Source organism: Lampris incognitus, chromosome 5, assembly GCF_029633865.1.
Source record: "Lampris incognitus isolate fLamInc1 chromosome 5, fLamInc1.hap2, whole genome shotgun sequence".
Taxonomy (NCBI): Eukaryota; Metazoa; Chordata; class Actinopteri; order Lampriformes; family Lampridae; genus Lampris; species Lampris incognitus.
In genome coordinates, this window is record NC_079215.1 from 23,430,332 (window position 1) to 23,500,114 (window position 69,783).

The 69,783-nt window shown below is 44.7% G+C and overlaps 6 protein-coding genes across 8 annotated transcripts; 5 read left to right on the top strand and 1 right to left on the bottom strand.

The window, feature by feature from the left end:
* Nucleotides 1-3,448: 3,448 nt before the first annotated feature.
* ubl5 (ubiquitin like 5) lies at nt 3,449-6,080 on the bottom strand. 2 transcript variants are annotated; one of them, XM_056280845.1, is made up of 5 exons: nt 5,985-6,080; nt 5,610-5,683; nt 5,206-5,289; nt 5,019-5,056; nt 3,449-3,801 (listed from the first exon to the last, which is right to left on the bottom strand). In XM_056280845.1, exons 2-5 carry the CDS (start codon nt 5,663-5,665, stop codon nt 3,758-3,760), a joined length of 222 nt encoding a protein of 73 aa, XP_056136820.1. In that variant the 5' UTR covers nt 5,666-5,683; nt 5,985-6,080; the 3' UTR covers nt 3,449-3,757. The 2 variants fall into 2 exon arrangements, with proteins under 2 accessions (XP_056136820.1, XP_056136821.1); XM_056280846.1 differs by having other exon boundaries at nt 5,946-6,077.
* Nucleotides 6,081-6,281: 201 nt separating this feature from the next.
* On the top strand, nt 6,282-9,122 carry pin1 (peptidylprolyl cis/trans isomerase, NIMA-interacting 1). Its single transcript, XM_056280704.1, has 5 exons — nt 6,282-6,412; nt 6,918-7,000; nt 7,090-7,198; nt 7,447-7,557; nt 8,125-9,122. The coding sequence occupies exons 1-5, from the start codon at nt 6,355-6,357 to the stop codon at nt 8,232-8,234; spliced, it is 471 nt and encodes a 156-aa protein (XP_056136679.1). The 5' UTR covers nt 6,282-6,354; the 3' UTR covers nt 8,235-9,122.
* A 2,097-nt stretch (nt 9,123-11,219) lies between these two features.
* On the top strand, nt 11,220-23,922 carry si:ch211-14k19.8 (mucin-2). The gene is made up of 11 exons (XM_056281007.1): nt 11,220-11,428; nt 11,988-12,368; nt 12,864-15,149; nt 15,253-15,341; nt 15,440-15,498; nt 15,767-15,930; nt 16,395-16,560; nt 16,661-16,852; nt 22,800-23,021; nt 23,274-23,433; nt 23,528-23,922. Exons 1-11 carry the CDS (start codon nt 11,386-11,388, stop codon nt 23,600-23,602), a joined length of 3,837 nt encoding a protein of 1,278 aa, XP_056136982.1. The 5' UTR covers nt 11,220-11,385; the 3' UTR covers nt 23,603-23,922.
* Nucleotides 23,923-28,158: 4,236 nt separating this feature from the next.
* actb1 (actin, beta 1) lies at nt 28,159-31,823 on the top strand. Its single transcript, XM_056281008.1, has 7 exons — nt 28,159-28,281; nt 29,145-29,269; nt 29,415-29,654; nt 30,146-30,392; nt 30,488-30,679; nt 30,782-30,963; nt 31,181-31,823. The coding sequence occupies exons 2-7, from the start codon at nt 29,147-29,149 to the stop codon at nt 31,322-31,324; spliced, it is 1,128 nt and encodes a 375-aa protein (XP_056136983.1). The 5' UTR covers nt 28,159-28,281; nt 29,145-29,146; the 3' UTR covers nt 31,325-31,823.
* A 2,096-nt stretch (nt 31,824-33,919) lies between these two features.
* On the top strand, nt 33,920-43,339 carry fbxl18 (F-box and leucine-rich repeat protein 18). Its single transcript, XM_056280963.1, has 7 exons — nt 33,920-34,048; nt 36,428-36,625; nt 36,899-37,248; nt 39,870-40,005; nt 40,214-41,298; nt 42,606-42,824; nt 42,989-43,339. Exons 1-7 carry the CDS (start codon nt 33,995-33,997, stop codon nt 43,143-43,145), a joined length of 2,199 nt encoding a protein of 732 aa, XP_056136938.1. The 5' UTR covers nt 33,920-33,994; the 3' UTR covers nt 43,146-43,339.
* An 18,912-nt stretch (nt 43,340-62,251) lies between these two features.
* ptcd1 (pentatricopeptide repeat domain 1) lies at nt 62,252-66,703 on the top strand. 2 transcript variants are annotated; one of them, XM_056280636.1, is made up of 8 exons: nt 62,252-62,830; nt 63,233-63,373; nt 63,518-63,736; nt 63,827-63,928; nt 64,015-64,746; nt 64,859-64,975; nt 65,870-66,052; nt 66,190-66,703. In XM_056280636.1, the coding sequence occupies exons 1-8, from the start codon at nt 62,354-62,356 to the stop codon at nt 66,442-66,444; spliced, it is 2,226 nt and encodes a 741-aa protein (XP_056136611.1). In that variant the 5' UTR covers nt 62,252-62,353; the 3' UTR covers nt 66,445-66,703. The 2 variants fall into 2 exon arrangements, with proteins under 2 accessions (XP_056136611.1, XP_056136612.1); XM_056280637.1 differs by having other exon boundaries at nt 62,657-62,763.
* The last annotated feature ends 3,080 nt before the right edge of the window (nt 66,704-69,783 follow it).

Here is a 69,783-nt window from a genome sequence, read left to right on the forward strand (position 1 = left end):
CTTTGGAACGTGTTGCAGGTATCAAATTCAAAATGAGTGAATATTTGTACAAAAAACCCCAATAAAGTTTATCAGTTTGAACATTAAATATCTTGTCTTTGTAGTGCATTCAACTGAATATAGGTCGAAAAGGATTTGCAAATCATTGTATTCTGTTTTTATTCACGTTTTACACAATGTCCCAACTTCATTGGAATTGGGGTTTGTCGTTAAACACGAATAAACTTCATGTTATTGTTTCTAGCCAGAGGACCTTTATCTCCTGAAATCTCCATGACACCTCAGCCATTCCAGATTGTGATTTGAGAGAAAGTTGTAAAAAAAAAAAACATTCTGTTGTCAGTTTATTAGGCACACCCATCTAGTATCTGGCGAAACCCTCTGTGACCTCCAGAGCAGTTGAATTCTTCAGGATTTGAGAAGGTGGGCTGAACCATTCCACGTTCAAACCGCTCTGCGCCCATTCTGACTTTCAGTTCAAGAGTAATTAAGGATTTCGATGCTTCCCTATTTTATACAACAAGCCAGGGTCATGTGACACCATTGGCTGAAGGAACCATCATCAACGGGTAGGGGGGGGTACAGATGTGTGAAAGTTGGTGGGGGTCATCTAAACTGGCAGAAGTTTGTAGTCAATTACAGTGATCTATAAATGCAAGACAAATAAAAATGCCTTCAAGTAAAGCGATTATGTCTCGATTTCCGGCGTTATTACCATATGTCCTTGTTTCATACTGGACACCTTTTTAAGTCTTTGCGTGCAGTGTGAAGGTACGTTAAGCAGAGAGTGTATCCTAGCTTAGCTCAGTTGCTGGATGTCTACCAGGGTCATTAGCAGCTCCTCAAAAGGGGAAATACACTTTTTCTCCAAATCCGATTGTTGATACTTTTACATACTTTTGTTACACGTCTCAGATCGCGAACGGGGCATCTTGAGAAATATATCTATGAGTGCAATAAACCTGTAGGGACTTGTGTGTCTTGACCGCAGGGGTGGGCAGTCTTATCCAGAAAGGGCCGGTGTGGGTGAAGGTTTTTGTTCCAACCAAGCAGTTACACACCTGATCCCACTAATCAACCAGTAGAGTCTTTGCTGAGGAACTTGATTAGGAGACACAGGTGTGTAATTGCTTGGTTGGAACAAAGACCTGCATCCACACTGGCCCTTTCTGGGTAAGATTGCCCACCCACCACCCCTGGTCTAGAGGCTGCTGTTAACACTATTAAGTACAGAATCTGCATTTTAATTCAGATTGAGTATTCTGAGGTGTTTGTTTATCATGTTTTGCTCCCTCTCTCTCTCTCTCTCTCTCTCTCTCTCGCTGTGTGTGTGTGTGTGTGTGTGTGTGAGTGTGTGGGAGAACACAAAGAAGAAGAAAAAACAAAGTACTGCAGATTCTGTTTTCTGAGCACATTGCAACACAGCCATGGTTGAGGGCAGTTTCTTGCTGGCTTTGTGAAGAGACATGACTTGTTATGAACCTGAACCCATGATAAGAACTAACAATATAATTTAGCATTTTAGAGCACATTGTAGCTTCATGCCCCGGTGTAACTGTGTTAGGGTATTCATTTGTTCTATTTATCCGGGTGTTTATTTATTCGGCAACTTTTACTGTCAGGTTTGGCTGTATGACATGGAAGTTTTGTAAACTGCTAATCAGGACTTTCTCTGTGAAGAGGCTGTTGTACATGTTTAAAAGGAACAGTCACATTGTGCAAACAGAGGGTCACTGTATACTCGGACAAACTTCAACATAACACTGCTATTTTTCTTTAATTCAAAAAGAACAGTCTTAAAAAGATGCACAAATGAAGATCGCTGGACCCTTCATGCGGATGGTCTGTAAAGAATAGGCCTATCAGTCACTGTCATCTAACTGTCTCTGCTTCTTAAAAGTGGGGTGCTCCACCCGCTCTCCCTCCTCCTCTTTCTAGGGAGCAGCGTTCAGAGATTTAGAGGCCCGATTCGTCAGTGGAGTCTCCATTTTCTGACCAAATGTTCTTTAATGGCTTTCCCTCAGATCTCTGCCTCACCAAGGGCGTCATCCAGACCCCTCTTCCTGGACCAAGAAAATCAGTTGTAATAGGTCTATTTCTCTCTGCCTCCTACATCGAACTATATTGGAACAGTACCCTCCTGCAATAAATAGTCTGTCCAGCAAAATCGCCACATAGTCTTCACATTTCAAATGGATCAAATGATGAGAAAAGTCGCAGATTGCAGCTTTAAATGCATTAAATATTTGTCACTCGGTTCTGTGCGAATGGGGGTTAAAATTTTGAGATGGCTTAAATTTCCTTTGAAAATGAACCTCCTCATTTCATTGACATGGGTGATCTCTGCAGCAAGTCTAAATCAAGACCTGAATTGGCACACTATTCATTGGGGACTGACTTAAGTCGCAATATTGTTACTATTCTAAGTTAGGTTTTATTTGTCCATTCACTCCATCTGTTGGAATTCGGTATATAAGCGTGTTAGTCCTATTTGTTTTCCGATAGACAGGATGTAGTCATATGAGAACATAAAAGAATATATGGGCTCCTGACCAACTACATTTAGGGCCCCATTTCCGTGAATCAAAGCATGTCGTGCAAAACGGTCAACTTCAGTTTTGGGCAAACTATGTAGGCAAATATACATTGAATAAAGCAAGTTTTATAGAACCAAGCTCGTGTGTGACAGGGCAAGTGCACACATGCACATAAACCATGCACAATGGTAGTCAACAAACATTTCAGAAATGTCCCTATATCACAGTAATATACTGAGTGTTAATTTAACTCAGAGAGTGTACAAATGGACCCATTTGTACACTGAGTTAAATTAACTCTTAGGAAGTTAAATTAACACTCGGGATTTTACTATGTACCAATGCTGAAACTAAACCTATGCCCTTGCTCTTAAGCCAAGAGTTTTTTTCTTTTTATTTACGAGTAAATGCAAAATATTAAAACTTAGATTTTAGTTCTGAGCTATTTTTCCGTCTTCTACAACGGAAGAGGGCGTATATCCGTTGTCTTCTTTTATGGCAGTGACAGTGGCTATGTGTATCGGGAAAATAGTTCAAAATTTTGATTTTTAGGATTTTGCGTGTACTTGTGAAAAAGTTGTTTAAGAAAAAAATGTTAATGTTGGGCTAACAAGTAAAGACTATTTACGGTCGACTTCGGATTTTTGGGTTATTTACGATCTTCTTGTGAGACGAGCTGCTAGTGATCCTATTGACAGCCAGCAGTTGTACTAGGCTAGGTTAAACTCGCTGTTCAACGTACCGTGGCTTCAGCTGCATGCACAGACATAGGGTATCCATGGGTCTGTCTTGCTCTATTAAAGCCTGGTGCATAAGTGGGCCACATAGTGGGAAAAAAAATAACCTGACACTGAGCTATACTTGTAATAAAAACAATGAAATAAACCAATAAAGACAGGCACACAGAAGAATTCATGGCATATAAATTCACTTTTACTTCCAAGCAATATCAAAACAAATATTTATATAGAACATGTAAAACACCACAATCAGTTGGCTAAAACTCAACTGCCACGGCAATCTAAAGATCAGAGCTATGTATTGTGTGTGTTTGTGTTGTCAATTCCTTAGATACCATATACTCCCCTCATTACTCTTTAGGGATGACTGACCACAGTCAGTATCTATAAATATACATTTATATGCGTGTATGTGTGTGTGTGCATGCGCGTGTGTGAGAGAGGAGCTGTTTGTATTGCATTGATGTGTGATCCTCTGGTTTACTGGTAATACAGCTCAAGGTTCATCCCATCATGGATCTCATCTGAAAATAAATGGTTAAGTACAGTAGGGCAGAATTCTGATATAAAAAGCATCAGAAAAGGCACCCTGTGTTTGCACTTGAGAAATTGAATAATTTAAAAAGATGAAATATGCCATCAAATGGAAATAAATGACTTACGTAAAACATCCAAGGTCAGGCCAGAAATCTTAAAATCCAGTGTGGTGTAAAAAACAATGTGTATTGTCGAGGAAATGCATGATAATGACCCAATTATCCAGGAGGGTGCAGATTAGTCTACACGCTGCCAAAAGTTAAAAACATAATTATCTGAGCACAAAAGAAAAACCAGTTGATTTTGAAAAAGTGTGGATGTACACAGATAGTGGCGAATGTTCAATAAGTTTAAATAATGAATGTAATGTCTCTGTCTCTACAAGAGTAAACTAACGGTGAAAGAAATGTATCTTATTAGAAAATTACTTTCAAAGCAATGACTTCTGTCAAGGGAAGAAAGAGGAAGCAAGTTTCAAATAGAATTAAATGATAGCTATGGTGAAACTGCTTGTGAATATAAAGAAAAAGTGACAGAAATGAATGTAAACTGAAATCACTGAGTTATAAATTATCACGAGATAATAATTCCAACTCAAAATCCAAAATAACAAATCCCCAGTATGCAGAACCTTTCCAAGATGGAAGTCATACCACCTCAAATATTGCTCATACCTGGATCTGTTCTCGCACTCATTTTTTCCTTTTAAACTTAATATATTCAGGTTTTGATATCTAATCTTATTACATAGCCCTTTCTTAAATTTACACTTGTTCTGCAATCTTCATGTGGACATATGTGCTAATGAGAGCAATGTACCAAGTCAAATTCCTTGTATGTGATCATACTTAGCCAATAAAAACAGACTTAATTGATAATGAAATACATTTTCACAACAGGAACTGTTGGGAGGAGCCGTATTTTTCGAAAAATTAATTTGTGGCCTGACCAAGCCGTTTTCTTTTTATTTAGATTTGTGATGACGCGTATACAATGGGCTACCCTTTCTGCACCCAAAATGTAACTACCATTTAAATTATAAAAGCTTTCTTATTCAGTAGTAGAACTAGTATAACTACACAGTAAGATACTTACAGTATAGACACAAGAGAAAACAGGCACTGGGATTAAAAATTGTCAGGATTTCCAAGTTTTCATCATTAGCTGAATTTTTAAGGGCAGTTGAAAATATCATAAAGGATACAGTCACCCAGAGACACATGGTCCTTGAATATGGTGTACCTAGGAGAACAGACAGTACACAAAAACTTAAAACTGTTTCAAAGAAAACATCTACTGATTTACAATGAAAAGCCACAGTATAAAAAAACCAAACGCACACACACTATAGTAATAGAAAATTAAAAAATAATATTAAGCGTACGCTTTACCATTTTTTCAATACAATCTTGTTCCACTGGGTTCCTGTCTGGGCAGCAATGAGCTTCTTTAAATCTCCAATGGTATCCTCAGAGCTGAAGCAATTGTGGTTAAGCGAGGGATGTGGTGTACTCACTTTAACTATATCATCTCTCGCTCCATCTCAGAGATATGTCTCGCTAAGTAATTAGTAATAGTTGGCAGCTTGAACAAAAAAAGTGAACAGGAAATTCACATCAAATCGATAAAGACAATAAATCAGATGTCATGAGACATTCATGAACTGGCTTGGTTGGAATTACACAGAGGGAGCATTAACACCAGCAATGAAAACACAGGTTGAGAATGTAGCTACTGCTGGATTCATAAATCAAGTTTGGAGTTTGACGTTTCGTTTAGTTTTACGAAAGGATACTTGCACTTAACCCGAACTTTCTTGCCCAGACGATCGTTGCACACCACCTCAATCATCTTGCTGACGGTCAATGTCTAAGAAAAAGAGACAGCGTTAATGAGTAGAGGGTAGACCAACTAATCATAAAGCTCAAGTCATACGCGTAAACTACAGATGACTGCAAACCTACGTTTCACATTTTACTGTGCGATGCCTATCTATTAATTCGTAATTTACCATAAAGGTGGTGCGGAGCCAAATGCATTAACGTGCCTCGAAGGCCATCTGAAATTAGCATTGAGTAACAACAATCGCTTAATGCCATTTGTATAAATCAGCAACAAGCATTAAAATCACCAAAGTCCAAGAAGATAATCTTCAGCACGTGTAACCTACTTTTACAATGTGCTAAATGAGATTTTTAATCCTAAAATGAATGAAGTCTGTCTCTTCCGCTGGTATTTTCTGGGATGGCCTGTTGTCTTTCTTGCCATAAAGCGTTTTAGTTCGCAATCGAAATTTGCACCAATTAAATGGCTACATACATGATTGACACAAAATATACGCGTACAATTGGCTGGAAGGCCCCCCCCCCAAAGCGGTGCAAAGGCGGGCACAATACCAAAAACAAATCCTGCCGTAAAATGTACCAATTGTCGCACCGATAGGCGCTGTAATTTTACTGACTACAGAGCAAGAGTTGTCTGTCATAGTGCAGCTAGCTAGGTTGCATATTAAACTTGGGCAACACTGTTACTCAAAAATAATGGCAGACGACGAGAAACTTCCCTCAGGCTGGGAGAAACGGATGAGTCGCAGTTCAGGTAGCGAAAGACAAACCATATTAAGGAAATTATTCTTGCTTTTACTCTGCAAATGGCAATAAAATAACCTGGTAGCCTTAGCTGCTGGCTAGCAAGCCTAGCGTGGTTAACGCTGCTATTAAGGATTGACCGATCATTTGGACATTAATGTTTAACGAACGTGTATTAAAGTTGTTCATGGCTATATCAACCAGCTATTATATAACTATGGTTTGCCTAGATGTGGCACTTGCAACGCTGCTTGCCTCACGATCTTATCCATTCTAACTTGCCACATTAGGGCCAATGCATGGCGTCATTTCCCCGGGATTGAATTGAGACCTGGCCAAGCTCCTTAGTAACTAAACGGGGTTTACAGGTTTTGGGGGGATTTTTACAAGGATTTTGTAAGAAGGGAGTTCCTTTATTCTTGTGTGTGTGTTTTCTTGGTCCACCCATCCAACTGTTTTTGTTCGCTTTCATGACTGATGCCTACAAAAGATTTTGTGTTTCTACGCTTTTCCAGGTAGGGTGTACTATTTCAACCATATCACCAATGCCAGCCAGTGGGAGCGTCCAGTAGGGGATGGTCGTGGAGAGCCAGATAAGGTTCCATCATTTAGATCTCTCACAATTGTGTGGTTCAGTTGGTAAAAATCTGCCGGTAGTTGTTTTCAATGTAGTTTGATTCATTACAGGTGCGCTGCTCTCACCTCCTTGTGAAGCACAACCAGTCACGCCGACCATCTTCCTGGCGAGAAGAGAATATCACACGTACTAAAGATCAGGCTCTAGACCTCATTCAAAGTAGGTCACAATTAGATCATAAGTCATTGAGTGAGTGTGTACATAATACTTTTAATTATATAATATGCTGGTGGCTCAACGAGTTAATATTAAGTATGCTGGATTAGGCTTTGGGTTTGCGTCTCAAACAACCTGTTTTTGCATGTCATTCCGTCTCTCTCCACTCTGTTATTCATGTCACACTTCACAAAACGCAAAACTTAATGATATTTTCGTTTGTGTTTTTCTTAATTCAAATTTGTGTATAGAATATATAGAGCAGATCAAGTCTGGAGAGGAGGAGTTTGACGCTCTTGCTTCTCAGTTCAGCGACTGCAGCTCTGCCAGGAATGGTGGAGACCTGGGACTGTTTGGCAGAGGTGTAAATCTGCACACTCAACAGTAACACATACATTATCAAAACTTCCTGGCATACACTTATTCATGTGTACTCAAACACACAAGAATAATGAGCAGTCACAAAATTGTATTAAATGGATTAATATTTGTTTGTTTTTGAGCATTTATACAGCCTGTATGAAGTTATTTGTCAGTTGCAGCTTGTCGTTAAGTCAAATAACAGGCATAATTATCTTTCCCCCCTCAGAACTTATACAGTCATGTAACAAAGGCTCCAATTTGTCTTTAGTCTGTGTGACAGATTACTCACCATGTCAGGATTTTGCTAGACCCCCACTGGCAGAGTGGATTAACAGAGTTTCTCTGGTCATACTTTGAACCAAATATAGAAAGAGTGGATGTGGCAGAAAATGGCAGAAAATCTGAGGATTGTCAAGGGGGGAAAACAGTTTGACCTAAGAATGCCACCATACTGCAGTCAGCATGCCCATTTCAGTTTCCTTCTAGGAAGAGTAACCTGATGAGTTGTACCATTTTGATTATTCGATAGGGCACCTTTTAACCTTGCATTTTTGTGCATTTTGCAGGTCAGATGCAGAAGCCTTTTGAAGAAGCTGCCTTTGCTCTAAAAATAGGAGACATGAGTGGTCCTGTGTTTACCGACTCTGGGGTGCACATCATCCTTCGTACCGGATAAAAAGGCCACTCTCCCTCTCACACACACCATCACACATATAAAGTCCAATCCAACCAGTCTTTTAAAGTTCCATTCCATGTTTTAACTATATACACTTAACATTAAAAGCTTATCAAAATAGGGCATATAGGCTGCATCACAGAATTTTAAGTTGGGTCATACACCTCTTAGAATGGTTGCATATGTAGGAATAATTGCAGTGATTTGCAAGTGGTATTATTCAAAGACTTTGAATAATACTCTAGACTGCTCCTATTGGAACTCTTACTTTTTAACATATGTATACCATTGATAACCTCTTGATTGAAAATCAGATTCCATGTGACCTGGAAAGGTAGCTCATTTGGCATCAATTTGAAATGATGCAAGACCAAATGAGAAGTGGAGGATAAGATTGTGTGTAAATGCTTGCATATTTGGTTGAATGGTTTTTGTTTTTTTCTCATAAGGACCACTTAAATTACACCCCCCTGTGTGCCAAAGGACTTGTTAAGAGTTCTTTAAAACACTTAAGTTATGATAGATTCCCATAGATATAGTGGAGGGTGTAGGGAGAACATTGATATATTGAGTTTTCAGTAGCACAGTCGTTTTGTCCTGTCACGTGGGGTCTCACCAGACACATGCAGTAGACACAATCTGGTTTTCCTTCCCTGCTTCTGAAAATTACATGTCGCGATGTTGTTATTTGTTTTGTTTTTTTGAAACAGAGACAAAGTGTTGAAAACCTTTTATGGCACTGTTGAGAATTGATTTGTCTTTACACATATTCCACATTTTTTAAAAGTCCCTGTGTCTGATGGGAAATTGTGTAAAAACTAAAGGTTAATATGGCTGACACTAACAACATGTAAGAATTGTTCTTCCACCATTAAAGAGGCTCTGGTTTTTTAAGTCTTCTCTCAGTAAATCTTTGCTGTATCACAGCACAACAAAATACTGTAAAAGAATATTACAAGAGGTATGTTATACAAGAGACAGGCAAGGTTTTGTTTCATGATGTGGGTATGTTGTCAAAGGGTAAATGGATTATGGATTGCATTTATATAGCACTTTATCTAGACTCCTAAAGAGCTTCATATTGAAGGGGGGAAATTTCTCAACCACCACCAATGTGTAGCACCCACCTGGGTGATGCACGGCAGCCATTTTGCACCAGAACGCTCACCACACATCAGCTTGAGGTGGAGATGGAGGAAACATTGAGCCAATTAAACGGGGAGATGATTAGGTGGCCAGAGCGGGAATTTTGCCAGGACACGATGGGGGGGGGGGGAGCTACTCAGCGACAAGTTCCATGGTATCTTTAATGACCACAGTGAGTCAGGACTTCGGTTTAACGTTTCATACAAAGGACAGCATCTCCTACAGCCCTGTCCCTGTCACTGCACGGGGATTTTTTTTTTATTAGGACTAGATGGAAGGCTGCCCCCTATTGGCCCACCAACATAACTTCCAGCAACAACTTAGGTTTTCCCGATAGGTCTCCCATCCAAGTACTTGCCAAACCCATACCTACTTAGCTTCTGTCATCCATCAGAGCCAGAGTACATGCTGGATGAAAATGTTGATTAGACGACAACCAACCCTAAATATCGACTATTGGGTTGTCCTTACAGTTATTAAACGTTCCAGCAAAGTGTTGTCTTTCCCCCTTTAGCTCTATTTCTATTTATTTTTTGGATACTTCAGCTGTTGTTTGCTTCTAGAGTGATTTAATTTCACCTGGCATCGTAGGGCTTTACGTGTTATCTAATGCTGCCATCCTAGTTTAATGGGTGGAGGGGGGGACTGGTTGTAAAAACAAACGAAGTAATACCATAATAATAACATAATACTTGATAAATTTCCCATTTAGTTTTGTAGGAGTTGGAGGGAACTGCAATTAATGACATATGTAACTTATTAAATAACGGTTAAATTAAGACCTTAAAAGATTAAAGATATCTTTAACGCAAGACCTCATCAAGATGGCAGCAGCACAGAACTTTGCAGACAGATTGGAAATGTTCTGATGAAAAGACGAGGTACCATGTACCACATGACACGAGCTAAAGGGAGGCACTTTCTGTTCCAACAATTGCGGTTAAAGCGAGGGATGATGTTAAACTTGGCCCTCTTCTGAATACCAAAAACAGTGTGCTAAGCCAACTTTCCAGCATTACTCACAATGGATTGGGAACTGGGTTAAGATTAGGGTAAGGTAAGTAAGAGGACACTGCCGCCATGATCATGTTTGTACATCATGCTGTATGTTGATCAGATACGGCTGCATTGCAGAGTATGGAATGAATCATCTGACTGGTCTTGGATGTGTTCTCCTATGCTATTTGGGATCCCGAGACATTTGTTTCCAGGCCTGAGACTTCTGATCTATATTGACTGTTGATGTATTATTTCCCAGCTTTTGGTGTTGAGTCACATGAAACTGGGAAATCTGTGCGCAGTGTCTCCCTGGGTGGGGTGAACATTGGTATTCGAAGCTTCGACAGCGCTGTAAATCCCTAATTATCACACCAACTGTGTGTGAGGCTGACACCCCTGGGAGCTGTTCAGCCGGCGGAGGCGACACAGGCGCCAGGAGCCGGGCCTCTACCGGCCGACACGACGGGGTGTTAATAGGGGAGCGCTAATGAACTGTGCACCTCCTTTCATGTTTTCGCCCTCCCGGTGGATTCCCACCATGCACCGTGTCAAAACAAAACAAAACCAGTCGTGGCTACAACATGCACCGCACGGAACCGCCCGAAGAAATACGAGACGTGCGTGCGTGCGCGTCCCCCCCCCCCTCGCTCGCTCTCTCTCTCTCTCTCTCTCTCTCTCTCTCTCTCTCTCTCTCTCTCTCTCTCTCTCTCTCTACCTCTCTCTCGTTTTTTTTTTACATGACACACGTGTATCTAATTTAGGTGGCTCTCTGACACCGTACCTCCGACAACACTGCGATTTCCGTTGAGAGGAAATGATGGAGAAGGAAAGTTTCTGACGCCCTTCAGTCCGATGCGCGGCCCGAGGACAGCCGGAGAGACATGTACGTGTTTTGTATGCACACACATACACTCGTTTATCAGCACCGGACCGAGGAGGGCTCTTAGATTTGTGTGGATTTGGAGTTAACAAGTTTGCGTGGCACTGAAATGTCTCCAGATTGGAAATGCAGCGCCACGCGTGTCTGTTACTCTTTATTATCACTACAGGTAAGGAGAGCTTTACTTGAAGTAAAGTTCTTTACTTCCACTTTACTTCTTTAATTCATCCTACGCCCTTTTCGAACATGGTCCAGATATTACTTGTGTTGTTACAGAAAGTTTACAACAAAAGTTAACTATGATTTCCATCTGTTGTTGTATTCCTGCCTGTGTATTGTACTTGTTATTTCAGCATGTTTCAAATAAAACCAACCTGACGGTCTGAGAGCTGTACGCTCACTGACATCCGACTGGGAATTGTTGATTTTTATCACATCAAATACAGCTTATCTAATTAGTTTATCTTATGTTTCGTGTGTGTGTGCTGTTCCAAGATCGGGCCTTATTATGACGTCTTGTACATATATGTTATTATCTACGTTTTAAAATTGCTTATATGTCAAACTGTTGGTATGGACTTGTGATCCGTTATCCCCGCATTGCCATGAGCAACAGCGACGTTGAATTGTGGTGGATGTGACGTTTGCTTGAAATCACAAGTTCCAACTCTCATCGGTGGTCTGTGTCAAAGTCCTACCGACTAACATAACACTTTTGCTTTCCTCAGATAAAGTATTGGCCTTCTTGCACCACCAGTGTGGAGGCATTGTCCATTTGGACCCCAAGCCGACCGGTCACATCAGCCTCAGCGTACCAGGCCCCGGAGATGACTCCAGCAGCCCTAGCCCCATAAAGCACCAGGCTGACCAAAACCCCTTTTTCACAGTCTGCACTTGGACTATAGACATTCCCTCTGGCCAAATGGCACGTTTGGAGTTGCAATGGCTCGAAGGAGGCTCAAGCATATCGGTGCACTGTGTTGGGGACCAGGAGCAGGTCCTTGAGATCGGGACGATTGCAATTCTCTTTGGCTGTGACAGAGACACGGCTGTCATTACTTGGAGAGGAGCTGGACACTCTTTATACACAGTTCGACTTTCGTATGATGGTGAGAAACTATTTGTGTTTTTACTCTGCCGTCAGCAAAACTCAACCCAATTAACCACTTTCAGTTATTGAATCAGTATGGCCCAAATACCTTTGCTTTGCATCCCATTCACAAGGATCTAATTCAATTGGTGTAATAATGTTTAGGGCAGAAGGATTTAGTTTGGTTTGGTTTGATTTGGTTTGGTGGTGTATATTATTTAGTTTACATGTGCGTTATCGTCGCTATAAAGGTCGAAGACATATTGTGGTAAATCAGTTTCTGTTTACAAGAAAAGAGGAACATAGTTGTACTCTTCAGTAAGAGGCTGGGCTATTATTTCAGCTTCACTGTGAACTGTAAATCAGTCAGTAGGAAAGTTCTCATCATTCAATGTGGGTGTGTATCTGTGTGTGAGACAGACAGACGGAGAGGGAGAGAGATGTTTTGTTATTGAAATCCCTCTTTTCCTCACCCTGTCTCTCTCTATGGTTGTGTTTGTTCCTGGTTACCCAGTTCAGGAAGTTATGAGAAATTCCTCGGAGGACCATACTAGCTTCGAGTCGAACCAAGAGCTCTCCACCACCTTATCTTGGTCTAAGATGGCATCCAGCTCTACAAGTGGGGCTCCCGTCGTACCCCAGCATGTGCAAGAGGGAGTAAGGGGGATGGAGAGGGGCATAGGGCTGGAGCGGAGCTTTCCATCAAGGCCTGGTTCTGGTCCCTCTCCCCTGGACCACAGATCCCCTCCCACTAGCCTGTCAGGGCTCACCATGGCTGGGCCAACCGATAGGGAAACCCCCCCTCTTCCTCAGGAAGAACCTGACAATGGAGCGGATATGCCTGGGGCCGCTCATGTCACAGAAAGTCACAATTCTGCCAGAAAGAACACACACGTATATTTTCACACACAACATACACCAACTACAGACACCCTCTCTCACACATTACATGCACTTAACACAGAGACACTGTCTCACATGCAGCAGACATCACACAGAGACACCCTCCCTCACACCAAACGCCAACAGTCACTGACTGATACAGTCATTAGCTCAGCGACAGATACAGCGCTTGGCACAGACACACACACACAGATATATGAAATAATTCACAAAGCGAAAGACACAGACAAAAACATACCCCAAATTGACTCCTCAGTGCCCACCTCGGGCACCGTGCCTATCCCCTCCGCCCCCTCTCAACCATATCTCCTGACCTCCAGTACTCCAACCAGTTCTTGGGTGACTGATGCTGTTTTGAAGCCACATGGTGAGTCTGTGGATGGGAAGTCTGGAGGGAGCGAAGCCCCTGGCAGGAGGAACCAACGGAGCTCAGGCACACTTCAGTCGAGCTTGACCTTAGCGGTCACCTCTGATCCTTTAAAGACATCCAGCATATCTCAGTGGGAACTTACAAACAGCACATACACTGATATTGGAACTACTGCTTCATCACTCTCAGATGGCCTGGGCAGGACTGGTCGATCATCTCTCACAGACAGCTCAGAGTTGGAGAGGACTGTTGGAACAGGGCCGACAGTGTCCCCTTATCCAGATATCATGCAAATGGACACAGTCGGATTTGAGCAATCAAACGTCAGTAGTCAAACTGCTAAATTTCCCTCCTTGGATGGATTTGAAAATGGAGAGAACATCCACAGTCTCCCTCCCAGTCCAAGTCCAGCTGCCACACAGACCCAGACAAGCTCCCCGCAAAGCCAACGTGCAGATGGTCTCACACACTACCCACCTTCTGACACGCCTATCCTATACACACAGACAGACGACAGAGTGAAACATACAGAGAGTCAAGATTCACATAACCCTACAAAATTCAGCAGTACAGACACGACCTCAAACACTTTAAGCCCTCAGGAGGCCTCTATCACCCCCTCTTCCATAAGCAGCCCCAATATCACACAAGACTATAGCTGGACTACAAATTTCACAGACTCTCCTTCCTCCACCAACTCACCGCTCATGTTTGGGGATAGAGTCCAGAACTCAACTGTCACCACTGTTTCAAAACGCCTATATTCCTCTGATGTTACCACAACAGCTGCCAGTAAGACTGAGATGATGGTGGGCAAGTCCATGCAGGGGACCAGGACTGACACCACAACTTACATGTATAGCTCCACTCACGCAACCTTATCCGATGCCTTGCGTACACATACATCCATACCACCTAGCTCATCACTTCCTACAGCTTCTTTGCCCTCTACAGCCTCGCATAGTTTCGTATCCACTCACATATCGGCACCTGAATACAGACTCAATGCACAAAACGCCCTTCCTAATAGTTCACATACCACTCACCACCCTTTGACGACTGCTTCCTCGATGGGTGCACACTACAGAACTGTACCTATACATCAGCCTTCACAGACATCAACACCCAAACCCTTGCTACCTACTCGTCAAACACATAAAGCACTGCCTTTGCCTTTCACTACTAACGGGTCCCCAACACACAAACAGTTCCACGTCAATGGTTCTGTCCTTCCCTCACCGACACCCACAAATGCAGAGCCTAGACCTGGAGTTGGGGGGAGAGGGAAAGAGAATGAACATCTCTTGGTAACAGCAGCGCTGCCTTCTCAGTGGTCTCCCAATGGCCCATCCGCACACTCTCCAACACTTCCAGGGCAACCTACTCCAAGGACCGATCCATTTCCCAACCAGGGAAGTCGTTTTGCCGGAAGGACATCTAAGTCTTCCCTATCATTAAACTGGAGCACTACAACTACCCACATGCCCAAGTTCTACATTGTACCGGACCAACCTGCAGCCATCAGAGGTAGTGTGTGTGCACACACGTGTATGTAATAATGCATCTCTAGAATGCATGAAATAATATTATATAATATTATGAATATTATCATTTGCTTTCTTCTCCATAGTGGAGTCATTTGAGTTGCTGCTGCAGATTGTTGTAGAAGAGTCCAGCTCAACATTTACCGACAGCCTGGTTGAAGACACCACAGCCTGGGTGGGATAAGACAGACAGATACATATGCAAACACACTAACACATACACAGGTGCATGGAAATGTGTTCTCAGTATGAGTTATTCTTCTTATCCTATAGGTGGAGCCATACCTCCTGAACGCTCCAGGATTCAACAGGCTGCTTGGAGTCTGGAGTAGGTGAGATGGGATAAAAACCTGAAGAAGAGTGAAATTGTAAAAAAATATATATGTGCACGATGAAAGGGAAGTTGTGTGTGTGTGTGTGTGTGTGTGTGAGAGAGAGAGAGAGAGAGAGAGAGAGAGAGAGAGAGAGAGAGAGAGAGAGAGAGAGAGAGAGAGAGAGAGAGAGAGAGAGAGAGAGAGAGAGAGAGAGAAAGTGAGAAAATTATTGTCAGATAAGTGAAGGGAATAATAATTAAGGATTTACTGTCTGATGTAATTCCAGGGGCCTCGTGGTGCAAAGTTTAGTGGATTTTAGGACCATGGGGGCTTTGGACTGGTTGGAAATGATAGGACCAGAGTCACTGCTTGAACGTACAGGATTGGCTCAGGCTGTTCGCGAGGGAAGACGTTTCAGAGGGTCAAAGATTGTTAACGTTACTGTGGGAGGTAAGTCTAGGGTCCGTGCTAATATGCCCTAAATAAGCATTACTAGAATACCATAATGGTAAGAGATCAGACTTTGGACAAATAACATTTGCAAATTGTTTGTTTTAACATTTTTTTATATTCCTTTAGAGTGATGGCTGGGTAGTGCCAAACACATCAGGACAGTTCAGATTAGGTTATTAGTCATGGAAACTGAATGAGCTATTGCGTACTTCCCTGTAATTGCCTAAGCTTTCTAGTCTTGCATCATAACCATCTGTCACCCAAGTGTAATGAGACAAGCCATCGAAAGTACATCATATGAAATACTGTTGAACTCAGCTCTGCCAGAAATATAAGCACTTATTTTCAACAGATACTCATTGGAAGGTCCAGGTCTGCTGCAAAGAGTAACAGTATTTTCTCCAAGTACATATGCACCTCCACAACACATATGCACTCACAAATCTTTATTTATCTCCCAGGTCTGCAGGATAGTGTGTGTGAATGGCTGCTGAAGTGTCCAGAAGGCTATGAATGTGTCTCCAAACCCGGCTACAAAAACCACAGTTGTTCATCTGTCTGCCGCTCGGACTACTGCCATCACCATGGCATCTGTTCTCACCATCCAGAACAGCCACCTGTCTGCCGGTAAGAACAAACACATGCATGCACGCGCGCGCACATACACAAACTTTGTTAGCTTTGCATGTGTCAACCAAATGTTTGTGCATGTGTTTTCATGTAAAAGCTGCATCGTAGGAGAAGATTTCTGGTACATGGGCCGGAGATGTGATGTCAAGATGACACGGGCAAGGCTGGTAGGGGCCTGTTTTGCCATCCTAGTCATCATTGTGACAGTTATTGCTATCGTGGCACTTGTGGCAGTGCGACGCTACCGAGCCATATTGATACAGGCCAAAGTGGATCAAACTCGAAGCAGGTGAGCAAAACACACACACACACACACACACACACACACACACACACACACACACACACACACACACACACACACACACACACAGCATATACCCATAGCACAACAATCCAGGGCAATACATTGGTGCAGTCACAGCATGATGATCTATGTAAAACATCATGCAGCGACCAAATGAAAGGGTAAGTGTGTTTATGTCATGATGTGTGGGAGAGGAATCCCATGGGTTACAGAAAAGGCCTTGGACAAACAATAACAGCACCACAACAAATGAGTGTGAGAGGGCACGCGCACGCACGCACACACACAAAATATGGATAATGCAAAGAGTTTTGTCCTCATCTTGCATTGACCGATTCAATTAATTCAATGTATTGTCATTAAAAACAATATGCAGGCACATGTTAAAAATGAAATGAGGGCTGCGGCTTCACCAAACGGTGCAAGTCAGACACAGACAAACACAGCAAACACAGTATAAGATATACACACATGAAGACCAAAAGCTAAAATAATTTAAGAAAGAGCAAGAGTACAAAATATGTAAAAAATATCTACAGACATTCAGTGGGTGGCCAGGTTCAGGTGGGCAACAGCTTGTGGAAAGAAGCTGTTTTTGAGCCTGGTAGTGCGGGCTCTGAGGCTCCTGTAGCACCTTCCAGAGCGCGGGGGGGAGAACGGTCCATGGTTGGGGTGGGTGGGATCTCTGCTGATGCTGAGACCCCTTCGAAGGCAGCGTTTGTGGTAAATGTCTTTTATGGCTGGGAGCTGGGTACCGGTGAGATGCTGGGCCGCCTTGACGACCCGCTGCAGAGCTTTCTGGTCTACTGAGGTGCAGTTGCCGTACCACACTGAGATGCAGCTGGTCAGGATGCTCTCTATGGTACAGTGGTAGAAGTTGGTGAGAATTTTGGGGCATAAGACACATTTGACTAAACTTGTGATGTCAGTAATTGATTGAATCATCATTATTACGAAATTAATTATAGAATGTTTCCATACTATTTAAGAATACAAGTTCTTTTGAGAAAGGGCTATGGGGAAATTACAAGACTTAATGCCGAGACAATAATTGCAGTCATTAGCCACTAGGTGTCACTGTCTAACTGCCAACCACAGAGATGGGGTTCTTGGGACATGCTGAATAAGACAGACAATGTAGTACATTTCATACATTTAAGATGCAATGTAATGCACTTTATACAAAATAAAATTGCACAGATAAAAAGAAGGTAATGATAAAAAGAAGAAAACAGACGGTAAATAAATGAAATAAACCTTTAATAGGATAAAGTGGAGAAGATATAAAATAATGAAATGACGTGAATCATAGTCAATTGAATTAGAACAGAACCCATAATTGATCAACAGCAGATTGAAAATCCATTAATAAAAGTACAGGGGGTTACCTGAGCTGAATCAATACTGAGGTGGTAAGGTTAATCTTGCGTCTGTGTGATATTAACAATAAAATACATGTATTTTATTGTTTATATCTCACAGATATTGTGTGTACACATAACTGCAGGAAAAAAACTGTCTTGTACCTTAAAACCTAAATGATTTAGACATTATTTTTGTTTTTGTTTACTTTCTATTAATTTTATAGCAGAGTCAGTCTAAGGTTTATAGTACTCGTCCCCTCAGTGAGGGCAGAGAGGGGACTAAAAATATCCTTCTCAAGTAGAAGTACTGTTGCTTAGATAAAATTTCACTTAAAATGAAGTTAATTACTGGTGTACAACTATACTCAAATAAAAGTAAAAAGTATCTCATTTAAAATGTACTCAGAATAAGTTACACAGTTACTTTTTTAAACTGCTGGTGGAAGTAAAAAGGTTAAATATAATAATTTCCATGTAAAAAGGACAGGAGGATATATAATAGGTTCTTTATTATAAGAACAGATAAACCTTTAGTAACCCCCGGAGGGAAATTCAGGTGTCATAGCAGCAACAGCAATGAAAATGAAGCACCAGAGAGGTACAGGTAAAAGTCCCAAACCAAACGAAATTATTTCCTTTTGTTAAATATAAAATTAAGCCAGGCGAATTTACTGGTAAACTGTGATTCTCTTTGGGATTAACGAAATCCACTATAAATAAGAATATACTATATAAAAGATTTATGCTAAGTTCAACTCCCCACAACTCATACATACAAAAAATTTTCAAAAAATTCACATCTACTCCGTATAGTAAAAAAAAGAAAAGAAATACTATTCAGACAGGTTTACAAAGTCTGCTAGTAACATAAGATCCATGTGGAACATCATCAATTAATTACTTAGTAATAAAAAAGGAAGAAAAACGCTCGTATGAAAATTCCATCTGAATGGAACTACCCAATGGATGTTGGCCCATGTACTGCAAGGTGGTTCCGTATGAGCAACCTTTCCCTAAATGTACAAAAATCCAATTTTATCATTTTCAGAAATAAAAATAAAAGTTATCCAGAAGAAGATGCTAAATTGTTTGTTGATAATACTGAAATCAACTAAGTCACTTCTGCAAAAAATTTAGGTGTATAAAATAGATGGAAAAACTGTCCTTGAAAGATGACATTGAGTATGTGTATAAAAAAATATATATAAATATAGTCTTTTGGAATCATTACAAAAGTCTGTTCACCAGTATATAAATCCTGTCTTCTAACATTCTGTTATAGTTTACATGTCATACTGTAACATCAATTGGGCCACTACGTATCTCTCCTCCCTTCAAAATATTATTTCAATCCAAAATACGTTTTTAAGATTGGCAACTGTGTCAAATCACCATGAACCATTGGCTCCCCTCAAAGAAAGTATAAATACTTATACTCCATACTTATATACTTATACTCCATGTATAAATGTACGTTTCAAAAGAACAGCTTACCAAATATATTTCATAATGTCTTTTTATTGAACTCTGATGTCCATTCATATCCAACCAGACAAGCAAAGGATTGTTATCTTCCATATTATCCCACAACTCTTGGGACAATATGCCATAAAATACAGAGGACCATCACTTTGGGATAGCAGTCCCCTCTGTATCCAAACCTGTCCATCACTGTCAGTATTTAAGTCTAATATAAAAAAAACACCTGTGCCATAGTTAATGTGCTCAGTGTGTGTGTTTATGTGTTATGTGTTTACGTTTGTTTTATTTTATTATTAATATTACTATAAATTTGTTTTTTTCCTCTTTTTTCTTCTCATCATGTTAAGGAAACAAATACCTATGGTATTAGGATTAATTGTATATCCTAGGGGTGAGGTTTTTACTATAAGCCCTTCAGGGTTTCTTACCTGCCCTGCACAATCTGTGCTATGTTTGTTTTCATATACTTTTGTTTTTATTATTTCCTTTGTGCTAATAAAAAAAACAACTAAATAATAATGAAAATATAAATAAAAATAAAGATGAAATGAAGCACTGAGCTGCCGGCCCTAGATATCTGCACTGGATCGCTGAATGAGTGTACAGTCTATCAATAGATACAAATATGTACATATACGCAGTCTATCAATAAATACTCTATCAATAAATATAAATGTACATATATATGAATATGAATGAATATATGAATAAATGAATATATGAGTCCATGTCTAAGTGCACCAGATTCCATGCAGGATTCGGTAGTTAAAAGTCAAATGTAAGTAACAGACAGTGCAGGTCTTAAAGTTCTCATATGGGGGTCAGGCCTTGGTTGTAGAGCCTTATGGCTATTGGCACAAAGGACTGGCCGAGGTGCTGTCTGTGGCTGAACGTGCTCCTCATCTTTGCTAGCTCATCATAGAGGGGATGGGAGGGGTTCTCTAGGATAGCATCCAACTTCCTCCGCATCGTCCCCTCCGCAACAACCTCCAGATTGTCCATTTCAGCTCCAAATACAGAGCTAGCCTTCCTCACCAGCTTGTTGAGTTTGTTGGCATTCCTTGTGTTGATGTTTCCCCCCAACATACCATGGCAAAGAAGAAGACACTGGCTACTGCAGACTGGTCAAACATCAGCAACAGCCTATTGCACCCATTGAAGGACCTGAGCCTCCTCAGGAAGAACAGCTTGCTCTGTCCCTTCCTTTAGAGGGCCTCAGTGTTGTCAGTCCAGTCGTTTATTGTTCATGTGTATGCCCAGGAACTTGTTGGTGTCCTCCACCTCCTCCCCTCGGATGGTGATGGGAGTTGGGGGCCTCTTCTTTTTCCACCGGTAGTCCACCACCAGCACCTTGGTCTTTCTGATGTTGAGCTGGAAGTGATTGTTGTCAAACCACCCTACGAAGCTCTCCACCAGTGCTCTGTACTCCTCCTCATTGTCAATGCAGCTGACAATGGAAGAGTCATTGGCAAAATTCTGCAGGTGGCACATACTCAACTTGAAGTGGAAGTCTGAGGTGTAAGAGGGTGAACAGGAAAGGTGACAGCACAGTTCCTTGGGGAGCACGGTGTTGCTCACCAGCACATCTGACAGACTGCCCTGCAGTCTGGCGTACTGTGGTCTGCTGGTGAGGTAGTCCATAATCCAGGCCACCAGACCATGGTCCACCTGCATCACTGAGAGCTTCTCAGCTAGCCGGAGTGGTTGGATAGTGTTGAAGGCACTGGAGAAGAACATGACTCTCACGGTGCTGCATGGCCTCTCCAGGTGTGTGTAGGCTCTGGAGCATGTAGACGATGGCATCATCCACACCAATGTTTGCCTGGTATGCAACCTGCAGGGGGTCCAGGGAGTCACTCACCAAAGGATTGAGGTGCTGCAGGATCAGTATCTCAAAGATCTTCATGACGTGTGACGTCAGAACAGCTGGCCTGTAGTCACTGAGAGCGATGGGGCATCCCTTCTTGGGCACCGGGACAATGCAGGAGGTCTTCCAGAGCTGGGGGAAATGTAAAACATTCTTCAGCCTCGGGGAGGCTGTAGAGGTGCTGGAATGCTGCTGTCAGCTGCCTGACGCATGCCTTGAGCACCCTGTAGTTAGTGTTATCTGATCCTCTGGCGTTTTTCACACTGATCTTGGAGAGCTGCTTCCTCACCTGGCTGGTTGTAATGATCAGGGGTGAGGGGGTGGGTGTTGGGCTGTCCCCAGGTACAGGAGACATGCTGGGGCTCTGTTCCAGGAGAAGGGGTGAGGGGGGACTAAGCTGCTGCCTTCAGGGGGAGGGGGAAGGAGAGGTGTGAATGGGAGGCACTGGTGCTGGTGAGTGGGGGACCCAGGCTGCCCTGCTGAGCTCATGGGGGTTGGGTGGTCAAACCTGTTGAAAAACACATTTGTATGTTCCAGGGTCCCCTCAACAGCAGTGCTTGACTGTTTGTAGCCAGTTATCTTTGTTATTATTGTTATAGTTAGTATTGACCACCATTCAATTACAGTGCCACCAGTTAAGTGGACAGTTTCTGGTGCGAAGCTCATGGGAATCCTACAAAATGTTTACTATGTAACAGATGAGATTTATTTGAAATATACAATACTTCAAACAGAAAACACTGGGATAAAATTGATTTAAAAATATGTTTAAAAGTACAAGTACACAGAAAATCTGTTCAGTTACAGAAATGAGAATAGTTATAATGAGTTACTTTTCACCCTTGCTTTTAACAGTCAGAGTTGAGGATATTACGGAGGATGCTCTGGTCAGAATTCATCTGAGGCCTATGGGGGAATACTTGGCTCCAGAGTCGGGGACCAGACCACTGGGCAAACACAAAAATTGTTATGGAAAAATCATATCGAACGTTATGAATAAATGATGGCAAATTTTTAAGGGTGGTGTATTAAATCAGTGTAACACACTGTTATGTTGTATCCAGTGTATCTTAAAGATAATGAGTTATACATTTTATGTAATTTTTTTTCCTAGAATGCCTATTGAAATAAGCCTAGTGTCACTAATGACAAATTATGACTCCTCATATTTTGTGTGTATATGTGTGTGTGTGCGCGGGGGTGCACATGTGCGTAGCTACCGCAGATTCAACCATTTTGATGAGCTGTCGGGCCGGTTTTGGTTGCGTTCATGGCAAGGATCGGCAGACTCGCTCGACAACCCTGCCTTTACGCGGTCTGATGAATTGCTACACATGCGAGCACAGGACCGCACTTGCTGTTACCATGATGATACATTGTCTCTGGCTTCCACCTGTCCCAGCAACGGTATTCACGTCAACACAGTCTTCCCACACAGGTACACATGTACACACCCTTTTGCATTCAAACCAAAGACTGTTGATGGATTAATAGGTCGGTGAATTTCTCAGGGGGGAGAATATTACCGTTCCTTTTTTCTTTATCATCTTACTTATTACCTGTCACATTTGTGCTGCTTTTAATTCCCCCTCCAGATAATGGAGGTGCCATTATGTCTGTGCCTCTGCCTAGTCATTCCATTAAAAAAAAAAAATTTTTTTTTTCTTTTCATTCTCTCTCTGTTTAACAGCTCCCAGTATGGCTTGAGAGGCAGTGAGATAAGCATGGGGGACTACATATTGGATTCAGGAAAGGCCAGTGATCTCTCTGTCTGTAGCTGGCCTGTGGAACCCATCCAGTGGACACCATTCCCGCTACTACAACAGCTGGCTTCACACAGGACACCCACGGTGTGTATGTTTGTGTGTGTCAGAGAGAGAGAGAGAGAGGGAGACTCTGCAAGCATGTTTCTCTCAATAATGTGTTGTTTCCTGGTGCTACTAGGTGAGGGCATCGAGACCACGGTCCTACTGTGAAGGCATGGAGCTTGTAGACCTTGGAAGGAGTTGGACAGCCTAACACACACAGTGAAACCACGTCACATCATTTTTGCCACATATGAATGAGGGTTTTTCCCCCCCCCATTTTGAGTTTCACATGTTTTCAAACTTTGTTTCGATAATTAAAATGGTGAAAAAACGTCTTTGTTGCCATTTTTTTAAGGTTTCTTATTTTGATTTGAAAATGTGGGGGGACACAGTCTACTACTGCTATATGTTTTGTTTTGATGACTGCAAAACTGTTGCTTAAGTGTTGCTTAAGTGTTGTGTGTTTTGCTTTTGCGTCTTTTCAATGCAAGAGTAAAAGTGTGAGACCTGTGAGCATTAAGACATGGCTTTAATGGTTCTTCGTTTTTTTTCCAGGATGATAATACCTGTATTCTGCATTGTGTTGTTTGTTTTTTGTTTGTTTTTTGTTTTTTTTCAGTGGCTTGAGAAGCGTAAGAATTCTGCTCTACTACTACTACTACTACTACTATTATTACTACTACTACTTTCAGCTGCTCCCGTTAGGGGTCGCCACAGCGGATCATCTGTTTCCATCTCTTCCTGTCTTCTACATCTTCCTCTGTCACGCCAGCCACCTGCATGTCCTCCCCTCACCACATCCATAAACCTCCTCTTTGGCTTTCCTCTTTTTCTCTTCCCTGGCAGCTCCATATTCAGCATCCTTCTCCCAATTTACCCAGCATCTCTCCTCCACACATGTCCAAGACATCTCAATCTTGCCTCTCTTGCTTTGTCTCCAAACCGTCCGACTTGAGCGGTCCTTCTGATATACTCATTCCTAATCCTGTCCTTCTTCGTCACTCCCAATGAAAATCTTAGCATCTTCAACTCAGCCACCCACAGTTTCGCCTCCTGTCTTTTCATCAGTGCCACCGTCTCCAAACCATATAACATAGCTGGTCTCACAACCATCTTGAAAACCTTCCCCTTTAACACTTGCTGGTACCCTTCTGCCGCAAATCACTCCTGACATTCTTCCCCACCCACTCCACCTGCCTGCACTCTCATCTTCACCTCTCTTCTGCACTCCCTGTTACTTTGGACAGTTGACCCCAAGTATTTAAACTCATACGCCTTCGTCACCTACTCCTTGCATTCTCACCATTCCACTGTCCTCCCTCTCGTTCACGCATAGGTATTCCCTCTTGCTCCTACTGACTTTCATTCCTCTCTCTCCAGTGCATACCTCCACCTCTCCAGGCTCTCCTCAACCTGCACCCTACTCTCGCTACAGATCACAATGTCATCCGCAAATATCGTTATCCACGGAGACTCCTGCCTGATCTCATCCGTCAACCTGTCCATCACCATTGCAAACAAGAAAGGGCTCAGAGCCGACCCTTGATGTAATCCCACCTCCATCTTGAACCCATCTGTCATTCCAACCGACACCTCACCATTGTCACACTTCCCTCATCTCATACATATCCTGCACCACTCCTGCATACTTCTCTGCAACTCCCAACTTCCTCATACAATACCACACCTTCTCTCTCGGCACCCTGTCATATGCTTTCTCTAAATCTACAAAGACACAATGCAACTCCTTCTGGTCTTCTCTATACTTCTCAATCAACATTCTCAAAAGAATTCTGCTCTACAATGCTGCAGAACTGAACATGTGTACTTTAAAGCAAACAGTCTGCACACTGTAACGTAACTATCTAAATCAGGATAGCCCTTCTTCAGCGTGTTCTACGTCAACAATGTGTGTGTGTGTGTCTCAAATATTTTATAGTAATATTTGTAGTAAGTTTGTCCCGATGCTCTAGCATCCATGCATAGAAAACATTTTACAAGTTAAAGTATGCCTCATTAAGCCCTTAGCCTTTTTTTCTGGCACTTGAACGTACTGACGAAGTTGCATGCTTCACTCATAGGTTATTGCTTAGAGAAAGAATTATTCACCCTAATTCTGATTTCAGGAATTTGTTGTATAGTCTCTTTCTCCTTTTCTCTCTCTGTCTCTCGCACACACTGTCCCACAAACAAAAACCGTACCTCTTTGTGATCGTGTATGAAACTCAACTGGAATGTGATGCCATAAATGACTGGGAAACACTGCCAGAGAGTGCAACACACACAAATATGTACATTGCTCTGATGATGCAATCGCAATGTCACCATCCTGGGAAAATTGGAGTGAGTGATTATAAAAAGAAGTAGAAAAAAATGGACTGGGAGGTGTGTGTGTGTGTGTGTGTGAGAGAGAGGGGGGGGGGATGGAGAGATGAAGGGCGGACAGGCAAGCTACCTGGTAGCTTCTTCCATATAAGGTCTTTGTCAGAGCTGAGGGCCAAGCCTGTGAGTTTTCCTGACTGTGTTCGTGAGCAATGCAGGGGAGGTGGGGGAGGAGTGTCCTTCTCTGTGTATGCATGGATATGTGCGCAGATTTCAAAGTGACAACACAACAATTGTGCCGGAAACTAAGTATGAGTAATGAGAGGAAACAATAAGAAGTGGATGTCAGAAGAGAGTAAGTCCGGGTTAAAGTCTTACTGGAACACATCTCAATCCCCTCTCCGTGAACATCCTGCATGTTAACAGTCTGCACAGGGTCCAGGATGAGCTCAAGAGTTGTCTGAAGAAGGGAACTGCACAGTCACACGCCCCTAAAGAGGGAGATTCATTCATTTCCTTTTGCTGATCACATGACCTAAAAGAGAATTCTTCCCCCCATGTGACTCTCTACAATATCTCCTTATATGGATGTCATCCAAAGGAACTCTTAAAGCAATGGCTGCCCTACACTAAGTCAATACAATGTGTCTTTGACATGTGCCTGTGTGCAGCAGTGTGTGTGTGTGTGCGTGCACGCGTGCGCGCGCGCATACGTATGTATGTACAAGTTGAAGTTAAGGACTCTCAGTCAGGATTGCCAATTTCCTGTGCAGATAATCATTTCCTCTTTCTGTATCCTTAGCTGCACTCTTATAAAATGCCTGATGTCATTAAGGTTCGTGTGTTCAAGATTTGTGTGATGTGTAATGTGTATCTGTGTATGCATCTGTGTGGTCACTTCCTGTGCGCTAATACAGATGAGAAGATGTGTAAAAACTGTTTCCTGTCCCTCCTGGTGAGCTGGCTCTATATAGCCTTATTTGGAGCACATACAGCTGGTAGGAATTCCAAGAGTAAGTTTACGGGTCTTTATCCAGTGCCCTTATTCAGCTGCAACAGCGCCCCAACCAAATGATTAAATACGTGGTGATGAGATGAGTTTTGTGCAATGAATTCCAATTTTGTTATTGCCAAGACCTCAACAGACCTTAACAGGTACAGGAAGTTGGAACTGCATACCTGAGTGTGGGTGTGGGAATACTTTCTGCTCGTGTGTGTATGTGTATGTGTGTCGTGTAATCTGTGGGCAGGTGCATGAATGAGCATGCATAAGAGCACACCCAATTGGGTGAGTCATACACAGATTATTAAATAACATAAATGTAACAGACCCATAAAAAACCTGTCACTCTACTTTAACACCCAATATAAATATGTATCAGAAAACACACACCTGTCAGTTTCTGCTCTCTCTATTCAAGATGACTGGGGTTAACGCTCTCGACCTTAAGTCATTTATGTAGTCACTCAAGCCGGCAAGCGATGATGGCTGAGAGATTTACAGCCAGCTGAGAGTTTGTTGTAACCCTACCCCAGTGAGTTTGACTTTGACCACACATAAAGTATTACTGTCAACACTGCATGTGTATATGTATGTGGTATGGTATTCTGTGAACCCGTCAATATGTTAACAGCGCAGTCAATGACCCTGAATTGTAATCGCCCCCATCCTGATTTTGCATATGAGCTCCAAGGTCTTTGTACCATTTGTTCACGTTTGCTGCTACAAGTAGATAAAAAAAGTACTTCGGTATCATACAATTCACTCATATTTCACCCAACTCATACCCCTAAATTGAAACTGTTGTGTCTAAACATCCTAGTCTATGCTCTGCACTTGAATATCAATCACATAGTGTAGAACGGAATAGTATAGACCAGAACTGAACAGTAAACTCATGCTACTTTCATGTGGTATTATGGCAACACTCTGAAGTGCAAAGATTGTGTATCATTTGGCCACTTTGCCAAGCAGGCCTTGTAGACAGACCCCCTTCGGAATGCAGCCGATGCGAAAACAATCAACACCAATACGGTGGAAATTCGGATTGCAATCAACATTTACTGATTATCTCAATGTCAGTGACACCTATTCATCAGAGGAATTCAGGGTTAGCCCAAGGATGGCTCTTTGCAACAAGGCCAAGAGGGATCGTTTCAGAACGTGTTCCAAGTAGTAGTTTTTGTCGCCTTTTGATAGTCTTTCTTACATCTGCAATAAAAGGACAATAACTAAATTCCCCGCGCCCCAAAGTAAGTGACTGACAGTCGGTTGAGAAATATTAGCATTATGTGGGGCACTTCTGTGATGTTTGGCCCGTCTCTTCTCAGAACACAGACACATGATCTGAATTGCGCCACACCTAGTGGATGAGGACGGACCAATTGGAAGACGCTGTGCGGAAAGTTCGCCTTTTATGGACAGGGGCTGCGGCACCGGCCCCTTTTAAAGTCCCGCTGCGCAGCCGCTTATGTTGCAGTCAAGCCTCTGGCGTCGCGCTCAAGTGGAGCAACTCAATTAACCAAATCTCACAAGCGGAAACACTTCCCCCCCCCTACTAAACACAGGTAAGCGAGCTTTTAAAGATGAATTGATAGCTATGCGTCGGGGACAGTTGAATGCATGCTTGCCGAAAATTTATAGATTTTTTTGTGCCCTCCGTCTAGGAGCACGGAGCGAGCGATCTTTTAAAAGTTCTTAAAACATGGCGGAGTTTCTCTATTCAACGGCTCGCCTTGAGGTTAACCGTGACCTATTTTCTTCGCATCCCTGTAATCCCCCCCTCCCCCATGCATGCGGCGTCTGTTTCTTGTGTTGTGGGAATGCATCATCAAAATGTGTTGAAACCGCTAAGTGAAGTGTCTGGAGTCATAGGTGTCGGTTACGATTCAACCCCCCCCCCCCCCCCAGCGGCTCTCCTTTTCGAGGTCACGATGTCGGATAACGTAACAAGTTGTCGGTTCAGTGGTCAGTCTTAACCTCACTCATATAACGGGGTGGAGTTGGCGGACGGGTTTCAGGCTTTCAACAGTTTGGTTTGACGCTTAAGCGCATCGTGTAGAGTAGGAAAACGGTTCCGTGCTTTATAGTGAAACTAACGACCGGTTGAAAATGCATACCTCCGTGGCTAGGATGAACCCAGATGAAGGGAGGGGCCACCGATGTGACAGCCGTTTGTAGTTAAAACCACACATGGGCGGTTTCACGGGCCGGGCTGCCATCATGCCAAAGCTAGTCTGATTATTGCCTTATATGGCCATAGTGAGACCAAGGGAGAGACCGTCTTTGTTTCGCATCTCCTGGACTTGGTCTGGAGCAGGGCACCGCTGCGACATCCAGCGTTCAATTTCTATAATGACAAGGTTGCAACTCGCAGGTGGTAAAATGTAAATACCTCATTAAATGTCAAACTTGTTTTTTTCTCCATCAGAAATGGAAGACGAAATTGCCGCTCTCGTTGTTGACAATGGCTCTGGCATGTGCAAAGCCGGCTTTGCAGGAGATGATGCCCCACGTGCAGTCTTCCCTTCCATTGTTGGACGTCCCAGACATCAGGTACCACCACATACTCTAGCCTTTGACTATTGAATATGAAGTCTTTTAATCTGATGTGGTATGGCTGCTCCAGTGGCTTAATTATTCATTCATTTGCTGGCATACATTGCAACTAACCTTTTTTTTTTTTGCTCGTTTCCCCAAGGGTGTTATGGTGGGTATGGGCCAGAAAGACAGCTACGTGGGTGATGAGGCACAGAGCAAGAGGGGTATCCTGACCCTGAAGTATCCCATTGAGCACGGTATTGTCACCAACTGGGACGACATGGAGAAGATCTGGCATCACACCTTCTACAATGAGTTGAGAGTTGCACCTGAGGAGCACCCAGTCCTGCTTACAGAAGCTCCCCTCAATCCCAAAGCTAACAGGGAAAAGATGACCCAGGTAAAAGGAACAGATACAATTACCCACGTTGCTCTGTTCATGTAGATTCTTAAATCAGGAATCTGTGCTGTTTTGGAGTTTCTGTTCAGTCTGTCCCACACATTCCTGCTCCTTCACTCCAGGTTTCCTCTTTCCTGAGCTGATCTTTCTTCTCTATGGAAGCTTCAGGTTTTATACCTTGGTGATTGGGAATGACTGTACATATGTGCATGATGTTGGTTTTCATACTGGCTCACATTGGCCAAAGAACCTTGACGGCTATTTCCAAGCAACTAATTATATGTATGCTCATCATAGAGGATTACTATACTAAAATAATTGAACAAACTGATTAAGAAAGTTTGGCTGTAGTGTAATTGACTTGGCATGGGGTGTGTGTACAAAGCTAAACAGACCAGTGTGCAGTTTCCTTCAAATGCAAGGCTACTAATGTAAAACAATTGACTCACTGCAGCAGTGACTAATTTTTTTTTTATACATCTATCTTCCAGATCATGTTTGAGACCTTCAATACCCCTGCCATGTATGTGGCCATCCAGGCTGTGCTGTCCCTGTATGCTTCTGGTCGTACCACTGGTATTGTCATGGACTCAGGTGATGGTGTGACTCACACGGTCCCCATCTATGAGGGCTATGCCCTTCCCCATGCCATCCTCAGGTTGGACTTGGCTGGCCGGGACCTCACAGACTACCTCATGAAGATCCTGACTGAGAGGGGCTACAGTTTCACCACAACAGGTTGGCACATCTTTAAATAACCTGACATGGTGAGTGTATGTACTTTGGGTTGAAATATAGCTTTGATTTAATCGACCCTTTCTCTCTGTAAACAGCTGAGCGTGAGATTGTGCGTGACATTAAGGAGAAGCTGTGCTACGTTGCACTGGACTTTGAGCAGGAGATGAGCACTGCTGCCTCTTCTTCCTCCCTGGAGAAGAGCTATGAGCTGCCTGATGGACAGGTTATCACCATTGGGAATGAGAGGTTCCGTTGCCCAGAGGCCCTGTTCCAGCCATCCTTCCTTGGTGAGTGAAGTCAGGTTTTTTTTTTTAATGTATATAAAAAGGCCAATACTGCGCACCTGTGACATCCAAACTAAAAATGCATGCCCACCCCCCCCCAACCAGGAATGGAATCTTGTGGTATCCATGAGACAACGTTCAACAGCATCATGAAGTGTGATGTTGACATTCGTAAGGATCTGTATGCTAACACAGTCCTGTCTGGTGGCACCACAATGTATCCGGGTATTGCTGACCGCATGCAGAAGGAGATCACTTCCCTGGCACCCACAACCATGAAGATCAAGGTAAAACTTACCCTTGTTCAGTTCTAGAACATTCTCTGGACCTTTACTGCCACTTGGTGGACACATTCACCCACTGCAGGCAAACTTTCATCAATGTTGTGGTTTGGGTGTGTGTCCTAAACCTTGTGTGTTCAGCCACTAATGCACTTGGATAAAGATGATAATGTACAACTTTTGACATGATTTTAAAAAGCCTGGTTCATCCCTCTCCCTACAGATCATTGCTCCCCCAGAGCGGAAGTACTCTGTCTGGATTGGTGGCTCCATCCTGGCCTCTCTGTCCACCTTCCAGCAGATGTGGATCAGCAAGCAAGAGTATGATGAGTCTGGTCCCAGCATTGTCCACAGGAAGTGCTTCTAAACGGACTGATGCCCTCCCTTAACACGCCACTGCAAACGTAAACGACTTTGGTTCAGCACATTGGGAACACCTTTTGACACTGTGTATAGCCCCTGGCAGACCCTTCCTACTTTCCTTCATAACAATGGCTATGGTACCATGCCCCTCATGGGGAAAACTTTTCACAGGATGTGATCTCACCGAGTAGTCCAGGCAGTGTATGTGTGGGAGGAACATGTCCGTTGTTGTAGGTCATTCCAGATGTCTGTCTGTTCACTACCTTATTTACCTCTATGAAGGTTTTATTCCCTGCTGGGTCTGTTGCCCAACAGAACTGTAGTATTGCTTATGTAAATTATGTAATCTGAAACTTGTTTTGTACGTTCAGCCTTAAATGATTCTTGGTCTGGTTTTGTTTGTCGTTATGGTTTTGTTTGTCATTATGCAAAAGACAGCTTTTACCTTGTAAGGAGGTACACTGACCAATACGAAGAACTCAATAAAGTGCACATGTCTGAGACTATCGCCTCTTCCTTCTTAAGTAGAAATGTGAGTTTAAAATGTTCTTCTTCACTGTACCATTTAAGTCTATGTAGTCCTGGTCAGGAACTGTTTCTGGCATGCTGCATTGGAAACCACACTACAAATTGCACGTGAGTAAATGGGTTTTTGCATCTAGGCCGGGTAACCCAAAAGTTCATTAACCATACCTGTGAAACTCCTCAGATTTAAGTATTTGCAAGGCAACTAAACATTACTTTCAATGACCAAACCTTTCACCCTACATGCTGTCCTTTGTTGGCCCATGTGGCAATTGGAGCATCTCCCAGGGTTGAAGGTAGTGGCATTGACTCCTCATTGTGCATGTGAGAAGCTTTTCTAGTGAACGCCTGTATAACTACTCCCAGTTGAGGTGGTGGTCAATAGCCTTTAAGGAATAACCAAAACATTTGGCACTAGGTTGAGTATCTACAGGCTTGCTTAAGCAGCAATTTTGTCTAAAACCAGTAGCATACTTTGGTGTCATTTAGAAAAATTACATGCAGTGAATTAAATTCAGGAGGACATGACACCTTGTGTTTAACCACCAATGTTGCAAAGTCAGTTGGATAAAACCGTTACTAAATCTGAAATTGGTGTGGTTATTTCATACCTCATGTTCAAGTTAGGAGACCTTAAATCTATAAGACTGAAACTTCCTTTATTTTAACCAGAATCCCAACTTTCTTGCTCTCCCTTATCAATAAATGTGTCACTTCACAAATACTTTACCTGGAATAATAGGGTTATTCTATATGAAAACCTTTGTACAGTGAATATTAGTTTAGCAAGAGTTTGTTGACTCAATTGTTGAATAATACGTTGCTTGTATGTAGACTTCAATCCACATGTGCATATCAGTTATCCCAAAGGAATTTGAGGTCATTGTGGATACAGTACTTTCTGAGGGACCTGTACATTAACCAGTGCTCAATTCAGCTGACACTCCAGTAGACCAAATATACCATTCATCTTCTATTAGAATTGATAACTGCTACTATTTTCGGCTGCTCCCGTTAGGGGTCGCCACAGCGGGTTATCCGTTTCCATCTCCTCCTGTCCTCTGCATCGTCCTCTGTCACGCCAGCCACCTGCATGTCCTCCCTCACCAGACCCATAAACCTCCTCTTTGGCCTTCCTCTTTTCCTCTTCTCTGGCAGCTCCATATTCAGCATCCTTCTCCACACATGTCCAAGCCATCTCAATCTTGCCTCTCTTGCTTTGTCTCCGAACCGTCCAACCTGAGCTGTCCCTCTAATATACTCCTGTAGAGCCGAAGGAACGGAGAAGACCGTAGGTTCACACTTTAGCCGTGTAGGCAACTTTCTTTAATCCACGGTAAATCAGAGAGCAACCAAACCACAGCTCGACTGAGTGGAGGTGGCAAGAATAATCAGAAAACTGGCTGGACAACCATAACTTAACCCTGCGTTAACCTGCCAGGGCAACCATGACTTAACCCTTAGTTCCTGGGTTGAATTCTGTCCCCAATACGTGTCCACCACACTCCTCTAGAATCTAATCCTGTCCTTCTTCGTCACTCCCAGTGAAAAGTTTAGCATCTTTAACTCTGCCATCTCCAGCTCCGCCTGCTGTCTTTTTGTCGGTACCACTGTCTCCAAACCATGTAACAGCTGGTCTCACAACCATCTTGTAAACCTTTTAATTAGAATTGATAACATTTTATTTTCTAAAAAAATAAATAAAAAATTGCCAGTATCCCATGCTGTCTCGTACTGGTTTACTAGTTGTTTGTTTGTTTTTGTTTTAATCTCAACTGGTCTGTTAGTGATTATTTGGAATCCACCATATGAATAGTTTCATGAATAAAGTAAGTGAATGTTCTTTCTAAATTACACACACGTACTACCAGCCATTATCTTGTGACGTTAAAGAAAGATAGCTGTATGAACTGTTCTTTTTTTCAGTCTATATACAGAAACGGACTTATTCCGACATCTTGCCCGTGCCCAAACATTTGGAAAGAGCTAGAGAGGGCGGGGGGGGTTCGGTCCGTCTCTGAAAAGGTTCCGATGTTGATCTGTAGCACCAGATCTTTATGCCCGCGTTCGAGAGATCTGTCAGTCTGTTGTAATTTACCAGTCATCTAAGGAAGCTATTCTTAATAAGACATTCTGGATATCGATAAGCATGAGTTCAGCCATGACTGGAATATCGGAAGACGTGGACCACTCACATGTACAGGTAAGAGTGAATATTTTTTTTAAAACACCACATATTTGCTTAGTTGGCTAACTAGCTAACTCGCGAACACTTGCTAGCTAGGCGAATATATTCTTTATCTCTAAAAAAAGATTTATCTGCGTTATATCTCCCTCAACTTTCCCCTTATATTCTATGTCAGTGAATCCATTTAACCATGTATTAAACTATATCTGCGTAGCACGCAAATAATGCCTTGGAATATTGTTTGACAGATGTAGTTATTGAAACCCCAAGTATTTGGCTAACTTAAAATGACATGCATCGCGTTGCTTAAAGTTACTTCTAATAATTTGTTCCCTGCTTAAAGAAATGTGGTCCAGATTAATTTGGCACCACTGAAAACATCCGCAAAAGGGATGCTTGAACAGGTGATTGAGTCAGTAATATCTGGCAGCAGAATGAGAAGTGGGCTGAGTGGAGAGTGCCAATAAAAAGCTAATGCTGTGTCAATCAGGCGTCACCACTGCGTTCAACCATCATGGTAGGTCCTATCTGTTAGTGTGTTGAAGATGTACCACAATCTATCATTATCCACTTTGAGCCGTGTCGAATTTTATTTTATAAATTCTTGCGTCATTAATACGTTTACCGTTGATGTTGTGAATACGACACTCGCATGCTCAAGATTTTTTATTTTTTTTGCCACATATTCCCTTTATTCTACTCTGAACACGATTTTGCACATTTTCAGTTTGTGAATTTCCTTACGGAAAAATAAAAACGGTTGGGAGAGACGTAATCACCACCTTTAATCTCTAAATTTAGATGCGATTGAATGCAAAAATTACAGCTTTGTCAGACAGCGGTTTGCCTATCTTGATGTCACCCAAAAGTGTCATTCCATTGACAAAAACCACGCATCCAAAACAAGGTGCCATCTGATTCTAATGGCGATCGAGCCTGTTCGGGGGGGGGGGGGGCTGGGGAATAGCGTGATCCTCCCACGCGTTACGTCTCTCTGGCGAAACTCGTCACTGTCAGGTGAAAAGAAGCGGCTGGCGACTCCACTTGTATTGGAGGAGACATGTGGAAGTATGCAGCCCTCGCCGCATCGGCAGAGGTGGTGGAGCAGTGACCGGGACGGCTCGGAAGACTTAAAATGATACGGCAAATGGAAAATACACTATCTTCGTTTATTTTTATAGGTTTTATGCAGATGTGCAACCAATTGCTATTTACTTACCTAGTGAAAAATGTACCTGATCTAGCAAAATGAACCAGAACATCATCAGCTCATCTTAAAGAGGAAGACGGTTGTCTAGAATGGAGCTGTTTTGAACCTTCTGGCTTTATAGGCTCGCTCCTGTGGTGTGTGCTGATCGCTGCCTATTGGCAGAACACAGAATAGTCTGCTGCACACAATAACAGTCCTAAAGAGGAACAGGTTAGATTTGATTTGGGTTTTTTTAAACACACAATTTACTGTGGCAATCCCACAGGGCTTAGTGTCTACTAGATACTGATTGCATAAAAAAGTCACATTCATGTTTATTGTTTAGTCATTTTTACTCTTTCCACTTCTCTAAATTTCATCCTTTCTTCATCTATAACTTGTCTCTTCAAGACATCTGGATCATGAAAATTGAAAAGGGCTTCCTTCACAGTTACTCTATTTTGACAACCGGTGGCAATGTTGCCAAATCAATATTGATGCCTTTTTGTAGAGTACAAATAATGGCCAAACATTTTTTGGTTTATTGGAAAATAAAGCTATAATTCTAACTGTAGACAATGAAGTTAGCAGTGTAATTCAGTAATTTGAGACTGTCATTTAGGTCTTAAAATTAAGTGTAGTATATTCTGCATCCCATCCTTCGTGGAGAGGCATGTTCAAAGAGGGGCAATCAAAGCCACATACACACAGACAAAGAAAAAGTTTAGCGGTTATTTTTGCATGTTTTCTCTAGAAAATATTCCATTATATTTGGTTAGCTATCATCTTTTGTCTAAACACAAGCTTGTGTTTGGACAAAAGATGTCAACGTGCAGAATAGCAAAATACAACACAAGAATTTGGGATTGCTATCAATGGCTGAATATGGTGTTTAACTGCTTACTGTGAGAAGAAATCACCAAGGCACTTATACTAGCATATGAAACACCCATTTATTGAGCTAACAACCAATGCAAACATGCCTCAATGCTGTATAATGTCCATCATTTTAAAAATATACAGATGCATCGAAGTTTTCCTCACTGAGGCCATGCTGGCCCTACTCAAGTGTGATCCTGCACTGAATCTACTGATTCACTAACCACTATCACACTGACCCTTTACTAAGAGTGTGAATTTTGTGTACTTTCAGTTATGTGCATTTTTTTTACTATTTTTTTCCCTTTTTTCACCCTCTTCTTCAGGCTCTTTGTGAGGAGGATGTGATGGCCGTTAACTCTGTGGGAATATCGGCTCTTTCTGATGAGATCCTCCTCTGCATCCTCTGTCATGTGCCTGTGTGTGACTTGCTGCTGAATGTGGCACAAGTCTGCCACAAGTTACACACACTTTGTCATGACAAGACGCTTCTTGCACATGTTTGTTTGTCTGAGGAATACACGGTAATACCCCTCATCCTTGTTGGAAATCATAGAGGGGATTGTAATGTGATTCTTTATAGTAATGTGATTAAGGTTTCACAGACATGTTCATGACTAATATGTATGTTCACCTACCTCCATCAAAATGATGTATGAATATGTAGGCTTAACAGCAAAACTGGCAGTTTGGGTTTCAACATTGGCTTAATACCGCAGTGGGTAATCTGTTGTAATTTACCATTGAACATATTCTATTGTTTTGGTTTTCTTATTCCTGTCTGATTTTCCCTTCAGGCCAGTGACCTATCTGTGAGGCAGCTATTGAAGCAGCTGGCCAATCACGTGCAGTCCCTCAGTCTGAGGGGCTGCTATTGGCTGTCTGGCTCCACCATGGAGCATCTTGTTCGCTGCCGGGCAGTGACACACCTTGATGTCACTGGCTGTCGGTTCACGTCGCTCCGTCTCTCCCGCCTCCTCGCCTCACTCTCTCTCCTCAAGTCTCTTGCTTTTGATGTGGCGCCAGGCTTCAACGCAGCCCAGCTAAGTTCAGAGGCAGTTGATGTGCTGAGCAATCTCTCCGAGCTAAGACAGACACTTCTCACACCAAGTTACGGCGTGGTACCTTGCTGTGCCCAGTTACGAAGGTTAGGACCTCAGTGAGAACTGTGAAATTCAATATAATATAGGCTAATGGGCCAGGTGAATTGAAGCTACAATCCTGAAAAATTTTTTTGTGTAAATGAATGTCTTTTTGATAGATTTTATTACTGGTATTTGAGACCATAAATAATCTGCAAATATTCACATCATTAGTACTCTAGTAGCTGCTCACAGCAAATATTGCATAGAAATGATAGGGCACATTTTGAATTTTCAACATAGAAGCCAAATGCAGAAGAATAACATAGGTAGCAGAAATGGCAAAGTTTTTGTGGCTAACAAGCAGATGTGGCAGACCAAGCTCATAGAAGACCTTTACCAACAGATTCAACATCAATAGCTAAAACTCAGCTTTGGTCCTGTTTTTTTTTAGGGGGGGGGTGGCAGTGAAGGTTCTGACATAATTAGCGTCAGAGACTTTGCTTCATTTCAAATGGATCTCTTGTCTTTGACTGGTCAGACATCACTCTGTGTTAGCAATAACATGATAGGTGTCAGCAGGTTAAAGAAACTCAACAATTTTCAGGATTGTAGCTTTAAGGTGGTCAAAATGGTTTTTGCATTTGACTAGTGAGCTCTTTTAAACGGGTAATGAGGCTGACGAGGAATCTTCCCTATTCACATACCTGGACCATATATAAAGCTTAGCACCACTATGGTGATTGCTATATGTTCAAATGTGTGTACTCATAGTGATGTTTTCATTGATCCATCTGTCAAAGGACAGAACACATAATGGTTTTAATGCCTTCATGGTTACAAGTAGAGTTGGTTCCGATCCAGTATCGGAATAGGGTGCCGATACTGATGTAATTCACACATAGGATATCGGACTGACATTACGGATCCACGACCAATTCAGATTCAATAGTCTAATGTTTTTTATATTAATTATGAATATGTAATGATGCAATTTTAAGCCCATAGCCGAAATGATATATGTAAGTTCAGTTAATATGAAGTGTTTTGAGTGCGGGTACGTGGGACACAAGCGCTTCACTTTCCCGCATAGAGTGCAGGAAGCAGAGGATGCAGAAGCAGCGGGCTGAAGTGGGTGGGCAGTAGCAAGGAGGCGGGGGGGGGGTAATGAGGGTGATGACTGCAAGGAAACAAGTGAATCCCCCACAAAATGTAAACTTGGGAGTCTCCTAAACTCCATAGTAATTCAGAGAAAGATCAAATGGATGTAGAGGACATAGTAACTATATCAGAGGGATCCGGTGTGTGTGGAATTAGTGGCACTGCTGTGTGCGTAACCTCCCCAGCAGTTGTTGCAGCCGAGCCTGGGCAGGAGGCGACAGTGGACCTGCCTGTCACCAAGAGCCAGGAGAAGGAGGATCATATTATCATCCTCCCCCTGCTGGCTCTCAGTGACGACATGAGACAGGACAAATGAAGAACCACATTTACAATCTTCCATCACTTTATCCAGGTTATTGTCACAATTTGATTTAATTGATGCTTGGGGAATAAAAGGTGCAAACAGCAGACAGTACACATGGGTAAAGGTTTCAGGGAACAGGGTCAGTGCTGCCAGACTAGACGGGCTGTATATCACCAGACACCCTAACACCAGGTTAGTCAGCAGCAACACATTTCCACTTGGTTTTACTGATCACGACTTGGTCAGTGTTGTTTTATGTCTTTCACCAACAAAAAAATGTAAATCTTTCTGGCATTTTACATGAAATTACTGCAGGATAGGTCTTCTTATTTTAGGTCATTTGGAGAGGGGGAAAAAAGCACAGTTTGACTCTAAGTCAGTTAACACATTAAAGGAGTTGCCATAGCGATTTGCACCCCTACACCTGTTTGTATGTGAAGCCTACTTAAACTACAGCTCAAATAAATTGTTTTGGAATAAATTTAAATTTAATACATTTTTTTGCACTTTTAACAAGAAATGCTGTGTGGTTTACTACAGCCTCATTGTAACCTTACACATAATACCAACAATGACAATGTCAATGACAACAATAATAATAATCAAGAAAAAAGAGCTCTGGTGTCGGTATCGGCAGATATCCAAATTCAGGAATCTGATCGGAACTGATAAAAAGTGGATCGGCAGGGTATTCGTGGTGGTCTATTCCGTTGCCTACCAACATGAGGATGGCCAGTTCAAATCCCCCTGTTACCTCCGGCTTGGTCGGGCGTCTCTACAGACACAATTGGCCGTGTCTGCGGGTGGGAAGCCAAATGTGGGTATGTGTCCTGGTCGCTGCATTAGTGCCTCCTCTGTTTGGGGGGGAGGGGGAACTGGGGGGAATAGCGTGATCCTCCCACGCGCTACGTCCCCCTGGTGAAACTCCTCACTGTCAGGTGAAAAGAAGCGGCTGGCGGCTCCACATGTATCAGAGGAGGCATGGTAGTCTGCAGCCCTCTCCGACTCGGCAGAAGGGGTGGAGTAGCGACCGGGATAGCTCGGAAGAGTGGGGTAATTGGCCAAGTACAATTGGAAGAAAAAAAGGGGGAAAGTGCCCCTCCCCCCAAAAAAAGTGGATCGGTGCATCTCTTCTTACGTGTGTGTGTGTGTGTGTGTGTGTGTGTGTGTGTGTGTGTGTGTGTGTGTGTGTGTGTGTGTGTGTGTGTATCTGCAATATAGGTTGACACTGCAGTTTGATATCCCAGATGTGACCAGAGAGGGTGCTAGTGTGTGCTGCCAGTTAATGGTGGGCCAGAGCAGTGTACCACATTACCAACAGTTAGAGGAGTTCATTGCAAGACTGGCCCCAGGAGAGGTCAGTGTGTGTGTGTGTGTGTGTGTGTGTGTGTGTGTGTGTGTGTGTGTGTGTGTGTGTGTGTGTGTGTGTGTGTGTGTGTGTGTGTGTGTTTGTGTGCATGTGTTTCCAAGCATGTGAGTCTGTAATCTTTTCTCTTATCTGCAATATACTTAGATAATGAAAACAATCTATATATTTAATTGGTTTTGTGTGTTGATTATTACAGGTAAACCAGACCTTGCTCCTCCTCTACCTAGCAGTGTTCAGTGTCCATGTTCCAGAGCGTCTTCGAGTCTTCCTCATATCAATTCCTGGTCCAAACCCTGCACACTGGTCCACTGCTACCTCATTGGCCCACAGCTTGGGTCACCATGGCGATCTGGAGGCCTTGCAGCTTCCTCGCTCTTGGTTGGATTCACTGTCAATCGGGCGAACGCTACAGGGTAGCAGCCCGAGGCACCTCAGCTTCAGTCGTTGCCCAGCATTATGGCCACAGGTCTTCCGGTCATTGCTAGAGGGTGGAGTTAAAGATACTACACAACTGATCAGCCTCAACCTCAGTGGGATGAGCCATGCCCCTTACTCAGAGTGTGGTGGGATGCGCGGGGGTGAAGATCAGCTGGTTCCCACAACGATGAATCGACTAGTTGTTGGTTGTCCCAATCTCAAACACCTCAATCTTATGCACACACACTTTCACCATGAAAACATGCCTGGGCTTGGTGGAGAAATGCATCTTTGCGCTAGCCTGTCCAAACTAGGACACCTACGCTCCCTCGCGCTGGCTGCTTGCGCCCTGTCGGATGGCTCAAATTCACACAACCTCTCCTCACAAACTGGCCCTCCTTCCCTGTTGCTCGGGTTGAAAAGGGCTCCCCGTGTGGGGCTCCAGAATTACAAGCCAGATTCAGAGCTCTCTTTGTCCAGGGACAGCACCCTAGGGCTGACACAGCTATTAGCTGGCTGCCCTTTTTTGGAGATCTTGGAAGTAACCGGCCCTGGTTTTATTTCTGCCCTACCACGGCTTGAGGCTTGTACAAGGGCCTGTGTGGAGCCTCGTGGCATGTGTGCATGGGCTCGAGGAGTCGGTGATACACATATAGCTGCTCTCAAGGCTTTGCCACATTTAAGCCGTCTGACGCTGGCCGGGCTGCCAGGGGTCCTTAAGGGGTCAGGGCTGGTACAGGTGGCTAAACGATGCCAAGACCTTCGGACTCTATCCCTTGCCAATTTGGGATCCTTAAAAAACATGAACTACAACACTGCCCTGTTGGAGACACTCAGACACTGCACACAGCTACAGGAACTCAGGTTAGTATACACTCACGTCTACTTCAGGCACTAAACTTAAAGTAATCACCTTGACAACTTTATCCACTAAATAATCTTCATCTTCAGGATGATAAGCTTTTTCTTTCTCCTCATAATTAGGGGTCAACTCTGACATAATTTACGTAATGTGCAAAATCACTAGTTCAAGGCCATGTTGTTCATTTAGTGATTTAACTAAATGAACAACATGGCCAAAGTTGACCGATGCAGTCCAAGCATGGCATGTCACTTTCACACATAATCACCTGAGCTGGTCACAATTGCATTTTGATAAGTTAGAATCCATATTTTCAGAAATCAGAATGGAGTAACAGCCTCTCGTATGAACCAACATTTTGATTAGTTAAATTTACTATGTAGATATCTGGAATTAACATGTTAACTAGACACAAGTGAAGTATAGATATCAATTACCACCATTGTGACTGTTCATATTTTCTGTATTGATATCTATGATTACAAATTGGACTAGTTAAAAACACAGTATGTTCATGTTGATTGGCATTATGATGAGTTGAAAATTAATAGATAGGGTGTCCGAGTGGCATGGCAGTCTATTCCATTGCCTACCAACACGGGGATCGCTGGTTGGAATCCCCGTGTTACCTCCGGATTGGTTGAGCGTCCCTACAGACACAATGGGCCGTGTCTGCGGATGGGAAGCTTGATGTGGGTATGTGTCCAGGTCGCTGCACTAGCACCTCCTCTGGTTGGTCGAGGTGCCTGTTTGGGGGAACTGGGGGGGAATAGCGTGATCCTCCCACACCCTACGTCCCCCTGGCAAAACTCCTCACTGTCAGGTGAAAAGAGGCAGCTGGCGACTCCATATGTATTAGAGGAAGCATCTGGTAGTCTGCAGCCCTCCCCAGATTGGCAGAGGGGGTGGGGCAGTAACCGGGACAGCTCGTAAGAGTGGGGTAATTGGCCGGATACAATTGGGGAGAAAAAGGGAAAAAGCCAAAAAAAAATTAATGGATATCTGCAGTGTGATTTGGCTCAAGTGTATAAATATTCCATCAAGTTTGCCCCAAAACCAAGCATTTTATTGCCACCTGGTACTGAAACTGCTGACAAGCAAAAGAGATGTTTCACACTGAAATTCACAGCAGTCATTCTTTATGCAAGTTGGCACCACAGCCCACTGCTGTAAACCATGTGAGTGTTAACCCTGAACACTAGCCATTCGTGTTTCATTTAATGGGGATAGCTGGCAACTTTGTTAAAATTTGTTTCAGTTCAAATTTTCTTGAATCTTTGTCTGCTTCTCCCTATTTCTCTCTATGTAGGTTGGAGCAGCCCTACCTGAGTGCCAATGCATCATTCTTTGAGGCTTTGTCACATTGTACTCGCCTGCAACGGCTCTGCCTTATCTCGCGAAGCGGAACCTTTGACCCTGGTGCTGCAGAAACCTTCATGGGGCGTTGTTGCAGTGTCATGATGTGTCACTTGTTCATGGGCGGTACCTTGGTGGCTTGTCGCACACTACAGAAAGCAATACTTGACAGGTTAATGCTTGTGTGTGTGCATGCATGTGTGTGTGTGTGCATGTGCACATGATGGTTGAGGTAGTGTCAGGGTGGGCATTTAACATGGATCAAGGTGAGAGAAGTCTATAACAAAAACTGCATTTCATGGTCACAATTCATCATTCTTTCTTGTTCTCTCTCAGGTTTTCAGCTGAGCGCCCAGCCCTGAGTGTGGTCATCTATCCATTACAGCATGAAGATTTGCCTTTAGTCATTAGAGATATTCCCCTAAACCTCCTGGATGAGACGACCTTGTTCCAGAGCCATGTGGCCCAAGCCCCACCTTTATCACCACGGTGACAATCTTGACATGTTGCTGTGGGGTCGACATAACAATAGATAAAATGTTTACACCATTTGTGGCAGCTGTGATTTTGAAATGCCATCAGAGCACTGTGTGCCAAAACCTCTGAGCCTGATTGTGTTCATCTGCAGCTACTGTGTTGACTTTTTTCCATCCAAGGAAAGGATAGTAAATTCATAGCTGATGTCAACAAATGTTTGATGGGTCACCTGCTAAATGCAGTCAAATCTTGTAATCCGTTACCCCCCCCCCCCTTTTTCTCCCCAATTGTATTTGGCCAATCACTCCACCCTTCCGAGCCGTCCCGGTCTATGCTCCACCCCCTCTGCCAATCCGGGGAGGGCATGCCTCCTCTGATATATGTGGAGTCGCCAGCTGCTTCTTTTCACCTGACAGTGAGGAGTTTCACCAGAGGGATGTAGCACGTGGGAGGATCATGCTATTCCCCCCAGTTCCCCCTCCCCCTCGAGCAGGCGCCCCAACCGACCAGAGGAGGTGCTAGTGCAGCGACCAGGACACACACCCACATCTGGCTTCCCACCCGCAGACATGGCCAATTGTGTCTGTAGGCACGCTCAACCGAGCCAGAGTTAACACTGGGATTCAAACCGATGATCCCTGTGTTGGTAAGCACTGGACTAGACTGCTACACCACTTGGACGCCCCCGTAATCTGTTATTACACCTCACATTACAGGCTGGTTCAAGGGCAACATATTAGACATCTAGATGAATGATAAACAAACAAGAAATGTGATAATTTATCCACTTGGTTGAAAAGACTCATTGTCTTGCTCAAGGACACTTCAACAGGATGAATGCTTGCCTCATAGGTGCTTGAATTTGGGCCTTCGAGTTGAAGAACAAGTCTCCTTCATCCCTCTGCAGCCCAGTTACAGCTTAAGTGTTAAGCAGCTTGATGTGTCTGTCATTTTTGAAATAGCTGAAATTAAGTGCCAAAATAGTGAAAGATAAGGGACATCCCCCTGTGTTCTACAACTTTATACAGAACATCTGAATGAAGTTTTGTAGTAAATTCCATATGGACGATGTTACTGTTTGGTTGTCTAACTCTGTTTGTTCATGTCAGTATCATAAACTTTTTCTCCATCGCTACAGATGCACATTAGTAGTGGAGGTGGTGTTGGTTATGCTGCTGAAGAGTTGGGCTGTACTGTCACCCAATCATCTATTATTCTCCAATGCTGTTGATTACTAAGAAAACATGGATATATGAACAAAGACTATTACTACTTTTGGCTACTCCCGTTTAGGGGTTGCCACAGCGGACCATCCGTTTCCATCTCTTCCTGGCCTCTGCATCTTCCTCTGTCACACCAGCCACCTGCATATCCTCCCTCACCACATCCATAAACCTCCTCTTTGGCCTTCTCTTTTCCTCTTCCCTGGCAGCTCCCTATTCAGCATCCTTCTCCCAATATACCCAGCATCTCTCCTCTGCACATGTCCAAACCATCTCAATCTTGCGTCTCTCGCTTTGTCTCCAAACCGTCCAACCTGAGCTGTCCCTCTCATAAACTTGTTCCTAATCCTGTCCTCCATCACTCCCAATGAAAGTCTTAGCATCTTCAACTCAACCACCCACAGTTTCGCCTCCTGTCTTTTCATCAGTGCCACCGTCTCCAAACCGTATAACATAGCTGGTCTCACAACCATCTTGTAAACTTGTAAACCTTCCCTTTAACTCTTGCTGGTACCCTTCTGTCGTAAACCACTCCTCTTCTCCACCCACTTCACCCTGCCTGCACTCTCTTCTTTACCTCTCTTCTGAACTCCCCATTACTTTGGACAGTTGACCCCAAGTATTTAAACTCATATGCCTTCGTCACCTACTCCTTGCATCCTCACCCTTGCGCTGTCCTCCCTCTCATTCATGCATATGTATTCCGTCTTGTTCCTACTGACTTTAAGTCCTCTTCTCTCCAGTGCATACCTCCACTTCTCCAGGCTCTCCTCAACCTGCACCCTACTCTCGCTACAGATCACAATGTCATCCACAAACATCATAGTCCACCGAGACTCCTGCCTGATCTCGTCCGTCAGTCTGTCCATCACCATTACAAACAAGAAAGGGCTTAAGAATCGATCCTTGATGTAATCCCACCTCCACCTTGAACCCATCTGTCATTCCAACCGCACACCTCACCACTGTCGCACTGCCCTCATACATATCCTGCACCACTACTACACACTTCTCTGCCACTCCTGACTTCCTCATACAATACCACACCTCCTCTCTCGGCACCCTGTCATATGCTTTCTCTAAATCCACAATGTAACTCCTTCTGACCTTCTCTATACTTCTCCATCAACATTCTCAAAGTACCTTAATCATCACCTCTCTTAACCTAGCTTCTATTACACTTTCCCATATCTTCATGCTGTGACTGATCAACTTTATACCTCTGTAGTTGCCACAGTTCTGCACATCGCCCTTGTTCTTGAAAATCGGTACCAGTATGCTTCTTCTCCACTCCTCAGGCATCCTCTCACTTTCGAAGATTGTGTTAAACAATCTAGTTAAAAAAGCCACTGCCATCTCTCCTAAACATCTCCATGCCTCCACAGGTATTTCATCTGGGCCAACTGACTTTCCGCTCTTCATCCTCTTCATAGCTGCGCTCACTTCCTTCTTGCTAATCCACTGCACTTCCTGATTCACTATCCCCACATCATCCAACCTTCTCTCTCTTTTTCTTCATTCATCAGCCCCTCAAAGTACTCCTTCCACCATCTCATCATACTCTCCTCGCTTGTCGGCACATTTCCATCTCTATCTTGATCGCCTTAACCTGCTGCACATCCTTCCCAGCTCGGTCCCTCTGTCTAGCCAATCGGTACGTGTCCTTTTCTCCTTCCTTAGTGTCTAACCTCTCATACAACTCACCATACGCCTTGTCCTTTGCCACTGCTGTCTTTGCTTTACACCGCATCTCCTTGTACTCCTGTCTACTTTCTTCATCTCTCCGACCAACCCACTTCTTTGCCAACCTCTTCCTCTGTATACATTACTATGCTTGCTCATTCAGGAATCAGGAACACTTCATTTGTAATTTCACCTCATGAAGTGAAACAAAATGCCGTTTCCCCCAGCCCACAGCAGTGCAACATACAGACAAAAACACATTCAAGAACTACAAGAACACACATATTCAAACTAACACATATATTCAAACTTTAAAAAAAATCACTGTTCAAGCAAAAAAATGCCAGCCAGGATGATTGTTGGAACCGCTGGGCTGCATGGGCTAGCAGTTAGCCTAGCCTGCCCTGATTACACGTCCTGTCAGACCACCCTCCGTTTTTCCTCCTTGGGTGAAGCTCCAGGCAGGGGCCATGGTCCCTGTGGCAACCGGATGAAGCATAACAAGCCCTCCCAGCTGATCCAGCACCAGATCTCCCCGCCAGACACCCCTGACACACCCAGACACCCCGCACTCCACATGACGACATCAAAAACACCAGTCAACGTCAGGTGAGGCTGCCGCCAGACCACCCTCGGTTTTATCGGAACTGCCGGTCTGCATGGGCTAGCAGTTAGCTTAGCCTACCGTGCTTCTGCGTCCTGTCAGACTGCTCTCGGTGTTAATTCCTCGGGTGCAGCTTTGGGCAAGGCCGCGGTCCCTGAGTCCACAGCGCACCAAGCTCTCGCAGCCAATCCAGCACCAGCTCTCCCAGCCAACAAACGAAGACAAAAATTTAGACGCAGACGTGGACAAAGACACTGCATCGACGGTACTGGGTGAGGCCACTGCAAATGTGTATTCGCACTGCCATCTTCCCACATCAGTACTGGGTGAGGCTGCTGCGAACGTGTATTTGCACCACCATCTTCCCACACCGGAATACAATTCCACCACCAAGTCTCCTTGTCTTCCTTCCTCTGTCCAGATAACACATCAAGTACCTTCCTAGCTGTCTCCCTCACTATTTCTGCAGTGCTTGCCCAGCCATCCAGCAGCTCTTCACTACCACCCAGCGCCCGTCTTAACTCCCCCCTGAACTCCACACAACAGCCTTCTTCAACTTCCACCATTTGATTGTTGGCTCTGTCTTCCTCTTCTTGATCTCCAAAGTCATCCTGCAGACCACCATTCGATGCTGCCTAGCTATGTTCTCCCCTGTCACCACCTTACAGTCTCCAATCCCTTTCAGATCACGCCTTCTACATAAGATATAGTCCACCTGTGTGCACTTTCCTCCACTCTTATACATCACTGTATTCCTCCCTCTTCTTGAAATATGTATTCACCACAGCCATTTCCGTCCTTTTCGCAAAATGCACCACCATCTGTCCTTCCACATTTCTCTCCATGACACCATACCTACCCATCACCTCCTCATCACCTCTGTTCCCTTCACCAACATGCCCATTGAAGTCCACTCGTATCACCAATCTCTCCCCTTTGGGTACACTCTCTACTACTTCATCCAACTCACTCCAGAATTTTTCTTTCTCTTCCATCTCACACCCAACTTGCGGGCAACACACCTTCGATTTCCAGCTTCATACTCATCACTCTGTCCAACACGCTCTTCACCTCCAACACACTCTTGACATACTCTTCCTTCAGAATTACCCTTACCCCAATTCTCCTGCCCTTTGCCCCATAGTAGAAGAGTTTGAACCCTTCTCCGATGCTCCTGGCCGTACTCTCTTGCACGCACAGTACATCTACCTTTCTTCTCTCCATCATATCAGCCAGCTCTCTCCCTTTACCAGCCACAGTACCAACATTCAAAGTTCCGACTCTCACCTCCACACTCTTACCCTTCGTCCTCTTCTGCTGCCTCTGCCTGCCTTCCCCCTCTCCTTCTCCTCCTTCACCCAATAGTGGCATAGTTTCCACTGACACCCTGCTGGCCAATAGTACTGGTGGTGGTCATTGGTAACTCAGGCCTCGACCAATCAGGTATGGGAATCTGATTTATGAGCTGCATGTTTGATTTGGCAAAGGTTTTACGCTGGATGCCCTTCCTGACACAACCCTCCCCATTTATCTGGGCGAAGGACTGGCACTAAGAATGCACTGGCTTGTGTGTAAAAAAGCTGCATTATATTTAATGTACTCTAACAAAGGCAGAATATGGTAGTAGTAATTAAAACTTCTGCATAATTGAACATGAAGAACCCTTGACAGATGCCCATACTAAAAAAGCTTGATGATCCATTTGTGCTTTCTCTAATTTACTCCTCTTAAAAGCCTTAAAAGCAGAGTAGTTATTTAACAGACTGTGGTTTGATTGCTTTGTGTCAGTATCTAAAAAATTGGGCAGTAAATTCGTTCAACTGCAACAATTTAAGACCTTAGTTGGGCTGAAAATCCCATCCAGACTAACTTGTTGAACCAAAGGTTTATCTCACAATTTAAACCTCTTTATAATTCTGACTGAAAAGTATGTCATCCATCCATTATCCAAACTGCTTATCCTGCTCTCAGGATCGCGGGGATGCTGGAGCCTATAACAGCAGTCATGTGATGGCTGCCAGGCCATCACAGGGCCGACACACACACATTCACACCTAGGGACAATTTAGTACGGTGATTCACCTGACCTGTATATCTTTGGACTGTGGGAGGAAACCAGAGCACCCGCAGGAAACCCACGCAGACACGGGGAGAACATGCAAACTCCACACAGAGGGTGACTGGGGATGACCCCCAAGGTTGGTCTACCCCGGGACTCAAACCCAGGACCTTCTTGCTGTGAGATGACCATGCTAACCACTGCGCCACCATGCCCTTAGAAGTATATCAACATATTTATTTCATTAATGCTTATTTATAATTTTGGATTTTACATCAGCTCTGTCCTAAAAATATTTTTTTTGTACATTTCACATTGTAAAAGTTACATTTTTGTATTCACTGACATAAACATATTTCTTCATTTGTTGCATCTTTTTGTTTTGTTTTGTTTCCTCAATAATTATATAACCTCATTATCAGTATACTCATTTTCATAGGAATACCCTGTACACTCTTAAATAAGTCCCTATCCATCATGCTGCACCTTGTCTACATTGTAAACACAAGCAACCAATAATGAATTTTTTTTTATATATAAAAAATAGTTTAGACTTAAATGCTCATGTGGGCCAGGATGGAGAAACATTGGAGGGGTGTGATTGGGAGGAATGACCTCCCAGATCGGAACCCGAGCGGTGCCTTGTTATTGGACTTCCGTGTGAGTCATGGATTTGCCATAACGAACACCATGTTCGAACAAAAGGTAGTTCATAATTGTACTTGGTACCAGAACGAAGATCGATGGTAGACTTTGTGGTTGTATCATCAGATCTGCGGCTGTATGTTTTGGACACTCGGGTGAATAGAGGAGCAAAGCTGTCAACTGATCACCACCTGGTGGTGAGTTGGATCAGATGGCAGGGAAGCCTGCCGGACAGACCTGGCAAACCCAAATGTGTAGTGAGGGTGAACTGGGAGCATCTGGTGGAGGCCCCTGTCCATAAGGTCTTCAACTCCCACCTCCGGAAGAAGTTCTCATGTATCCCGAGGGAGGCTGGGGACATGGAGTCTGAGTGGGCCATGTTCAAAGCCTCTATTGTAGATGCAGCAGGTAGGAGCTGTGGTCATAGGTTCATCGGTGCCTGTTGATGTGGCAACCTAAGAACCCGCTGGTGGACACCAGCAGTGAGGGAAGCCGTCAGGCTGAAGAAGGAGGCCTTATGGGCTTGGTTGGCCCAGGGGTCTCCTGAAGCAGCAGACAGGTACTGGGAGGCCAGAACGGCTGCGGCTTCAGAAGTCGAGGAAGCAAAAAAATGGTTGTCAAGGCTATGGAAGAGGACTTTCGGTTGGCCTCAAGGAAGTTCTGGCAAACCATCCGGCGACTCAGGAAGGGGAAGCAGGGCTTGACTCAGGCTGTGTTCAGCCGGGGAGGGGAACTGTTGACCCCGACTGGGGATGTTGTCAGGCGGTGGAAAGAACACTTTGAGGAGCTCCTGAACCCGGCTAACACGTCCTCAGTGGAGGAGGTCGAGTCTGAAGACTCGGGGACAGCCCCACCCATATCCCAGGCAGAGGTGTCTGAGGTAGTTAAGAAGCTCCTCAGCAAGGTGCCAGGTGTGGATAAGATTCACCCTGAGATGCTGAGGCTCTGGACATTGTTGGGCTGTCTTGGCTGACACGCGTCTTCAGTGCCGCGTGGGGGCCGGGGACAGTACCTGTGGAGTGGCAGACTGGAGTGGTGGTTCCCATATTTAAAAAAGTGGACCAGAGGGTGTGCTGTAATTATCGGAGCATCACATTGCTCAGCCTCCCTGGCAAAGTCTATTCTAGGGTGCTGGAAAGGAGGCTCTGACTGATTGTCGAACTTCGGATCCAGGAGGAACAATGCGGATTCCGTCCTGGCCGTGGAACAACGGACCAACTCTTTTACCCTTTGGGAAGTGCTGAGGAAGGCATGGGAGTTTGACCAGCCAGTCTACATGTGTTTTGTGGACTTGGAGAAGGCTTACGGCCATATACCCTGCAGGAGTATGGGTTACTAGGGCAGTTGCTACAAGCTATCCAGTCCTTTTATAACCAAAGTGAGAGCTGTGTCTGCATTCTTAGCACAAAATCAAACATGTTTTCGGTGGGTGTCAGATTCCACCAAGGTTGTCCCTTGTCTCCGATTCTGTTTGTGATATTCATGGACAGGATCTCAAGGCGCAGCCAAGGTGAGGACTGTATCTGTTTTGGGAACCTGAGAATTGCATCTCAGCTCTTCACAGATGATGTTTTTTTTTTTGGCTTCGTCAGAATGCGACCTCCAGCACTCACTGGGGCAGTTTGCAGCTGAGTGTGAAATGGCTGGGATAAGAGTCAGCACCTCCAAGTCTGATGCCATAATTCTCTACCGGAAAATGGTGGATTGCTCCCTCTGGGTTGGGGATGAGTTGGTGTCTCAAGTGAAGGAGTTCAAGTATCTCAGAGTGAGGGTAGAATGAAGCGGGAGATTGACAGGCAGATTGGTGCAGCATCGGCAATAATGTGGACGTTGTACCAGACCATTGTGGTGAAGAGGGAGCTGAGACAGAAGGCAAAGCTCTTAATTTACCAGTCAATCTGATACAAGGATACACGCAGCTGAAAGTAGTTTCCTCCGTAGGGTGTCTGGGCTCAGTCTTAGACAGAGTGAGGAGCTTGGACATCCGGAGGGAGCTCGGAGTAGAGCCGCTGCTCCTTTGCATCGAAAAGAGCCAGTTGAGGTGGTTCGGGCATCTGATTAGGATGTCTCCTGGGTGCCTTCCTTTGGAGGTTTTCCAGGCATGTCCAACTGGGAGGAGACCCCGGGGTAGACCCAGAACTCGCTGAAGGGACTACATTGTTATGTCTGCACACATCGACAGTGCTGCATTTGATTTGGTGCTGTTCTATTGTGCTGGGATCGATTGGTGATGCCTGCGGGCTCTGGGTTGTTTGATCGGGTCTGCCTGTGATGCTGTGTCAGTCTAAATAAAGAATGCAACGTAGCGGTTGTGTCGAGCGACAGCGCTGTGTCCTGACGTGATTTCTAAATACAATATTGGCGACGAGGATGGCTGATATCTCTCTCCCACCACCTGCCCCCTTCCTGGCATTACCTGGCGAGCCTCCGGTACCATGGACTCCCTGGCTACATAGTTTTGAAAATTACATCATCGCCTCAGGGCTCGACGACGTGAGCCAGGCTAGGAAGACGGCTCTGTTGCTACACTGCTTGGGAGCAGAGGGTCATCGTGTGCTCGGGACTCTGGGGAACGTCACAAGCTTTGACGAAACTGTGGGACTTATGAGCACCCATTTCGCTGCTCCACAGAGTGCCCTCCTTCGGCGATTTATATTCCGTCAGCGACACCAACTGCCTGGTGAGTCTGTGCAGCAGTATGTAGCTAATTTGCGAGGGCTAGCTAGCTCATGCAAGTTTGGCGCGCTTCGGGACGAGATGGTTCGCGACCAGCTAATCGAACACACCAACAACGCAAAGGTGCGTGAGACTCTCCTGCTGGAAAAAGACGATCTGCTGCTGTCCAGAGTAATTACCATCGCACTACAGGTTGAGGGAGCAGCTGAGTGTGCTGCTGTGCTAAATACACAGCAAGTGGCCACCTCCAGTCAGCCGCCAACGACTCCTCCCTCTACTCACGGCTGCCCCTCGGGACGCAACCCAGCCAGAGCGAGGCGGGCGCCGACTCCACTGGGGACGTCTTGCAACTGCAACGACGGCGTTCTCGGCCCCGCCCTCAACAGTCCTGTGGTAACTGTGGGTCTCGGTCTCATGTTTCAAGGGCTCAGAACTGCCCTGCCCGTGGCCAGACATGCCGTAGCTGCGGTAAGCAAAATCACTTTGCCAACGTCTGTCGATCTTCCCCGGCTGGGTCAGAGGGCCACACCCCCCAGTCTTCAACCGCCGTCATTCACAAGGTGAGCTCTGGGCCAGGGTCATTCAAATCATGCACAGTCAACATTAATGATGTGTGCATCCCCCTGCTGTTGGACACCGGTGCAGGTGTGTCTCTCCTGAATGTTGATACCTACAGTCAATTTTTCGGTTCACTGCCACTGTCCGCACCCTCAGCTGTCCTCTGTGGGTATGGTGACTCCAAAATCGATCTGGTTGGCTCTCTCCAAGTGACTGTCCGCTATGGAACCAAGCTGGTGCCCAATGCAGTTTTCCATGTGGCACGCCGTGGGGCCAACCTGATGGGCCTGGACCTGTTCTCCGTTCTGGGGTTCTCCCTCTTAGACACAAGGGGGGCAGCAGTCCTGACTGTTGCCACACCTTGGCAGCAGAAGTGGCCATTGCTGTTTATGGGGCTGGGCTGCCTCTCCGCCTTCGCCCATCAACCTCTCCTCAACCCTGCTGTGAAATCTGTCATCCAACCACTGCGCTGCATCCCGTTGGCTCTCCGTGATGGGGTCTCCGCCGAGCTGCAACAACTACTGGAAGCTGGCATCATTGAACCGGTGGACGCGTCACCTTGGGTCTCAAACCTCGTGGTGGCTAAGAAGAAGTCGGGGGGCCTGCGTGTCTGCGTCGATCTACGTGCAGTAAATAAGGCAGTGGTCCCTGATAAGTATCCACTGCCCACCTCAGAAGAACTCACTGCTCAGTTCTATGGCTCTGAGGTGTTCTCCAAGCTCGACCTCAGACAGGGATACTTAAAGGTGCCCCTCCACCCCAGCAGCCGAAACCTCACAGCCTTTGTGACACATGCAGGAGTGTTTCGCTACACCAGGATGCCTTTCGGTCTCAGCTCTGCCCCTAGCTGCTTCCAGAAAATCATGGTCTCTGTGCTGGCTGGCATACTGGGCGTGGCCATTTATCTGGACGATGTAGTGGTACACGGGCCCACCAGTGAAATCCACGACAAGCGCCTCAACATGGTCTTCGCAGCCCTGTCCAAGCACAAGCTAACTCTCAATGCTGAAAAATGTGTCCTCTCTGTGCCAGCCATCGAGTTCGTGGGGTTCCGTCTGTCAGCGAGCGGTGTAACTCCACTACAATCCAACGTGGACGCCATTCAGGCCATCCCTGAGCCCAGCTCGGCCACCCAGGTCGCCTCCTTCCTGGGTATGACAAGTTACTACCTGAGGTTTCTTCCCCAGTACTCTGCGACCACAGCCCCCCTGCGCCAGCTGCTGCGTAAGGACGAGCGATGGGTGTGGTCAAAGGCATGCAGTGACGCTGTGCGTGATCTCAAGACTCAACTGACTTCACCACCAGTGTTGCCTCACTTCGACATCTCCAGCTCCACCTTTGTGACCTGTGACGCATCAGCCACAGCGATAGGGGCTGTGCTGTCTCAAACCCAGAACGGTGTGGAGAAGCCCATCGCCTTCGCCTCCCGTGCCCTCAACCTGACCGAGCAGCGGTACTCCGTGGGTGAGCGTGAGGCGTTAGCCTGTATCTGGGCTTGTGAAAGGTGGCACCTCTACCTCTATGGCTGCTCCTTCACCCTCAGGACAGATCACCAGGCCCTGACAGCGCTGCTGTCCACATCTGGGACAGGCCACAAACCCCTGAGGTTGCACCGCTGGTCTGACCGCCTCCGCCAGTACAACTTCAGCCTGCAGTTCACCCCAGGCAGAGACAATGTTGTCGCCGACCTGCTCTCTCGCTCTGTCTCCACCCCAGCTCCACAGACGGACACTGACTGTGTGGAAAAGGACATTGTCCAAATGCTACACATACCCCTTCAGGCCACTGTCTCTCTGCAGAAGCTGAGGGCAGCCTCCGAACAGGACCCTGTCCTCTCCCAGCTCCGCACCTACATCCAGAACGGCTGGCCTCACAAGGTGGCTGGCACGTGGGTTTTGCACAGTGGTCCCAGCTGCTCTCCGTGCACGTGTTTTGAATACGGCGCATGAAGGCCACCTGGGCATTGTGAAACTGAAACAGCGCTGCCGAGACCTGGTGTGGTGGCCGGGGATAGACAGAGATATTGAGGCTCTGGTGAAGGACTGTTCTGCCTGCCTTGTGAGTGGCAAGACTGGCCACCAGGCTCCCCCACCCCTGCAACCTCTCGCCTGGCCCTCTCAGCCCTGGGAACACCTGCAGTTGGACATTTGTGGTGAGATCCATGGAGTTCCCCACCACCAACACTTCATGGTGGTCGCCTACGATCTACACTCAAAATGGCCTGAACTCACCACTTCCGGCACTGTGACCTCACAGATCATCGACTTTCTGGACTCTATTTTCTCTCGCTGGGGCCTCCCAAAGACCATCACCACTGACAACGGCCCTCAGCTGGTCTCTGCTGAGTTCGCTGCTTATCTCGAAAGCAAGGGCATCCGTCATATATGCACTGCGTACTACCACCCCCAGGCCAATGGCGGCGTTGAACGTTTTCACCAGTCACTGAAGAACGGCCTCAGAGCACACATGGCCCAAGGGTGCTCTTTCACGCAGGCCATCCGTCACACTCTGCTGCACTATCGGGCCACACAGCACTCGACCACAGGCGTCTCCCCAGCCTCTCTCATGCTAGGCCGGGAACTGTGCATGCCCCTTGACAGGCTCCGCCCCTCCACACCCCAGGCACCTCCCTCTGGGGTCAGAGCCTCAGTCACTCGTCAGCAGACGTGGATGAAGCAACGGTTTGACCAGTCAAAACGAGCCAGGGTGCCAGACATCTTTGTGTCAGACTGGGTCAGGGTCCGCAGGCCCCACAGGGACAATAAAATGGCTTCATACTGGTCCTCTCCTCTCCAAGTCACCCGTCAGCTTGGCCCAGCCACTTACCTCCTCAGCGATGGCACTTGGTGGCACTCCAGTCGTCTACGGAAGGTGTCAGCTCCGCCACACACAGCTGGTGACACAACCTTAGCCATTCCCTCGGCATGGCGAGACGCCCCGGGGCTTCATGCAGCTCCTACACGGGCCCCAGACATTCCTTGGCCTCAGCTTCCCCTGCCTTCTCCCTCCCCACCTCGGCCTGCCCAGCCTCAGGCCGCCCCGCGACCTGTTCGCACACGTTTACGCCCTGGCCACCTAGAGGACTTTGTGTCAACCTTTCATGTTTGAAATCTTGCCGGGGGGGGGGGGGGGGGAATGTTATGTCTGCACACATCGACAGTGCTGCATTTGATTTGGTGCTGTTCTATTGTGCTGGGATCGATTTGTGATGCCTGCGGGCTCTGGGTCATTTGATCGGGTCTGCCTGTGATGCTGTGTCAGGCTAAATAAAGAATGCAACGTAGCGGTTGTGTCGAGCGACAGCGCTGTGTCCTGACGTGATTTCGAAATACAATATACATGTCCAATCTTATGGAAACAGTCTCCCCTCTAAGTGGCTCCCGTACAGTACTATAATGTCACAAGTTAAGAGTCTTAGCTCTCTTGCTTTTACTTGGCCTATTATTTTGCCAATTTTGTCAACTAAACTGTTAAAGCTTTATATATTAAAAAATAAAAATATCGCAGTATGCCTGGTTAATCAGACCCCGGCTTCTGTCCCAATTAGTGCTTGTGTTCATGAGTTGGTCTGCTTGCTCCACCTTTCTGCGGCCTCGGTGACTGACTTGATGGCCTTGTGCATTTGGATGCCAGTGATTCCAAAGCAGATGCAGGTCCACCAGAGGGACTGCCATGCAAACCCTCTGCGGCTCACTTCAGTGATCATACACCCCACACTGTCCACTCTTTGCTGAAACACTCCTCAATCAGCTCTTCAGTTCTGGCTCTATTAATTTTCTCATTTACCTCCCCCATTCTCTCCTCCCAAGGAAGAGTCTGGCAACACTATGTCTGACCTGAGCATGGCCACAACAATGCCATCTGGGAACTTAAGCTGAGTTCCAAGGTCAACCTTCCTCTGCCATTATTATGCTGAGCCCAGCGGATACCCTCAGCTGGGGATGGGGCTGTTCCCCTAGTTTTTATAAATGCGATGGTCTGCCAACTGCCAGTGCCCATCATACCTCAATGACTATGATTAAGATGTTACCTGTAGGCTATCAATGTGGCCAAATGAATGAATTTATTTGAACCTGAACTATGAGAATGTAGCATTTGAATTTTAAATTGCATGTTGAGTTGTGATTGAGAATTAATATTGCTATTGCAGATAGGAAGTGAATCAGTTATGTCTAAGACCTTATAACCTGTTTGTGAAGACAATGGCGTTAATCATTGAAAAAAAGAAAAGGAGTGATATAATGTTTACGGATAGGGACAACGTTACAGTGATTAATATTTACGACAGTGACGTATTGCCGTCATGTGCAGTCATACCGAGAGGCTGAACCTGCGAAATCAGTTAGTCATACAGTAGTTCACAGTACGGCTGTATGCACTGCACCTGAGCTTCTCCAGTGAAGTTCCGCGATTGTTTAATAAGTTGTCTGCCTATTTGTATTACACACGAGAACATCACAGTCATAAACTGTTATTTCCTACCAGTACAATATCTCGGCTGATCATTGTAATTTTGGAAGTACGACATTGACCACACCCCTCTTCACCTTACCTGTGGACACTGTTGAACTCGACCATGCTTCATTATATCCTGTGTCTACACTATACAGAGTGTACGATTAAAGCATTTTTAGATGCTAACACTTTATTAATTCCGTAACTGTAATGAATGAAAGGTCACGTGTTTAACTTGACCTACTCACGGGTGTACGTGCAGTGCGTGTGACGTATACAGGAAGTTAGAAGCGCATGTTATGAAGGTTGTAACTCGGATGAACGCTAGTAAAAGCTACACAGTTAAGAACCTACGAAGTCGGCTCGTTCTTGAATTATTCTTATGTCAGTAAGACAAGGCGTCTACGGACATTACATGGTGTCAGAATAGTCTGTGTATCTGAACACGAGCGGTCATGCCGAAGTTTAATCCGCCGAGTGAATTCAAGTTTGACTGCCCCGTTGAATGGCCGGAGTGGAGACAACGGTTTTCGCGCTTCAGGCTCGCGACAAAGCTGGATAAAGACGACGGGGAGATTCAAGTGAGTTCGCTGATTTATGCAATGGGCAGCGAGGCTGAAAAGATATTCAGCTCGTTTGACTTCGCGGCGGAGGGTGATAAAGTGGACTATGATATCGTACTGAAAAAGTTCGACGGCTACTTTATTCCCCGCCGTAACATCATACATAAGAGGGCGTGCTTCTATCAACGTAGCCAGCAGCCAGGAGAGACAGCGGAGATGTACATCCGGACATTGTATGAGCTGTCTGAACACTGTGAGTTTGGGGACAAGAGGGATGAACATATCAGAGATCGTCTGGTAGTGGGCATAAAAGATAAGGTGCTCTCCCGTCAGCTCCAGCTCACAGCGGACCTTACTCTGGTGAAAGTCATTGAACAAGCGCGCCAGGCGGAGGCAATAACAAAGCAGCTCAGCCTCCAAGCTAACCAACAAGAGGCCCTGCTGGCTAACGTCAATGTTGTCCGATGGCGGGACGAACGCCAAAACAAAAAGGGCGGACAGCGTCATGGTGGCGGCAGTCCGGCAACCAACAAAGTAGACGAATGCGGGAGGTGCGGCAAGACGCAGCACACCGATGAGCGGAAGTGTCCTGCAACGAACAGTAAGTGCAACAAGTGTCATTAAAAAGGGACATTGGGAGCGTGTATGTCACTCTAAAGCGGTGAGAGAAGTCACTGAAGAGGTTAAACAGCTGTACTTTCTGGGAGAAGTTGGCAAAGAGAGCAGTCAGGAAGATTGGACTGTTAGTTTAACAATAAGTGATGTACCAATAACCTTTAAAATTGACACGGGGGCTGACGCTACTGTTATCAACCAAGGGACATTTAAAAAGCTGAAGCCAAACATAAAACTGGGACCTCCTGACACATGCTTCATAAGCCCAGGTGGAAACATCAGCTGCATAGGACAGTTTCAAGCCACAACCAAATACAAGGAGAAACAATACTCCTTTCCAGTGTATGTGATCAAGGGGAGAGGCAGCTGTCTGCTGAGTCGTCCAGAGGCAGTGGAGATGGGTCTAGTGAAGCGGATGAATGAGGTCAGTGGAGTTTTCGGTTCAAGTGGACTGCTGAAAACAGACCCAGTGAAAATAGCTCTGGTGGAGGGTGCCCAGCCATACGCGGTGCATACAGCCAGACGGATACCACTGCCACTTGTACCACTGGTTAAGAAAGAACTGCAGCGCATGGAAAATGAGGGCATTATTGAAAAAGTGACTCAGCCCACAGAATGGTGCGCCGCTATGGTGCCGGTGCTGAAACCGAACAAGAAAGAGGTTCGCTGCTGCGCTGACCTCAGGAGGCTGAATCGAGCAGTGAAACGTGAGAAATACGTGCTGCCCACTATGGAGGAAATAATGCCAAGGCTCGCAGGGTCAAAGTTCTTCACAACGTTGGATGCAGCAAGTGGGTTTTACCAGATCCCCTTGCATGAAGACAGCAGGGGGCTCACCACTTTCATCACCCCATTTGGGAGGTATGCTTTCTGCCGCCTTCCATTTGGTATAACGAGTGCTCCAGAGATTTTCCAGAGAAAGATGGCGGAAACTCTGACCGGGCTAGAGGGCACAGAGGTGTACATGGATGACATCCTTATACATGGAGAGACTGAGGAAATCCATGACCGGCGCCTAGCAGAGGCGCTGGGGGTCATTGAAACAGCAGGTCTCAAACTGAACCAAGCGAAATGCAAGTTCAAACAGAAACAAGTCCGCTTCCTTGGTCATATCATCAACGAGGCAGGCATCAGACCTGACCCGGACAAAGTGGCCGGAATAGAGAACTTTCCTCAGCCCCAGAACGTGACGGAACTCAAGAGGTTCCTCGGGATGGTGAACTATTTGGCAAAATACGTCCCAGAGCTGTCCACTGTAGGTCAGCCGCTTTATGGACTGCTTAAAGCAACGACAGAGTGGCTGTGGGGACCTGCACAGAACACAGCATTCCAAGACCTTAAAGCAGCACTCGCCACCGCCCCGGTACTCACCTTTTATGACGTCACTAAGGCTACGGTGGTGTCAGCAGATGCCAGCAGCTACGGGCTGGGGGGCGTTCTGCTCCAGCAGCACGGGGAACACTGGAAGCCCGTGGCCTACTTCTCCCGACGGCTGAGTGACGCAGAGACAAGGTACGCACAGATCGAGAAAGAGTGCTTAGCCAGCGTCTGGGCATGTGAAAGGTTCGAGAAGTACTTGTTTGGGCTTGACAATTTCAGACTTGTCACCGATCATAAACCACTAGTGCCCCTCATGAACAGCAAAGACTTGGATAATGTGCCCATTAGGTGCCAGAGACTGTTAATGAGGCTGATGCGTTTCAATGCAGTGGCTGAATACGCACCAGGCAAAACTTTAGCTGTGGCTGATGCACTCTCCAGAGGCCCAGAGCAGTGCTACGGAGATGGTGCTTCTCATGATGATGTTGCAGCGCACATTGATGCCATCGTGTGCCAGGTGCCTGCCACACCTCAAAGGATGCAGGAGATAAAACAGAGCACAGATGGGGATCTGCAGCTTCAGACAGTGTTGGGCTTCATCAGACACGGCTGGCCTGAGTATGTCGATAAAGTGCCGGAGACAGTCAGAGACTTTTATCAGGTGAGAGGGGAGTTATCTGAGGTAGATGGTTTAGTCATCAGAGGCAGTCGTATCGTCATTCCCACAGAGATGAGGGAGGTGATCTTAGACAGAATACACGACGGGCACCAGGGGATAGTTAAGTGCAGAGAGAGAGCTAGCCAGTCAGTGTGGTGGCCCAAAATGACAGAGCACATTACAACAAAGATACAGCAATGTCAATTCTGCAGAGAACACAAGAACACACAGAGAACAGAGCCTTTAATGTCAAGTGAGCTCCCATCCAGACCATGGCAGAAAGTTGGCATAGACCTGTGTGAGTACAAAAAGCAAAGCTACTTGATAGTGTCTGACTATTATTCCAGGTTTTTGGAGATCCTAAATCTACCAACAACTACTAGCAGTCAGGTTGTAGCTAGGCTGAAGGCTACATTTGCACGTTTTGGTATCCCTGAAATTGTAGTTAGTGATAATGGGCCACAGCTAGTTTCAGAAGAGATGAGGAGGTTCAGTGAGGATTATGATTTCATCCATGTGACTTCAAGCCCACACTACCCCCAGAGTAATGGACAGGCAGAGAGGGCTGTTCAGATAGCCAAAAGCATATTAAGGCAGGAAGACCCTCTCCTCGCCCTGTTGACATACAGAGCTACACCCTCTTCTTCCACTGGAGCCAGTCCAGCGGAATTGCTCATGGGTAGGAGACTCAGAACCACCTTACCCACATTGCAGCATAACCTGAAACCGGCCTGGCCTAAAGAGGAACTGATCAAAACCGCTGACGCCGCAGCCAAATCGAGGCAGGCTTTCTACTACAACCGCAGGAACGGCGTGCGGACACTGCGCCCACTGAACTCGGGTGACGCAGTACTCACCAAACTTGATGGACAGAAAACATGGACAATGCCAGCAGTTGTTCACAGTCAGAGCTCCACTCCCAGATCCTACATAGTGGAGACAGCTCAAGGTGAACATTACAGAAGGAACAGGCGCCACCTGTTGGCCACACCCAAAACACTCACCTTTGTCAGCAGGGATCCTGTCCATGTCACTCCAGGGGAGAGTGGAAACACGGATGAGTCCCGAGCAGCAGAAATGCCAACTTCCACACCATATGTTACTCGCTCTGGCAGGGTGAGCAAGCCTGCAATCCGGCTGGATTTTTGAGGCGTATGGACTTGTGTATTGTGGGGGGATTTTTTATTTTTTGTGAAAAGGGGGGTGATATACAGGTTAGAAAATCATCTTAGAGGGGGAGATGTAATGAATGAAAGGTCACGTGTTTAACTTGACCTACTCACGGGTGTACGTGCAGTGCGTGTGACGTATACAGGAAGTTAGAAGCGCATGTTATGAAGGTTGTAACTCGGATGAACGCTAGTAAAAGCTACACAGTTAAGAACCTACGAAGTCGGCTCGTTCTTGAATTATTCTTATGTCAGTAAGACAAGGCGTCTACGGACATTACAGTAACCGCTTCACATACATGCATGGATGTGTTAGTAGAACACATCCATGCATGGCACAACAAACTCTTTATCAAGTGTCCCACTCTAAAACAGTCCGTGTGGAAACAAGCACCACATAACAATACTATTATTACATCCTTTTTCTTTTCCTTTGAAGTGTGATCCCTTATTCAACAGTCGTAACTTCAATAACATCACATAACTGTATACAATGCCGCTTCTTTGTATCCTGTTAACAATAAACAATATTATCAAATAAAAATTGGTTCTTTATCAATGTTGAAAATAAAATCTTCTTCCAGTGACATTTCAAAACAGTACTGTAAAAAATTAAAGATTTCACACCGCTTTTTATACACAGTTAGCCAGCTGAACGACCGCTTGGCGGCAGCGATGAGCAATCGGCAAATTGACAGGCGTGCTAATGTGTCATAAATATAATCGATCATCTATAGGCAACCTATAACGTTAGTAGATATGGGCCTTTGATCGATGGTAAAATAGTGATTGTAAATCGTCTACGCTAACGCTTTTTTCGCGTCCTTCACCGTGACTAGGATGCTTGGCACACAGATATGTATACGGCTTGGCAGACGGGCTGGGGAACGATGAGTGGGTTATCTATTACTAATGTCTATTCTGTAGGGGGCTGTCCACGCATGGTACCTAGCTAAGATCCCCATGGCTGTTTAGCTTGTAAAGTCAGCCAAAAAAATGTTAAAGATTATCGCTTGTTCGTTCTTGCGGAATGGGGGGAAAACCCTTATACGTGTTGCCGGGTCCCCCCATTCTTATTCGGCCCGGACTTCATCAACAATCCGATCATTCGCGATATCTAACCGGTCTTCAAGGTTGCCACCTTATTTGTTGATGGACGTCAATGGGAGGACAGTCATGAGAGGTACGTTCTCCACAGCAGGTTCAGACAGAAATATAGAACCTACGGCGAATCCCGCCGCTACAACAGACTCACTACGGGACGACCCTAACCTAGAGGACTTTGGCAGCCTGTCCGCTGACATTGCTTCCAGGACGTCGTTTCGAAAAAGCAACCCGGATATCCAGAATATGAAATACAAGGAGGACGATGAAGACGAGACACAAAAACTGGCTAAATCTAACAGGTCAGGCAGGAGAAACACGCCCTACTGGTACTTCTTACAGTGTAAGAAACTAATCAAAAGTAACAAGGTTCGTCTGCCACTCACACTCAAAAACACACAAGATTGCTTTCATAGATTGATGGATCGATTCTTTATTTTCCTGCTTGAGGAAATTTGTTGACACAGCTCGATGCATGCTGAATAATCTAGGTGTAGAAATGCTAGAAAAGTTGAATCGGTTCATCTGGACACAAGGTTTAATGCCCAGATGAACCGATCAACTTTCCTGGTATTGTTTAACAGAGCCCTTTTCAACTAAATATAGGTTTACTTATGAACATCCGAATACAATTCCATCAGATCAGAAAACGGGCTCGCTGTCATACACTTGCTTAGATACATATACAGTATGTCTCCACATAATTTCAGCTTCCTCTATCTCGGTCCCCCGTTCCTTGTCCTGCTAATTCTTTCTTGTTATCTTTCACAGCTCCAGCAGGCTTTGGATCTGTTCAGCACAGACATGCTGAAGGTGGAGAGGCTACAGCCGGAGGAGTACAACTACACTGTGTTGATCGGAGGTTGTGGTCGCGCTGGACAGCTCAAAAAGGCCTTCAAACTCTATAATGATGTGTGGATGCGCTCTCATTTTAGCCTGTTTTGTGTGTGTGTGTGTGTATATATATATGTATGTATATATATATGTATGTATGCCCATGTATGTCCTCATACATGGGCAGATGAACACGTGTAATAGGGTTTGTGTGTCTTTCAGATGAAGAAGAGGGGTCTGGTTGCCACTGATGCCACGTATACTGCCCTGTTCAATGCCTGCGCCGAGTCCAAGTGGAAGCAATGGGGTCTGGAGAAAGCGCTGCACTTGGAACAAGAACTCCGTCACAAAAATTACCACCTTAGTAAAATTACATACCACGCCCTTCTCAAAACACATGCCATGACCAATCACCTTCAAGCTTGCCTTCAAATACTTAGGGTATGAGGCTGGTGGGCTAATGAAAAATTAAATAAGTTGGGTTTTGTTTTTGTTTATTTTTAAGAAATTTTTTGTATTGGTTGTGTGCAGGAGATGCTACAGGATGGCCACACTGTCACTCAGGAAACATTCCATTACCTGCTAATGGGGTGTCTGAAAGACAAAGAAACAGGATTTCGACTGGCTCTTCAGGTGAGTACACATTTATGTGCACCTAACTGGATTTTTTTTTTAAGTTCTTTTTTTTTCGTGAATAAGTGTATGCTTTTTTGTTTTAGGTTTGGAAACAGATGCTGATGTCGAGGATTCATCCGGACTCGACAAACTACAACCTGCTCTTGCGTATTGCTAGGGATTGTGGGATTGGTGATCCTACACAGGCCACAAACATTTTGCTGAGCTCCGATTGGGCAAGTCATAAACAAAGAGAAGACAAGCCAAGTGTCAAATCATGCTCTGGACGCAGGGTTTCCATAGACATTGACCTTTTAGAAAGACAGTTACTTATCCAGCCTGATCATCACAGTGACAACTTGTATCACCAAGGCAACAACTTCCATGGCTCTGATAGCCATCATAACAGTGTGGTTATGCCAGGTGCTGAAGAGACTCCTTATAACAGGCAAGACTTTGCCCATATGCCACTAGTTATGGAAAGACCAAATGACCCTACCTCTTGTCAGTTAGTGGCAAGTATTGAGCCACCTAACCTTCTAAACCTTTTTGTGGGGAAAGGAGGGGACATTGTCTCTCTTGGCACCATCAGTGGAGCAACTGATAGGCTCGCCTTAATAGGAGGGCCCAAAGGCTTCCTGGAGAAAATGGCAGATGATGGCCTCTGTCCAGACCTCAGAACCTTAACCCTGCTGGCTGATACTATGACACCAGGAAAGCAATCTTTGCAGATGCTTTTGCATGTTGCCAAGCAATACAAGGTAAAGCTTGATACAGCATTCTTCAACTCGGTGATTCGCCGAGCAGCCAGAGCTGATGACATGGATGAAGCAAAGGTAAAGAAATGCTCACCAGTTATTAATGCCACAATTATAAAATCTTTATGCATATTTTTTGTGTTTGTTTAAATCTGCATGCATATTTTTCTGTACTCCTTAATCTCTCCAGGCTGTGTTGGATGTAATGAGACAGCGACATGTAAATGTGGATGTACAGACATATGGCTGTCTAGCACTTGGCTGCAAGCAGAAGAAGGATGGTCTTCAGCTGCTCAAAGACATGGAGGTGAAGGGACTCATCCTAAAAGTCATTAATGTTGGCCATATTTTTTGAAGAGTACCAGCTCTTAAATTAACAAGTCCCCATGGTATTATGTTTGAGGACAGTCTGTAATGACCAACTTCCAAAGCTAAAAATCGGAGAGCAACAATGCCAATTCGTAGTATTACACTAATGTACAGTTTTGGAAAAATTTGGCTTTAATTAATTGATTTACTTGAACCTGTTTTATACAAATTTTACGCAAAAAAAAACATTTGTGTCAAAACTGGAAACTATACTTTGATCCCAAAGAAGTCGTCAAGGATACTGTTAGTCACCTTTTCCAAAATATTCCCAATTAGTTTCTAGTAATACATAGAAAATAGGAAGTGTAACAACTTTTGATCTTGTGTCTGGCTTTGAGCAGGATTTGATGGTTTTCTTTTGTTTTTGTTTTTTATTTTTTGAATGATTAGCATTCCAAGATGTCAATTTCATGTCTTGTAGCGAGAACTCCCGAGTTTTTGCCCAAGACATGCTTAAAACCAGGACCCTTTACTTAAACAAGTCGCTTCAGTAAATCCCTTGTTACATCAATGGACTTTAAAATGCATTAGACATAATATAAAATGCTGCTTAATGAATGCACCAGGTGTCAGTGGTTGGGTGGGAATGTCTATTATATTTTAATGGGGCCCAAATTCTATTGCTGTGTTCTGGTTCTTAGGGCCCTGACCAGGCATCACTTACTAAATTGGAAAGCAAAGCTAGTATTAGCAGAACTTGTGGTAATAAATTTTCCATGAGTGTAGTTGGAAAGTTTTGTCCAGATCCTTTCGGTGTTTTTGTGGACATAAAGGGGAGGGAATCCTGTCAACACTGCAATCCAAATGTGACTGACCCTTTGTATTTTTGCAGGAGGCGGGGCTGAGACCTAATGTCTATGTGTTCTCTGCTTTAATTGGCCGAGCCGCTCAGAGGCTCGACTATGTGTACCTTAAAGCACTTCTCATAAGCATGGCCGAGCTGAAAGTGTGGCCAAATGAGGTCATTATCAAACAGCTAGAATTTGCTGCACAATATCCTCCTAACTATAACCAGGTGCGTGTCTGCATGTGCGTTCGTACTCCCTCCAAAGTATTTGTCAGTGTGTGTGCGATTCATTTAATGATTGTGTATAACATTCCATATTTTCCATTCTCTTTCCCCTTTGCTACCCTCCTTTTTCCCAATCCCAGTACAAGTCCAGGAACAACTATCTCATTCACATAAATGGTTTCCGTGGTTACTACCAGGAGTGGCTTAAATTCATGCCTGCCGAAACTGCTGAGACAGAACAGGTAAAGATTCAGTCTGAGGCAGACCAGGCTGCACAGAAAGCAGAACCTCAGGATGATGGACTGATGATCTCCCAGAGAAACCAGCAAGCAGCAGAAAGGAGATATCACACTCGCAAAAGGGATAAGCAGGGGAGCACAGGTTCCCTTTTGTAATGCACATTCTCATACTTGCACTCACACATTATACTCTTCACTATAACAGTCATATATCAAAAATAAATTCATATGTCTCTGATAGCTTGCTTGCCTCAAGCAGAATGGACTTTGACCTCAGTTGCATTTTGTGGTAAAAGCTGTGCATCTTGGTTCTTGGCCTCAAATTATGTATTGCATACCTTATTAAAAGTTATTTTTGCAATAAGGATTATTGTTGATTTTCTATGATAGTGGAAATATAAGAATGACAAAGAAAGTTGAATCGGTTCATCTGGACACTGTTTATTGACAGAAACGTTTCAATCACTAATCTAAGTGACCTCTTCAGTCTAAACTGACTGCAGGTATCCCCACCCTTATAAACGATACAGTGGCATAACGACCGAAAACAATGATCACTTTAGACTGTGAAATTGCATTTGGTGATAGGGGTCATTTGATTGTTGATACAACAAACCAACACATACTGATCAGTACTTAAGGTTTGACTCTCATCATCCACTGGAGCACAAAACTAGGAATCATCAGGATGCTGGACCACCAAGGTGATAACGTCCCCACCGACACAGTGGCCCAGGAAGGAAAGAAATCCCATATTAAACAGGCCCTGATTAAGCTTGGTTACCCTAACTGAGTTAAAGCCAGGAAGACGCCCAAACAGTGCACAGCCAATCGAAGAGAGGAGAAGGACAACAGTTGCCTGATCGTAAACCAGTGGCGATTCCGTATGTGGCGGGAGTGTCGGAAAAGCTGAGATTCAAACCCCAAAACACGCTACGCCAGAAATTTGTGCACCCCAAGGATCGGTGCCTCCGGCACAAACAGAACAATATAGTGTACGCTGTTACGTGTCAGGATGAACTTGTAATGATATGTGCCCACCGGGACAGTAGGTGGCAGTATTGGTATATCTTGTTTATGGTTAAGGTTCATGCGTATGATTTCACTGATTACAAACCCTTCAACCAAAGAGAATCAGTGAAATCATCTGGTGTGGAGTCGGGTTGGAATGAAAACTTGCATACACATGTCTCTCCATGGCACATGGTTAGCCACCGCTGTCATATACCATTAGGACTGAAGATGGACAGGTACTGCGGTGAAACCACAGAAGTCTGCTTAAGACTCAGGAAACATTTCAGGAACAGGCAGGTGCTGAAGTGACACCTCTTGCTGTGCATCCTCCTGACATGCACCCGACTTAGTTTCCTCCACTTACCCCAGCGATTGAAACACCAGTCATGCGCTGGTCTAGCAGGCCTAGAAAACAGAACGTTATAATGGACTTGTAGGATAAAAATGTCAAAAAAAAAACAAGCAACTCTGAGTTTGGTTAGAGATATCCTACAAGACGTCAGAATGTGGAGTTATTTGAAAACTTATCAGAAAGTTACATTGAGTTGGGATACCTGAAAGGAAATAATGTGACTTAACTGTTTGTTGTTATGCAGTATACCTGTACTGAAAAGAAGTCTTAAAAATATTGTTTAATGTTTAAATGACTAGGTGTGGCAATAGCTTAATGTGACTTACCCGTTTGTTATTTTACCTGAAAAGGAAAGTGTTAAAATGTGGTGTAATGCTTAGATGACTAAGTTTGGTTATATCTTAACAGTCTCTAGATTTTATACTTACCTCGTATTCTTATTCTTATTATTTTTGTATTAACTTCAAAGGGAGGAGGATGTAATGATATGTGCCCACCGAACCAGTAGGTGGCAGTATTGGTATATCTTGTTCATTGTAGGTTCATGGGTTCATGCACAGAATATTCTAGGGCAGTGTTTCCCAACCTAGTCCTCAAGGAACCCCTATCCTGCAGATTTTCTTTGCAATCCTGAATAGGTACTTGTTTTTAGTTATTCAACCAATCAGCAATGAATTGTGTCAGACGTTGCACACCTTGCATAATTAAGTGCTGTGAGATGATTGGTTGAGTAAGTCCAAGCAGGGCTACCTATGCAGGGTTACAATGAAAATCTGCAGGATAGGGGTTCCTTGAGGACTGGGTTGGCAAACGCTGTTCTAGGGTGAGGATATGTGACAGCCATTGAGCAGACAAAACGTGATTAAATACACAGAGACAAGATTTACTTTTCAGCTTGATCCATTACATAACAGAACATGATTCAACTTTCTTTTATTTTCTTACCTGGCTTATTGAACATGCATTAAAACACTATTAACTAGTTTCAATGGCCATGTGCACTATACACAGACGATCAAAGAAGGTTGAATCAGTTCATCTGGACACAACGTTTATAGAGAGAAACGTTTCATCACTCATCTAAGTGACCTCCGAAACCAACGATCACTTTCATACGCAAATAGGCGTGATCATTAACTAGAGTTCCAATGGCCGTGAGGATATGGGAATGATTGCAATCACAGCATTGTAAAATGGCGACAGGTGTACTCTTAGACCCCCCGCCCCCCGGTTCAATTCTGCTTTGGTGTTTATATGTTTTGTTTTTGTGTGATAGTTTTTATTATACTGGCTGCAAACTAATTTGCCTGTAAGGGACAATAAAGACACTTTGACAGTTCAGGGATGGTCGTTCCCTTTTCATATAGATGGCCTCTTTGACTCCCCGTTCAAACCAGCGTTCCTCCCTATCAAAAATGTGCACATCCTCATCCTTGAAACAGTGGCCACTGGCCTGTAGATGGGTGTAGTAGACTGCAGAGTCCTGGCCTGACGCGTTAGCGCTCCTGTGCTGTGCCATTCTTTTGGCCAGAGTCTGTTATCTGTTTAGTTTCTCCACGTCACGAGACTCCTCCCGGCACTTAACAGCGTACACTTTATTTGGGGGACCAATTTCTGGCGCAGCGTGTTTTGGGGTTTGAAAGAAACTGAGACGCAGTGTTTGGAATTTTCCGAAACTCCCGCCTCATAAGGAATTGCCATTTTACAATGCTGTGGTTGCAAACATTCCCAAATCCTCTCTGAATAGCACACATGGCCAGTGAAACTCTAGTTACTGGTCACGCCTATTTGCATATGTGTGTGCTCCAGTGGACGATGAGAGTCAAACCTTAAGTACTGGTCAGTATGTGTTGGTTTGTTGTATCAACAATCAAATGACCCCCATCACCAAATGCAATTTCAACGTCTAAAGTGATCATTGTTTTCGGTCGTTATGCAACTGTATTGTTTATAAGGGTGGGGATACCTGCAGTCAGTTTAGACTGAAGAGGTCACTTAGCTGAGTGATGAAGCGTTTCTGCAATATTTCTTGATGCATGTTCAATAATCTAGGTAAGAAAATCAAAGCAGGTTGAATCAGTTCGTCTGGATACAACGTTTATTGACAGATATGTTTCATCACTCAAGGG

Excerpts from the sequence above, each read along its gene's own strand:
- ubl5 (XM_056280845.1), bottom strand. The coding sequence starts at position 5,665 with ATGATTGAGGTGGTGTGCAACGATCGTCTGGGCAAGAAAGTTCGGGTT. Across the intron at positions 5,290-5,609 it reads AAAGTTCGGGTTAAGTGCAA|CTCTGAGGATACCATTGGAG; the intron begins GTATCCTTTCGT and ends CAATTGCTTCAG. Across the intron at positions 3,802-5,018 it reads CCATGTGTCTCTGGGTGACT|ATGAGATCCATGATGGGATG; the intron begins GTATCCTTTATG and ends ATTTATTTTCAG.
- pin1 (XM_056280704.1), top strand. The coding sequence starts at position 6,355 with ATGGCAGACGACGAGAAACTTCCCTCAGGCTGGGAGAAACGGATGAGT. Across the intron at positions 7,199-7,446 it reads GGCTCTAGACCTCATTCAAA|AATATATAGAGCAGATCAAG; the intron begins GTAGGTCACAAT and ends ATTTGTGTATAG. Across the intron at positions 7,558-8,124 it reads CCTGGGACTGTTTGGCAGAG|GTCAGATGCAGAAGCCTTTT; the intron begins GTGTAAATCTGC and ends TGCATTTTGCAG.
- si:ch211-14k19.8 (XM_056281007.1), top strand. The coding sequence starts at position 11,386 with ATGCAGCGCCACGCGTGTCTGTTACTCTTTATTATCACTACAG. Across the intron at positions 16,853-22,799 it reads GTGGATCAAACTCGAAGCAG|CTACCGCAGATTCAACCATT; the intron begins GTGAGCAAAACA and ends ACATGTGCGTAG. Across the intron at positions 23,434-23,527 it reads CTTCACACAGGACACCCACG|GTGAGGGCATCGAGACCACG; the intron begins GTGTGTATGTTT and ends TGGTGCTACTAG.
- actb1 (XM_056281008.1), top strand. The coding sequence starts at position 29,147 with ATGGAAGACGAAATTGCCGCTCTCGTTGTTGACAATGGCTCTGGCATG. Across the intron at positions 30,393-30,487 it reads CTACAGTTTCACCACAACAG|CTGAGCGTGAGATTGTGCGT; the intron begins GTTGGCACATCT and ends CTCTGTAAACAG. Across the intron at positions 30,964-31,180 it reads CCACAACCATGAAGATCAAG|ATCATTGCTCCCCCAGAGCG; the intron begins GTAAAACTTACC and ends CTCTCCCTACAG.
- fbxl18 (XM_056280963.1), top strand. The coding sequence starts at position 33,995 with ATGAGTTCAGCCATGACTGGAATATCGGAAGACGTGGACCACTCACAT. Across the intron at positions 34,049-36,427 it reads TGGACCACTCACATGTACAG|GCTCTTTGTGAGGAGGATGT; the intron begins GTAAGAGTGAAT and ends CCTCTTCTTCAG. Across the intron at positions 41,299-42,605 it reads ACACAGCTACAGGAACTCAG|GTTGGAGCAGCCCTACCTGA; the intron begins GTTAGTATACAC and ends CTCTCTATGTAG.
- ptcd1 (XM_056280636.1), top strand. The coding sequence starts at position 62,354 with ATGTTAAAGATTATCGCTTGTTCGTTCTTGCGGAATGGGGGGAAAACC. Across the intron at positions 63,737-63,826 it reads CTTGCCTTCAAATACTTAGG|GAGATGCTACAGGATGGCCA; the intron begins GTATGAGGCTGG and ends GGTTGTGTGCAG. Across the intron at positions 64,747-64,858 it reads ATGACATGGATGAAGCAAAG|GCTGTGTTGGATGTAATGAG; the intron begins GTAAAGAAATGC and ends TAATCTCTCCAG.